This window comes from Anabrus simplex, chromosome X (assembly GCF_040414725.1).
Source record: "Anabrus simplex isolate iqAnaSimp1 chromosome X, ASM4041472v1, whole genome shotgun sequence".
In the NCBI taxonomy this organism is placed as follows: Eukaryota; Metazoa; Arthropoda; class Insecta; order Orthoptera; family Tettigoniidae; genus Anabrus; species Anabrus simplex.
In genome coordinates, this window is record NC_090279.1 from 72,486,069 (window position 1) to 72,558,157 (window position 72,089).

General features: G+C 39.7%; 1 protein-coding gene across 3 annotated transcripts; it reads left to right on the top strand.

The window, feature by feature from the left end:
* Window positions 1-4,674: 4,674 nt before the first annotated feature.
* Window positions 4,675-53,219, top strand: LOC137503065 (uncharacterized). Of its 3 annotated transcripts, none has more exons than XM_068230491.1 (4): window positions 4,675-4,777; window positions 6,339-6,468; window positions 17,159-17,254; window positions 53,013-53,219. In XM_068230491.1, the coding sequence occupies exons 2-4, from the start codon at window positions 6,391-6,393 to the stop codon at window positions 53,154-53,156; spliced, it is 318 nt and encodes a 105-aa protein (XP_068086592.1). In that variant the 5' UTR covers window positions 4,675-4,777; window positions 6,339-6,390; the 3' UTR covers window positions 53,157-53,219. The 3 variants fall into 3 exon arrangements, with proteins under 3 accessions (XP_068086592.1, XP_068086593.1, XP_068086594.1); XM_068230492.1 differs by lacking the exon at window positions 4,675-4,777 and adding an exon at window positions 4,907-4,987; XM_068230493.1 differs by lacking the exon at window positions 4,675-4,777 and adding an exon at window positions 5,244-5,313.
* The last annotated feature ends 18,870 nt before the right edge of the window (window positions 53,220-72,089 follow it).

The window sequence follows — 72,089 nt, forward strand, 5'->3', positions numbered from 1 at the left end:
CTCTATCCCAATATGTAGCTTTAAAAGAGAATAGATGTAAAGAGTAGTTACATTTTAGGAAAAGGTTACATGGTGGAAACGCTTCGAACCCCCCCCGAGAGTTAAACTGCCGACCTAGCAAGAAAAGAAGTTATTAAGAGGCCATTACCTGGTGTTGAACTGCTGGTGAAGAAAGAGGCGCTTTCCGCCCCCTGCTATGTACTTTACACACGAAAGGATGGAACAGAAGTGGCGCAGAGACCCTAAAATCAGCAGTTTATATGCCCTCGCGGAAAGTTCGAGGCGTTTCAGGAAGGAAAACACCCGCCCACAAGGATTTTATTGGTTCATCAAGAAACCCCCTACACAATACGAAGAAGAAACATATTATTGGTGGAAAATTAATTAAAGAAATTTGGGATTGGCTAGATTCAAAACAAGGGGAAAGAAATGGTTAATATTGCCAACTTAAACAATGACTGAAAGAAATTTAGCAAAGAACAAACTTTTGAAATTAAATTTTCTCCAGAAAAACAGTTCTTTCACTTCGCACTAGGGTGCACCGTTGTTGATCTTCAGTAGTGTCCTCTAGAAGAGAAAGTTCACACTTCTTACTACAAGCAAAACAAAAGTACGTCGAAAATGACACAGTTCAAAAACTCAAAAATTTCCACGTAGTGACATCTTCTGAGAAACTTGAAAATCAATATCGTAGATAAAGTTCAGACTTCCTCCAGCAGAGGAGTTTTCACTGGCGCACATTTTAAATTAGCGGCGTGGAGGTGTACCGCCCGGTACATTATCTATGGAATTATTGAATGCTTAGTGGAATGTTGATAGTCATATAACAATTATAATTCATGAAAATATATGGAACTGTAAATGATAGTGCGGTTCTCACATCTCGCTTTACTCCACAATTTAAATTCGTTGTTCTTTTTGTTGTATATATTTTAATAAAGTTCCACCCTCCTTCAGGGAATCCTGGATCCGCCCCTGATCACTGCTCCGTAGTCTACCATGTGTCCCTGAATTTACCTCCCTATAACTCTCCTAAAAAACAAAAAAAACCACGAACTCATACGTAGGTCTACAATTGCCGTTCAAGTGAAGGCCATCTAAACTCAAACTCGATCTCCTGCCGCCCACTCATTAGGATCTTCAAATCTCACTTGCAATTCCCCGCATACCCATTCCATATATCCCCAATATTATTCCATTCATTATCCCTCCTACAAACTTTCCCACTGATAAGTCTCTCCGCTTCCTTAAAATTCTCCCGCTCTGCAGTAACCAGATCCCACAACTCTCCTGCTTTCCTTACGTTGAAAGCTACCACATTCTCGTTATCCCCCTCCCGCAATTCTATTTTCCTCAACATCTGCCTTAATACTTCACTCTGTTTCCCTTTCCTCCACCTCCCTAACCTGATCAACAACGCCATCGTCTTTAGATCCCCTCCTCTCCCGGTTAATTTTTCTTCCCATCTCTCTTCCAGCTTCTTCCTCCTATCCACTTTTCTACGTTTCCCTTTCTTCTTGCCCCGCCCTATCTCTGTAACACTTCCCTGATCTCCCTCCATCTTCCCTCTGATGATCTTCCTCCAGTGACTCAAACCAACATCTCCTGGGCACCCTCCCTAAGGATAACAATTAGCCATCGATTTCCTTGACTTAAAAAGACTTTTGCCCACCTGCCTTTCCTTCCCTTTTGCGTACCTACCTGCTCTCTGAGGATCGAAAGAGCCCAAGGTAGATAGAGTAAGAGGTAGGGATCACGCGCAGGACTCCCCACCACTCTTGGCCGTCGATGACGTCATCTTGAACCCTCAGCGCCTTGTCTTCTGTATGAGGTAGGCTAATACACAGCTGTGAACTATTTTGTTTTAGCCACAAGTTAGAGATAAGATAACTTCATTGATATTTTAACTTCACCTCAGAAAAGGCATTCCACTTCACTATTACAGTAGAGTAATAATAGGAGATCAAATACAGTGTGAATCAAGCAGCGTTTCTGAAGTGTTTCGATCTGTATAAACGGTTGTAACAATGCTAAGACTGTGATCGCAGTGGAATGCCAATTCCATATATTCATGTTATCTATGATAACAATAACAAGGGGGCTCTAATTGTTACAGACTCGAACATTAAAGCGTGATGATTACAAGAAATATGCCCGTTGTTACAGCAATATTGGGAAACTATATACACTGTCAACAACACAAACAGCAAATGTTAGGAAACTGTCCACAACACCAACAGCATAGTAAATGTTCTCCTCCAAGTGCCAGGAGCTGACAAATTCCACGTTAACATTAGATACGCTATATAAATTAACGAGCCTGTATATTAACATTCTTAGCACTGGTTTCATATACAACATAATAAAGAGCCTTTCATAAAAAATAGGTATGTTATACACAAAGAATAATGCTAATATTTTTAAAAAAGAACATCAAACACACTCTATAGCATCAGTGGAATTTCTTTGCTTTTCATCTTTTTTTATCGGTATTGTATTAACTGAAACCCGATCTCTTGAATGTCTTACTTTTGTTTAAAGCGTCCATTCGAATAAAAGAACGGCTTCTCGCGAAGCAACTTGTAAGCGCATAGATTTCGGGGAATTTCTTCTTCAGGATATCCGTAAGGTTTATGATGATGTTAGAACCCTCTTTCAGTTGTTACCCGTGGTAAAATTTGAACTCTCTTTCCATCTGCACCATAGTGGAGTACCATCGCTCTGTAGGCTGCATCAAACTGTCTCTAGAAGTTTTTGAAATCTAATTGCCACCTTTTGTATGTTGACCTGTTTTCTCTTTCTGTATCGAGGTTCTTCTTCTTTACCCTAAAAGCTATACAGCCAGTGAAATCTTTAAGCAGCTCATCACGATCCTTGGTTTCGCGACTGTCCTCGACCTGTTTTACTAGCTCTTCAAGGGCTTTAACGAACCCTTGCTCATCATCCAGTAAAGAATAGGATGTTGTGGGCTCAACGATGGCCTTCTTTAAAAAAAATATTTGTTCTTGGCGTCGACTTCTGTAGATCTTTTGCCACTACGTTCACCATATGATAGGAACCTGCGCGTACGGTAAGTGTAATTGCGGAAGTGTAGAGTGTTGAATGTGAGAAAGGAAGGTTAAGGACGACACAAACACCCAGTCCCCTGGCGAGGTATATTATTTACAATTAAAAACCCTTGACCCGGCCGGGAATCGAACCCGGGGCCGCTGGGTGACAGGCGAACGCGTTGCCCCCCGATATCCACGGAGTTCATCAGTATCATGTAACATATTTGGACGTAATGTTTCATAATCTTCCGGAGGACAGTTTGAATTTCTTATCGCCTCGGAAGCATTGAGGCTGATAGCAATGATTTCACCTTTTGCGTCACAGCTGTCGGAAGAGGATGGTCATGAAGTCTCCCGAACCCTCGAAGCTCAGAAAGATAGCTTTCGATAATGTCTTGATTACTTCTGTCACCATTTATTTAGGCCAGTGGCTTTAAGGAATACATGAAAGTGTACGTTTCGTTCCTTCGCGTGCCTGCTATGTTTTGTGCAGCCTGCACTAGCATGACAAACCATACTGAAAAGTGTACACTATTACTGATTTTTATGTTTCATCACATAAAATAAACACACACGGTTTCTTATATACCACAGATATGTTACTATCGTGTACTATTAGCACCTAGCTTCTGCGTGCACAGCGATTCTTATTCGGATGATGTTATTCTCTATAGAGTGATAAATAAGTTACAAGATTGTGAGCAACTGCAACGTGACCTCGAAAATTTTGTGAGATGGACAGCAGGCAATGGTATGTTGATAAACGGGGCTAAAAGTCAGGTTGTGAGTTTCACAAATAAGAAAAGTCCTCTCAGTTTTAATTACTGCGTTGATGGGGTGAAAGTTCCTTTTGGGGATCATTGTAAGTATCTAGGTGTTAATATAAGGAAAGATCTTCACTGGGGTAATCACATAAATGGGATTGTAAATAAAGGGTACCGATCTCTGCACATGGTTATGAGGGTGTTTAGGGGTTGTAGTAAGGATGTAAAGGAGAGTGCATATAAGTCTCTGGTAAGACCCCAACTAGAGTATGGTTCCAGTGTATGGGACCCTCACCAGGATTACCTGATTCAAGAACTGGAAAAAATCCAAAGAAAAGCAGCTCGATTTGTTCTGGGTGATTTCCGACAAAAGAGTAGCGTTACAAAAATGTTGCAATGTTTGGGTTGGGAAGAATTGAGAGAAAGAAGAAGAGCTGCTCGACTAAGTGGTATGTTCCGAGCTGTCAGCGGAGAGATGGCATGGAATGACATTAGTAGACGAATAAGTTTGAATGGCGGCTATAAAAGTAGGAAAGATCACAATATGAAGATAAAGTTGGAATTCAAGAGGACAAACTGGGGCAAATATTCATTTATAGGAAGGGGAGTTAGGGATTGGAATAACTTACCAAGGGAGATGTTCAATAAATTTCCAATTTCTTTGAAATCATTTCGGAAAAGGCTAGGAAAGCAACAGATAGGGAATCTGCCACCTGGGCGACTGCCCTAAATGCAGATCAGTATTGATTGATTGACTACCTCATTCAGGGCAGATTCAACGCGAGGGTCCTGCGTGACGTCACAGCTCTGCTTTGCTACTGCGCAGCTCTCTCGTGATCCCTACCTTGTATTCTACGTACCTTGGGAAGAGCCAACACGGGAGTGTCCGTTACGGGCATATAGACGGCCAGAAAACAGACTAGGAAGAAGAAAGAGAAGCACAGGAAGTAGAAGAAGAAGAAGGTACCGTACTCTACTGAGTAAATGATCGAGCCTTGAACATTACCGACAATATGTAATTTCTTCAGCTTAGCCCGGTTGTATCTGCGGTAGCTGGAGTTGCTAATGCCGCGTGATTTTTGAGATGAAAATCCTAACGTGGTATCGACGGGGATTCGATCCTCAGCTTTTCCAGCTGAGAAGCCGGCAGCTAAACTAATCACGCCCATACCGGTAATAATAATAATAATAATAATAATAATAATAATAATAATAATAATAATAATAATAATAATAATAATTATTATTATTATTATTATAATTGTACCATTTTATTTCTGTTATACGAAGTTTTGGATCACAAAATTCAGTCAGTTGATCTCTCCTTCCATGGACCTGCTGTCGTATTACTTTTCTGCCCTGAAGCAACTGACGTCAAAGTTGTGTTTTACCGTCTGTTTACCCGCGGAGAGGTTCCTTCTCTCTTTGGGCCAAACATAGCGGTACATAACACCCAGTGCTCTTTTCAAGAAATGCCGTATACTCTGGAGTTGTAACTGGTAATTCATCCTTTCCTAAATTCATCCCGTTCTACTGACTGATACAAATCAATCCGTTCTTCAAAAGTTCGTTCTAAGTGATTAAACTACTGTAAATTAAAATATCAGGTTTTGTCTCGAAGTGTGAGGTATGTTATTACAAAGACGCGTGTTGGCCAGTTGTACAGCTTATTCCGTTAATTTATTGTGTTACAGATTTTCTTCATTGAGGAATTGTGATTTCTATCATTTACACTGTGTCCACAATCTCTATTCTCGGCAATGTTCAAGTTCAATAATTTACTTTTTGCGAAAATTATAGATCACAATTGAGAACATTAAGAAGTTAATAAGTTACTAATCTTTCTTAGTTTCAGCATTCTACATATTTTTAATATTTTTAATTTTCTTAAATTTTATTTTTACTTAAACATTAAAACTGTATACGCATATAACTAGCTTTCTCTTTGAAAACTCTTGGCCTTTGTGTCACAAGTGCCGGCAAATCTGTCCCTCGTGTGTTGTAGCAATATAACGTGTATCTAAATTTTTTGGACAGAGGAATTTTTCTAAAGGGCTACGCAGGTGAAAAATTGCGGATATTAGTTTCAGAAAGAAATTACAATATGTAGTGCATAATCTTAATTATTATTTTGCTGTGTTATTTACCTCTGTTTGCAATTTAATAGTGACGCTGTGAATGTTGAGTTGTTCTTTACAATGTAGGCTGCGAAATATGGTAGTAGGGTTCGAAATTTTGAGAAGTTTCCGTTTACGATATCTGTAAAATTATCATATGTAGAATTCTTGTTATGGTTATCAGTGTTGTTATGGCGATTCTTCTGCATAGTATTAGTCATAGAAAACTTGAGGTCCTATAGGTATGATCACAATAATAACAGTCATGTAAAATTTTGAGTCTTTTTGGTATGTTCATAATATTGATGGTCATGTAAATTTTCAAGCATAATGCTTAGTCTGTTGACAGATAACCTAAGTAGCAATGACAGCAATAAGGTAATATATTTCTCTGGCCTGTGTTTTAGTGTAAAATCATTGGAAGTAATCAACAACCCCAGTTCCTTCTAACTACTTCAGATGCAGTGTGAAATGGACCAGGAAGTAAAAATCAAAGAGGAACCAGCCTGGCTTGAAGGAACAACAAATGCATCACTTGTGAGTCTCATGGCAAATAACTTTATAGTGATCAGAATTTAACCCTTAGTAGCTGAATAAGTTTGGCAGGAGCATAATTTACTATGTGCTTCCCCAATATTAACCTGAGCACTCACCATTTGCTGCATGGACATCTAGGAAAGGTATGTCTGTGTTTTGTTTCTTTGTTGGGAATATGTGATAATGTGCTACACAAGGCAGCCAACTCTTAGGAACTACAAACAACAGTATTGATGTACATCTATGGGTCCAACTAGTGACAAAAACAAGGAAAGGGAAGCATTTATTTATGAACAACACAGGCGATTAGCCCCAATACATGTTCACAATAGAGCATAATACTAACTAACTACTACTACTACTATCCGGCCATGTCATCACCCTTGGTGAGAGAAAGGCCACCATCCCGTCGATGACATGGCCGGCCCTCTCCCTGGGGTCTAACTATGGACCCCCATAATCCTCACAGATGACAATGTGATTCCCTCTCACCAATCCAATGCGGCCCATCCACTAAACTGGCGCCGCTCCCTTCTCCTATTCCCCTATTCCCATCTTATCTTCTTAACTCTAATCTGCGTGGGCCCCTCCCACCCCTTCTTCATTTGGAATGGGCCCACCCCCACTCCGTCTTTATACATGACTAGGGAGAGAAAACCACATGCCATCCTGCACTCCTTTGGGCGCGCCATGAAGTCCATCAGATGCTCCGGAAACGTGCCTTCAAATATAGGTCACCATGGCAGCCATCCTTTTTTCCCCATGGCACGTCCATACTTCCCTCCTAAAAAAATACTCAATTCCTAAGCCACCCGACACTATCACGTCAAATAAATAATTAGATGAAAAAATAAATAAATAACTAAATATAAAATACCCCCTACCCACATATAAAATAATAATAGTGATGTCAATAATAATAATAATAATAATAATAATAATAATAATAATGGTAATAATCATAATAATAAAGTAATAATAATAATATTAATAATCAACTGGCCAACGGTAGATTCCCTCTATGAACCGTTTGACTTACTTACAGTAAATAATAAACTTAAAATATCACATATGCGATGCCGGAGCAAGACTACACCTTCCACCAACTGTCCTCGTTTACTCAGCACATTCCCACACCACCATTGTTTTTCTGCTTGACCTACTCTGCTTAGGTGTGCTCAGGCCAACCATGCCTATGTTTACCTTACACCTCACCTGTCGCAACTTATTCTTGCTTAACCATGCTTGATCCACTTCAGGACTGCAAAACCACAATTTGCTTACTCTCACACATACACATAGACCGCTATGCACTACCTCTCTAATTACAATCTAATTAACAGACATACTTCTACTCTCTCCACATTTTAACAATGAATACCGCATAATACCTATTCCACTCTCACATATACATATAGGTCCCTATGCACTACTTCTCCTCTGAAATACACTATAATTAAAAGACATACCTCTACTATCATTTCTCCCTCTCCACATTTTAGCAATAAATACCTCATAGACCCCTCCGTCTCCACAATTTCGCCACAAATAGATTTATATATTACAACAATACATATTCAGCACTTACGTCTCCTACAATGTAATCTAAACCAAAACAGACAAAATATCACTACTTCTCAGCATTGAATAATCCTCATACCCTACACAAATGCTACATCAATAATAACTAAATTTAACTACCCAGCCAACTTTTCTTACCCTACACAAGTACTCTATATACCAATGTCCAAACCCTACCAACCATTCTCTCTTCTCATCTCTACTTTCAGTAACCAAACCACCTACTACTGTTTTTTACTTCTAGTAACTACCCCCCTCTCATATCCACTTGTACCCCACATTTCTGTCAGATCTCTGTTCCTGTATCTGGCCCTACTCTGGTCGAGGCTCCCCAAGTTCAACCTTGCCATTACCTTTTTACCTTGCGCTTCCCTTACTTCACTGCATACACTTCCTTTACTTCCCTCTTCACTGCAAATAGCCATATTCTCACTTCGCCTCTCTACCAGCACTTCTTCACTCCAAACACTGTTATTGGTCACTTTAGCACTTGGCACTTCTCCCTGCCTCTCTTCACACGGTACACTGTTACTTCTGGTATTTTGCCTATCATCTCCACTAATCGCTGCACTACTCTCTTTTTCTTCGGCCTGCTTTGACTTCATCCCTACGTCCATCCTCAGCACACTGTTATTTGTATTTCGCCTCACTTGCCTACAGTTTATTGCACTACTCTCCTTTTCCTGATCTTGTTTTAACTTCAATTCTAAATCCATCAATCTATCCACAGACAAGATCCTCTTCCAGCTTCTGTCTGACACCACTAGATTTTGACCTCTAATAGTTGCCTTCAGCCCCTGTTTTACAGCCAGTATCTTGTGTTTTCTGAGTATCCTCTCGTTTCTGATCGCGTCACTTCCCACGTCTCTCTTTATCCATATTTTCTCCCTCTGTAGTTTCCCGCATTTGTTAACACAACATCCGCCATCAACGTTGAAAACAATTGTAGCTTTATAGGCCTGTTGCCTCTAGTTCTCCCCACTCTCTGCACATCGTCAATATCTACTTCACTAAAATTTATTTTCATTTTCCCCTGTATTAGGTCCACTACTTTATAAGTTGTAAGTACTTTGCCTTCTCTCGACTCCTCAGGCACTCCATAAATAAACAAGCACTTCTTCCTTCTGTATAAAGTATTTGCTTCCACTTCTGCTTTCAGCTAGCAATTCTCCTCTTCAAGTCGTCCTACTTTTTCCCTTAATGCTACCACTTCCTCGGTGTTATTTCTCGCCTGTGCAGCCATGTCGTCCGTTTTTTCTCTTATCCATACTTCCATTTTTTCAATCTTACTGGTTTGTTCTTCAATCATCTCTTTTATTTGCCCGAAAGGGCAAACTTCTGTTAACACCTCTCTTACAGCTCTTTTCATTGCGTCCATATTTTCCCTTTCCTCATTTCTACTAGATGACGGGCCTGGGTTCAACTCGACCCCCCCAGTACATAGTAAAATTATAATCACTGCTGCTGATAACAATAGTTCTCCTTTCCTCTCCATATCCATTTTACACCCACCTGGCTTCTTTTCTTCTTTCTTCATTTTCCTCTGCCATCTTCCTATCGTCACTCTGTACTGCTCTATACCAATCATTGTCGGCCCACTTCTCGGCGACCTTCCAACACTCCACACTCTCGAACTCCACTCCCCTCCCGGCACCTACAGCTCACTGCGACCTCCTTCGTCCGTGGCTTAGGCAAGACTGAACAAGGAAAGGGATTCTGGTGGCACATGTCCCCAGATTATGGTCTCCGAGTGGACAATTGGCCTCTAGCATTTACTAGGGAGACGGCAGTGCATTCTATGTTTGATAGTGGCAAGAAGCTGAATTAAAGTTGAGGACTTGATAGTGAAGGAACCTTGGTTAGGTCCAGCTACCAATGAAGTTGTGACAGGCAGTGTTTCAAGATCGAGGCATCAGGGCATTTCATGAGCTAAGTACCCTTCAAATGACTGTTTATTGATTACCTCTGGTGTTTATTGAAATGGATTTCTGTAGGTTATATGGTTATGTTTTTATTCTCCATGGTTTGGTAATGGTTATCGTTGTGGGATTAACGTAATTTCCTATCATACATTAGCCAATTGCAGTGCTAGTAGCTGTTGAACTGAAGGACAATTATGGGTGCTGGATTTAATTAGGTTATGGCCAGAAGGTCTTTGGCTGTCATCGTGAACATATTTTTCCTCCAAAAGAAATTCTAGGTATGATTTGCATCATTTAAACTTCTTTACAGTGTTACTAATGTTAAGTGATCTCATAGTAAAACTCTGCCTGAGCAGTTAACTGCCACTTTAGCACGTCTAAAGCAAACACTCTTATGAAGGCAGAGAAGCTGTGAAGTAATTTTGGAGAAGAAGCGAGATATTTTCATCATTTTTCCTTGCCCTGTCTGTTGCTACTGTAAACACAGCCCATTGCAATCTTCCGAATGTGTGCTTTCAGTTCAGTGGCTCTTCATCTGTTAGCTTACATGGTGATGTGATAACATTCTACTTTCTTGTTGGCGAGTGTAATTCGGGTCCGTTCTAGAGGTGTTTGATGAAGCTGAATTATCCCAGCATATGTCTGTAGTTATACTGGCATGAAAGTGAATTCGTACACATCATTCTTGCACCTCAGAGACTTTGAAAACCTTGAGAGTTGGAAGAAGGACGTTCAATGAGTAACTGTGACTTGACAATAATAATCTATTCCCAAAAATGTGAACTGCTAATTTATAGATGTGATATTGTCCAGGAGTTTTTTCAAGGTGAAATTCTGCAGTTTATGCACACTGTTCCCTCAATAGATGTGTGCTGGTTGAGTTCTAAATTACGGACACTACAGAAGAGAACGGTGTCTGGACACATCTGAGATGCGAGTGCACTGCTACTGAAGATCTCTACTTTTGACATTTCTTGTTATGTTCTATTCTTGGGTACATAGAAAAAACAATAGTTGTCATCAACAACAACGGAAATCAAGAACTACAACGTGACCATAAAAATGAATTTCAAACAAAATAAAACAAGCTATCAAGCAAACAGACTTTATTCTCACAAAACAAGAAAAAGAAAGCCTCACCATCAAAAATCCCAAACTATCCACACTAAGAGCCATCCCCAAAATACACAAAAACTCGTGTCCCTTTAGACCAATAGTAAATTTTAATGATTTGCCAAGTTACAATTTAGGCAAACAACTGAAAAAAAATCTTGAAAGAGAAAATCTTACTTAAAGAAGGCAGATAAATTAAAACCAGCCTAGAACTTATGAACCTCTTCCCGCCCGAAAGCACCCGACTGTTCACTTTGCCTTACGGTCCTTAGTGCCCAAAAATACCCAGCTGCATTATCTGCATACGAGTGCAATCTATGCAATAGTTTTGAATTTTTTGGTAGTGAATTGTTTATAATTCATTGATGAACATGCAGTACAATATACAAGGCTTAGGAAATAAAAGAAGAGTGAGAATTTGTCTTGAATTTGTCTAGGCAACGGTCTTGAACTTCCGCGAGTGCGGGTTAGCTGTTTAGTTCGTAAACATGACGGGATTGAATACTGCTGATATTGGAACTGAGCTGAATAAAGGCGAAAGAAATGACACAGAATCATTGTGCAGGTGTGGAGGTAAATTTTTAGTGAGTAAGTAACATATTGACGAAGATAATTGTAGTGATAACGGTGATATAAGTGAAAACGGTTATCTAGAAATCAGACCTGATGTTGATGTGGCTGCAATTCAGGTAACATAAACATTTTGTTTCGTTACTCGAATGATTATATGGATGATGTTGAACGTATCAATAATTTCAAAAGAGTATTATGAGAAATAGGTTATTTCTTTTTACATATGATAGGTGGAGACAATCTATTCAGTGGCATAATCAATTGCATATATATCAATGCAGCAATCAAACAGGTGTATTCCAGTAAAGTAGATACAGAATGGGAAGACACTTGCTAGAGGAAATGAAAGCTGATGTACGAGGTCACCATTGCACTTCCAGAATCACATCTCTATTGGCTTAGGGGCATTTAGACAACATGAGAATGTGACAACAGTATTGAGTATCACCAGCGCGGGTGGGAGGTTTGAACCAACAAACTTATGACTCAATGAATAGAGAAATGGACACGATGGTATGTTAAATGCAGTAAATGATGGTATGTTTGCTAATATTATTGAAAATGTGAATAGATTGTGATCAGTATTTTTGATAATATTTAACTTTTTCTGAAACAGTGTGCTCTGCTTCAATGTTTCCTAATTAATAGGTTGAAACCTGGGGATAAGTGGAGCGAAAATGTGGGTGGTCAAGGGTTAAAGATACACTTTGACAGCACTAACATGTACACCAATGTACCAATAGATAAATCCATTAAAATTATCGAAAATCTTCATAAAGAAAACACTTTACTTCAGGAAACCAAAAAAATAATTAGCCTTTTTAGAACAATGCTACACCAAAATTGCTTTGCATTCACTGACAGTGTCAATTGCCAAAAAGAAGGGTTAGCCATGGGCTCACCATTATAAGGTATAATAGTATCAAACATTTTTTGAATAACTTTGAAAACACATTCTGAACGTATCAGCATTCAAAAGGAATCTTATACTGGAGCAGATATGGAGGTGACATCATGTGCATATATGATAATGACTTCACTAATGCACACCAGTTATTAAACACACTAAATTCTTTACAATATTCCATCAGCTTCACAATGGAGCAAGAATCTAACATGAAAATAAACTATTTAGACATCACAATCAGCAGGAATAATGACAATCTGTCTTACAAAGTATACAGAAAGCCCACTCAGACGTTGCATGCATGAATCTAACCACCCATACACACTAAGAATAACAGGATTGAATACAATGATACACAGCTATTTCCATACCAATGAGCAGAATGGATTTCAATAAAGAGGTACAAATCATTAAACAAATCATGAAAGAAGACAACCACCCTCTAGGCACAGTAGATAAAATATTAAGCAAACAAAAGGAAAATCCTCGGAAAACCACCACACTTGGTTCTCAACTACACATAAAAAGTAGCTAATATCTTTTTTGGAAACAAGGTTTATAAAGTAACCTTTAGAATGAACAACACACTGCAGAGACACAGCAACAAGTGCACCTAAACAAAAAAGACCCTTTCTCAAAGTCAGGAGTCTATGAACTCAAGTGCCAAGAACTTAACTCTAATGCCACCTATATAGGTCAGACAAAACAAAATTTCTACACAAGATTTAAAGATCACATTAAACGCAATCAGATATAATCGGCATTCAGTCTTTGGGGAACACATATACGACAGTTCACACTGTTTCACAGACATCAACACAGATCTAAAATTTTACACATCGAAAATAAAATAAAATCTTCCAATATAAGGGAAGCAATCGAGATCTACTTTGCAAAATATGCTAACGTAACCAGCTTAAATGACCATACATACTTAAAAAATTCTGCACACATTGCTCTACTCACATAATATGTGGACAATATTTACTCATTAAATTGGTGTTTATGACATTAATTTCCTATAGATATTCTCTATTTCAATTCCATACATTATTTAGCTAAAATAATTAAGTTGCATTCATCCATCGTATATAAAAGTACATTATAACATGAAGTAGGTTAATAACCTTCTCTCCCCTCTCCAGTGTTGAAAGAGTGTTCCACTCACTCCGTCCTGCTTCCCCCTCTCTTCTCCATGGTACAGTATGCTAGATTTTAACATCCAGTAGGAGGGATCCACAATGTTCGGCACTCGCCTCCCATGCCTCCCTTCCCCTCTCCGTAAGTTGTGTGCTGTACTCAAAACTTTCCATTTGCCTCTTGATGACCACAGTCCTGAAATAGTATTTGGTAACACCAGACTTGGCATCGGTAGTCTAGATAAGTTCAGACGTTTTCTCATTATATTAATACTTGTAAGTTTCTAATTTGTCAATACTGGTTCATATTATCACTAAACTCTCTATCATTGACAAGTTTATGCAACATAAACAATGCTGTATATATATTCATGTTTTATGTGATTTCATAAAATCTGAGGATGATCTTGCAGAATGAAACATGTCATTCTTTGTATAATAGTGTGTATTTTTTACAGGTATGTTTGTAGTATAAGAATTTTATGTTAAAATTGTGTGTTTGACAAACTAGAAAGTTTTTATGTTACATTTAACTAAGTCTACAATGGAAAGTATGGCTTCATCTTTAACAAACTCTCCAATTTGTGCATCATTTTATCTTTTTTTCCTTAGTTCGGCTACTGTTCGATTTCTTACATATTAAATGGGATATGTGAATATATTCTAGAATTTTATACTTTAATTTGTATTTATTAGTAAATTAACTTATAATAAAATGTAAGCTATTGATCACAGTCCCTCCTGCACCCCTGTAGTGTCAAAATGTTTCATGAATCCAAGTGAAAAATTTAAAGGTCTCGTAGTACGAGGGCCATCCGATAAATAAGTTTCCCTATTTTACAAAAAATACAAGCGGGCTATCTACACTTTTGCTGGCCCTGCGGGGTAGGGGTAGCATGCCTGGCTCTTACCCGGAGGCCCCGGGTTCGATTCCCGGCGAGGTCAGGGATATTTTTACCTGCATCTGAGGGCTGGTTGGAGGTCTACTCACCCTACGTGATTAAAATTGAGGAGCTATCTGATGGTGTAATGGCGGCCCTGGTCTAGAACGCAGAGAATAATGTCACGGCATGGTTTTTGGTTTTATTTATACTTGTGAAATATTTAATTTTTATTCTACAACTCATGCACTACTTCCCACATAATCACCATTTCAGTCCAAGCACTTTTACTATCTTGGCAGCAGTTTATTGATACCTTCATCATACCGGGTCGGGTCCTGTCTCTGTAGACAGCGGTTCACTTCCTCTTCCACCTCTTCATCAGTTGCAAACCGCTTACCTCCAAGGTGCAGCTTGAGTTGGGGATAGAGATAGAAATCACTCGGGGCAAGTTTCGCAGAATAAGGTGGAAGGGGAAAATGGTCCCATTAGGAGTTCTGCAGCAAATCGTGCATCCTTTGAGCTGAATGGGGTGCTTGTTGCCATGAAAGAGCAACATTTTCTGAGACAAGACCAGAACGTTTTTGTTGGATGTCAACTCCGAGCTTCGTGAGGACCGTGCAGGACCTCTCATGTGTGACCACAGTGCATTGAGGCAGTCAGTCAACCAATACAACATCATTACAGTCCCAAAAGACTGTAGCCAAAACTTTGCCCACGGAGGCTGAGGTCTAACCGGGCAAGTTGGCCATGCAGTTAGGGCCACATAGCTGTGAGCTTGCATCTGGGAGATAGTCGGTTCGACCCCCACTGTCGGCAGCCTTGAAGGTAGTATTCCGTGGTTTCCCATTTTCATACTAGGTAAGTATTTGGGCTGTACCTTAATTGAGGCCACGGCTGCTTCCTTCCTGCTTCTAGGCCTTTGCTCTCCCATCGTCGACATAAGACCTATTTGTGTCAGTGCGATATAAAGTAAATTGTAAAAAAGACGCTGAGGTGTTGGCTCTTTTTTTTAAGGGCACGTTTGCCAGGTTTCTTCCATAGCATGCTTTGTGGTTTTGTTTCTAGAGTTGAATAATGCACTCTGCTTTCATCTCCAGTAACAGTGCAGGAAAATATATGATCTCCCTCTCTTTGAAGCATTTGCAGGAAAGCTCAGGCTACCTCGTTCTGTTGTTGCTTGTGAGCATCACTAAGCAAACGTGGGACCCATCTTGCAGAGACTTTTGAATACCGCAGGACATCCGACAATATCATTGCAATAGAGGACCGCCCAGTTTCCATGCCAGGAGGCAGTAGATTCATTATCTCACCGGTGCAGATGCGTTAATCTTTGTCCACCACGTTCCGAACTGCAACAGTGGCTGTATTGCCTGTAGCAGTAATGGGCCTGGCACTGCACTTGTCATCATGCACATCTTGCTGTCGTTCCAGGAACCATGAATGCCAGCATGCATCTTTCACTATAAACTCGCTCCAAATGGCGATGAATATTGGTAGCCATTTCATTTTTTGCCATGAAAAAGCGAATAACAGAACGGAGTTTACAAGTGGACGCGCTTTTAAGTGGTAGCTCCATGGCAGCTGGCACCGTACTGGTGAACACAGAGCAACCACTTGCTGCTGAAGATCACGTTACCCCAGCCATACCCCAATGAAAGTTCCTGCTGTACCAACTTAATTCTAAAACATATGATCTGCAGAGAAAAAATAGGGAAACTTTTATATTGGATGACCTTCGTAGATCATGAAAGAGCTTCTGTAACTGCAGATGTACACTCCAACACTGATGGTGTTCTCATCCCCACAGTTCTTCACAGAACACTGCATAACATCCTTGTAGTAGTAAAACATTTCATTTGTAGTTGCTTTATGTTTGACCTGCATCACATCTTTCCCTGGTCTATGACTGTGATAAGCCTGCTTCTTTCATGTTCGTTTTTTATTTTTACACTTGGAAGAATTGATATATGCTGTTTGAGACAGAACTGTCTCAATGCAGTATTTAGCCCCTGTGAGCTTGGCAAAACCAGATGATAGAATGTGATTAAAATGTTTCAAGGGAATTTGATCTGTCTGTAAACAAAATGTATGTTAAGAACATAGTATTAATATTTATCACTGTATGGCGAAAGATTTAGAAGAGTTTTAATACTTGGATGTGATTCAAACAACCTCAATGATTTGATTGACATAATTGGATACATGAAAACTGTTAATATAATTTAGTGTTTATGTCTATGGCAGATTCCCTTGAAAATTTTGTGCGGGATGGTCCCAGTTCCATCTCTGGTAGAATATCTTCTGATATGGCTAGAAAATTCTTCTCACTTTATATTTGGTTCTCAGTCTCATGCTTTCTCTGACATTAGGTTTGAGCAAGGATAATAACACCATTCTCAGTGCAGCCTTTGGTTTTGAAAATCCTCTGCTGGTAGAAATCTGCCTTAAATATTAGTGAAATTTTGAAAGTAACTGAATACTTCAAAGTAATAAATTATCATGCTCATTTGTTGGTGACAGTATTTGTAGATGTGTATTATGTACATAACTTATGTATCTTATTTTCCACAGGAAAATATTGAACATGTATCAGAAATGATACCTCTAAACAAAGAAGCTAAATCAGAGTTAACAGAGCCAGGGCCAATGCAGGAAAACTCATTTGAGGTAATGTACATAATTTGATAAGACATTGTTAGGTATTGAAAATAGAAAATTGCTGAACAGATATCAGTGGTTGACCCTTCATTTCAATGCATATGATTGATAGTCCTGCGGAAAGTACACTTTTTTATGAGATTGACTTTTTACTTACCTAATTTTCACTTTCCTTCATGTTCTTTAAGATCTTGCATTATGTATCACGCAGCAGTTGGGATAGATCCAAAGACCTCTACTGTATATCATTTGGGACGTGGTATCATTGCTACTAATATTTTGACTTCGTAAATATTTTCAGACACGGAGTTGCTATAAGGAGCACATTTTTGTTACTGTTCCTGGATATTTTACTAGTTGTTCCATGTGAAATACCTTTGTAATCTTGTTGATTATATTAATTATTGACTTCTAGATAATACAGTTATTTGTAGATACAAATTGCCGGTGATTGCTTGGTTACTGTCAGAATTCACTTACATACTACACACATTGTAGCCATATTGTGGCAAGTAAAAAACATTCTTATTCTTCTAATGTGGTCTGTGATGATACTAGTCTATGGTGACTTATGATATTACTTAAACTTGCTCTAAATAAATGGGCACTTCAAGAGTGATATTGCCTTTCTGTTTCATATGTGTTTGTGAATAGGCTTTGTATGTTCCCCATTACTCACCTGAACATTTGTTACATGAATTAGGATACACATTTGATCACTGCCATCGTCCACTGCATAGCATGTGACTATGTTGTTATGGGGTATTTAACTGCCCATTTATTGGGATATTCAATTGAGAATCTCTTTCAGGAATTCTGGGTTGGCTGCTGAATATACAGCCATCTGGATAATGAGAGAGGAGGTATAATCATGATCAGGGAATATAGTCATTTTCTCTCCTATAAGGAAATTGGATGTACTTAGGTAAGAAGTATCAAAAGGGTCATCTTTTAACTTTAGTGAGTGGACATCATTGCTACTAATATTTTGACTTCGTATTTGACTCAGTCTCATACTGAGTTGTAAGAGTGGTAAGAGTGGTCCATTCTTTGTTGGTGAAGCAATAAGAATTCATCACTCTTCTAAGGTGATATATCAGACTGTTGACAGCTGCTTCTCGTTTTCCATCAAAGTTTAGTGCTGCAGGAGTGATGGAATGCCGTATCAGTTCCACGCCTGCAGTTGCAGGGAAGAGCTGGTTTTTTCTCAGGGTTGTTTTTCAGAAAGGCCTTGATTTCCTTACCTCTGTGAAAATAAGTCAACAAAGGGAGACGAGGAATGTAGTTGTTGTGAGATCAGGTATCATGTCTATGTAGAGAGACTTGGTAGCTAGGCAGTCTGGTCTTGTTTGATCTCACGCCGATGTTTATGAGAATTGGGCCAGCATAGTCTATTCTAGTGTTAAGAAATGGGTACACGCACACTTTGTGTATTTCGCGTTAATTGATCAGAAGTATCTGCATTCAACTTACGACTCTTGAGCCATAACTGCGCTACTTTACTGTCCCCCTTGCTGATGGGATCCAAAACTTGCCTCTCAGAGATGTGATTATGGGTTGTGTGCCAGGATGAAGTAGTTAAAGTTGCTCCGCCATGATAATTACATTTGTGAGATGATGGTATGGATACAGGATGATCTAATGTTGCCTCCCCACTAGAATTAGGATATTTTTCAGTCTTCCACCAACAAGAAGATGGCTTCCTGATCTATGAATGTGGTTATAATCTTTAATATGATTTGATAGTTTCCTACCAAGCTCAATAGTTGCTGTCGCTTAAGTGCGGACAGTATCCAGTATTCGGGAGATAGTAGGTTCGAACCCCACTGTCGGCAGCCCTGAAAATGGTTCTCCATGGTTTCCCATTTTCACACCAGTCAAATGCTGGGGCTTTACCTTAATTAAGGCTATGGCTGCTTCCTTCCCACTCCTAGCCCTTTCCTGTCCCATCGTTGCCGCAAGACCTATCTGTGTCGGTGCGGCGTAAAACAACTAGCAAAAAATAAGATAGTTCCCTACAGAACATTAATACAACATTTGAGTGGATGGTTCAACTCCAGTATGAACAGCGGAATTGAATTTCACTCCATGGGTTGTTTATAACAATCTGAGATAAATCAAAAACAATATGCAGCTACTCTCTGTACCTTTTTTAATCTTGAAACTTTTGTTATGAATAAGTCATCATGCAAGTCTCTAAGAACCATTTGTGGCATTTTTTTATCTAGGAGAATAATTCGATCATCACGTTTTCATTTATTCCTACTCAAGGGATCTTGATTCAACCATCTAGGACTATGCCAACAAACGGTATTGTTGACGATTATGTTAATTTGTGGTCGTCTGGACACTAAGTCAGTGGGTTTCTCCTTGGACGGCACATGGGCCACTCATTTGTATCTTTAGCAACTTCAAACTCGGAGCCTTTAATATTTTCTGTGAGTAGTCTTGTCAAGAGAAAGGCTCCACAAATCTTAGAGTTTGAATTGAGAGTAAAAAAAAAATTTTTTTAAAAAGCTTTGCTACCTTACGTCTTACACAGAGCAACATTTCATTTCTAAACGATCTGACATACACACGTAAATGCTATTTTTTGAGCCCGCAATCAGATGATTATAGAGAAGAGATGTTCTTGAGTGGATGGCTCTTCATTGTGTATGTAATTGAGACTTATGCCATTGTCAGTCTTGACTGAAGCATTGAAATTAACAAGTGTTTTTGCTGTTTTACTTGAATGATTTATGACAGGGTAATGTGGAATTTAATAGTGATTTTCTTCCTGCAGGTTTTCGCATTCCTTTCATGTTATCAAGTGATTTGAATTCTAACATGAATTTAATATATTTCTGGCAAAACTTCTTATTTAATTTCAGTCTTTTTTTTTCCATGTATGAGTAGAGATTGATGAGGCATAGGTTTTACCTTGTCAATTCACTTCCACCGCATTTGTCATTTACCACTGCTTTCTTCTTGGCATTTGACATGTGCACGCTGCTGCAGTAACGGGACTACAGTCAGCCGATTACCTGCATCAAACATGGATGACATCATCGGTTTTAGATTGTACACTCTACACACTTCATGGATGTTTTCGGCGTTTCTGGTGCCATGTGTCATGACTTTTCCTGTACCTCCCCTCTTCATGTGGTCTATATAAGTATTTGTCTTTACCTGTTACCTTGAGGCATTCTTTGAATGTTGAGAGAGGGCAACATCTTTGTGTTATGCTGGTGTAAATTTTCACACTGGTATGGGACTGATTATTGACCAAAAGGTATTGTAAACTGCACTTGATTCACAAGTGGCCTGATGACCGTATATGTTAGGCCCCTTTAACAACAAGCATCATCATCATCATCATCATCATCATCATCATCAAGACCCTCGAGTGGTAATATTTGATTATGTCCATAAAGGTGCAACTGTATGTCAGATTCCTTTATTTGGAAAGCTTTTGGAATTTATGTGAAAATGAACTTTCTGTGTGTCCATTCTCTCAAAAATTCTGGAAATCAAAATTTGTTTACATTTTTGAACTGCATAATAATCTTATCTTGAACTTGTTTACGCTTATATTTGCTAGTCATTTCAATTCTTACTGTATGCCCAGATTTTGTGATTCAAAATCAAAATCTCTTTATTTGCAAATGAGGTGTCTACCTCGGTGGCAAATGGTACACTAAAATACATTATTGTCAAGCACTAAATTTTAAATTAACGAGAGAAGAAGAAAATTTTTCTAGAATACAATAATATACAATTTACGCTAACAACTTTTTTCTATTAGACACACAGCTCATCCTTAATAAATTTATATTGTTTACAAAATTCTACTTATAATATCAACTGTATACTTACAAACACAGTCAACTCATATACAATATGTGGAATTACTTCAAATAATACTATACAACTGGTATAAGATTAAAATTTACATTGCATTTATTTACTTTTTTAAAAATCCATTTTGGAACCTAAGTAGCATAACGACCTGCTGCATCTTAACCAGAGCCCTTTTTGCCACCACTTTTCAGAGTTCCTGAAGGGCCTTCACAGCTACCGTAGCGGTCCCAGTGCCCTCGAAGTCCCCACTGTACTTCACCCCTACAGGCAGTCCTCTACTTTGGCTGTCCAAAATCCATGGACCAGGGGATTGAATTAATTTTTTCACACACATTTTTTACCTACAATAGCCTACACTGGTCGAATGCCCTCTAACATTTCATTTATTTTCTCTGTTGCTGTTTATTCTCTTCTTGAATATCTGTACAGATTTTGGAAAAGGATCAATCGCTTTTGCTAAAATTCCTTCTAATTTTATACTTGTGGTCAGTTCTGCCGATATAATTATTTTTCAACTGAAGCCTCTCATGGATATCTCCCCATGCTTCTTCTCCTGTATAGGCTCTATATAATCCTATAAGTCTAGTTTTCTCCCTTCTCTTACTTAAAGTTTCCCATCCAAGTTCCTCTAACAATCTGATACACTACTGTTTCTCCTAAAATCCCCTGTTACAAATCTTGCCGCTTTCCTCTGCACACTGTCTATTTCTTTTATTAGGTATTCTTGGTGAGGATCCCAAACACTGTTTGCATATTCCAATAATGGACGAACCATACTTAAGTAACTTTTTTCTTTTAATTCTTTGTTGCATTCTTTAAGTAGCCTCATTATGATATGTAACAATCTGTATGCTCTCCCAACAGTGTCATCAATATGATCCTTCCCGTGCAAATTACTTTCAAATCTCACACCTAAGTATTTGCACTTCCCATCTTTTTGGATAACTACCTCATCCAAAGTATATTCAAATTCAGTTTAAAGCTCCTGTTTGTAAATGTTGAACAGTTGATTTGTCTCCATTAACCTTCATATTATTTTCTTCAACCCATTGTTGGATACTCTCAAGGTCCCTTTGTAATTCTGAAAATTCCTCAATGTTATTTATTTCCCTATAAACAATTATGTCATCTGCATACAATCTTATTTATATGTTATATTGTTCCCTAAATCATTTGTATATATTTAAAAAAGTAACGGACCGATTATACTACCCTGTGCAATTCCCTTCCAAACTTTCTCTTCCTGTGATATATTATTTCCTACTTTGACTTTCTGAACCCTTGAATTTAGAAATGTTCTTATCCAACGTATAACCCGTACGTCCAATCCTATTCCCTCCAATTTATTTAATAATATTCCATGCTCCACTCTATCGAAGGCTTTGGAAAGATCTATGACTATGCAATCTAACTGGCCTCCTGAATCCAACTAATCTGATATGCCCTGCTGAAATCCCACCAGTTGTGCCTCACAAGAAAATTTCTTTCTAAATCCATACTGGCTCCTCATGAATCAATTTTTATCAATACATATCCCTCTGATGTACTTTGCTATTAAACTCTCCAGTATTTTACAAACTATACTGGTCAGGCTGATTGGTTTGTAGTTCTCTGGTTTCCTTTTATCACCCTTTCCTTTATAAATTGGTATTGTTATAGATTCCTTCCATTCTTTTGGTATTACACTATTATTTATGACATAGTCAAAGAGAAATTTTAAATAAGACACTATGTACCACCCCATTGTCTTTAATACCTCAACAGTAATTTGATCACTTCCTGCTGCTTTTCCTTGCTGAAACAATTGGATTTCTATGAAAATATCTTCATTTGTGAATGAGAAGCTTTTTGTTTCCCTATGAATCTCTCCCTCTCTATCTTCTGTTACGGTTTCCAATTCCTGACAATCTTCTACTGAATCTCTGAATTCCCTACTAAATAGATTTGCTTTCTCAGCATCTGTTAAATATTGTTCACCCCCTTCTCCCACCATTGTAGGAATTTGGATTCCACTTCTTTTTTGATTTCTAATATATGAATACAGCTTTTTCCATTTCCCTTTGTGGTCATTACCCTCTTGAAGTATGCCATTCATATATTTCTCTTTTGCTTCCTTTTTCACTCTATTCAGTTCCCTCATTAGCTGTTTTCTAGTTTCTCTATTCTCCCTACCCTCTTTCATTTTCCTGTTTACTATTTTACATTTTCTTTTTAATTTTCATATTTCTCTTGTATAATAAACAGGGTCTGAGGTCATTTTACCCTTCTTAACAGGTACAAATCTCTTCTCTCCTTCCCAAATTATTTCTTTAAATTTAGCCCAAAGTGTATCCACATTACTCCCTTCACTTATCCAAGAAATGAATTGTGATTTAAGGTAAGTCCCAAATTCATCAACTTTACTTTTTCTGTATAATTTCTTCTTGTCTTGTGTGACCCTCTTATTAAGCATTTCTGGTACAAGTCGTACATCCATTATTACAGCCTTATGGTCACCTATTCCTTCAATTACCTCAGTTTTATCAAAAATTTCCCATGGTTTAACCAAGAATACATGTAGCAAGTTATTGAGACGGGTCGGTTCTTGTACTACTTGTGTGAATCCTTCCTCCCAAATTAACTTATTTGCCAGTTTCTGTTCATGGGCTTCACTTGCAGCTCCATTACATTCAACTTCAGGCAAGTTTAGATCTCCCCCAATTATTACCATATCATTATTATCATTTTTATGAGTATAATCTATTATTTTCTCAAATATTTCTATGTCCCTTTCCTCTCTTCCAGGCCTATATGTTCCTATAATTCCCACCTCCTTCATATTATCACAAACAAATTTTATCCCTAATATTTCATCCCTTTCATCAGTAAACCATTAATGTGAACAATAAGTTTCCTTCACCAGACTAAATACCCCCCTCCCATTTTATCTCCTCGGTCTCTACGATAGACTGTATAACCTTCTGGAAATACTTCTCTATTATGTAGCCCTTCTCTCAACCACAATTCCACTCCTATTACCACATCAGTCTCATAAGATTCCATCAATGTACCGAATTTTATTTGTTTATTTACTACACTCTGACAGTTTACCAAGAGCAATTTCAGACCCCCTTCCTCCCTAAAACTTGACTGTTGCAATTGGGTAACATTTGACTCATGAGTTGTGAACGTCCCTGGAACCCAGATCCTTGTACATAGATCTTGATTTAAGGATCTGGGTTTTCTGGCAAGTTTCCCTGTAAGTGCCAATTCAGTGGTATGGGTTTTCTTAAGTGCAGATTAGTTTGCAAATCTCTGTTGATAATTATAGCAATTTGTCTACATAGAGTTGCTTTTCCATTACCATTCAGATGTAACCCATGCCTAGTGAACATTTGCCTGCCAAGACCTAAAGTATCTACTACATAGACATTTCTAAAACTCTTACATAATCTCTTGATTATTATATTTACATCATGTAGAGCTTTGTTCACACATGAGTCCTCTAAAAGGTCATACCTGGGTGGCACATTAACTACAATTACTTTTGAATCAGGTAGTTTGGAAATCTTATCTCTGAGCGTCGTAATTAGTCCTCACCTTCATTTGCAACAATGTCATTTGTACCACTCACAATCACCACATAATTGTCCTTTTCTAACACAGGATCACAACTTTAAAGGACATCTTCAGTTTTGGCACCTGATTTTATTAGACCTAAAACCTCAGTTTCTGGATTCTGCAGCTCATCCTTGATGCCTTCTGCCATACCCCGCCCTTGCCTGTCTGCGTAGAGATGAATTTTTGGCGATTTTGATTTTCGGTTGGTTTTCTTCTTCTGTAGGTTACCTCCACTGGATTTAAAATTATTCGGAAAATTTGATGTGTCTTCTTCTGGAACTTGTTGCGAACACTGAAATCTATTTTGGCACTGCAAAGAGTTTTTTCCCAGTTTTAAGTTGTACGTAGTTTCTCCCATATGTTTAACATTAGGCCTAAAATGGCTATGTGTCACTTCCGTCCACGGCGATCTTTCTTCTCCAATGTCTTCTTTATCTTCCAGTTTCTTTATTCTGTCTTTTAAGCTTTCATTTTCAAGTTTTAGAGCACATAAGTCTCCTTGTAGCACTCCTAAAATCTTAAGTAAAGTTTCTTAAGTCTCTCTTTCTTGTTGTTCTGCCTCACTATGAGTTTGTTTACACTCGGGACACAGCCACACACTTTCTTCAATATCAGTCCTATTTACAATATTTGCACAACGAAAATGGTACCATTCATCACACTTACGACACAGAATCCCATTTTTTACTACTCTTCTGCATTTACCACATTTTTCACTGCATCTTACACCATTATCCACCACGGATATCACAGACTCACACACAGTAGTCGCCATCTTGTCAGATGTCAGATGAAAATGTTACATAATGTTCCTTTATTTCTCATTGTACAGTTGGTTAGGAAATGTCTGTTCTGTTTAATGAAACTAATTGTAAATGTTAGTGACACTCTCACTGATCTTTGTAATGTTTCCTTTGTGTTTGGTTGTGAATTACCTTTAAATATTTTTTTGTGTTGTACTATTTGTAAGTTGTTGTGCCTTGTCTTTCAATACATCTGAAGTAGCCAGTTCTTGTTCATGCGCTAGTGTCCTTGTATTTTCCTGACTGCTTGTGCATTATTTATATCTTACCCCTGTTTACAATCCATACTATAACCTTTCTTGGCCAGCATGTGCATATGTCTCTTTGACGTTCGCTTTTATCTTTTGTAAGTAATTATACTAACCTGTCCATCAGAGATTCATCTCAATTTTGTGTTTTGGAAAACTGGTTAGTTTTTATGAGTTTTCTGATCCATTATTAAATGGTGTATGAAAATTTGAGTTCCTGGGAATAGGTCCATTTGAGGAGTATGATAAATGGGATCAGCAAGTGTTAAGTCTCTAGGAATGTTCCAGTAGGAAATTGTCATTGTTGAAATTATGGTTCTTTTTCAGAAACTCACTAACCAGGGTAAAGTCAGTGAAGAAATTGTCTGCAGTGACGTTTCTCCCTGTTCCTTCAATATCTTTGACTAGTTTCAGTACCACATTCCTTACATGGTTCACTTCTCTCTCTCTCTGTTTACTGGTGTAGCGTTGTCAACTGCAGCAGTGCACACATAAACCGTGTCCAAATCTGAGAGGAGCCATAATTTTATTCCATATTTTCCTCTTGGTTTGGTAGATAAATACTGCTTAAAGGGGCATTTTCCCTTAAAGGAAACCAGCCTGTTCATCCACAGTAGTATTTTAATATGGAACAAACACTTTAGGTAGTTGTGAAACGAACATGCCATGAACATCCCCTATTGCTGTTAACTTGCCATTACATCTATGGGCTGGTCTGCCTTCCTTATTATCGAAGCTCAAAACTGGGTTATCATTTGGAAACGTTGAAGAGATATTGTAGCTCGAAGGATAGGGTGACTGTCTGCTTCATTCGATACTTCTCAAAGTGATTTGCCCACTGATTAGTAGACTCCAGCCAGCGAAATCAAGCCTGCAAATATAGATAACTGCATGTTATTGTTGGTTGTGATTATTAGCTGTTAACAAAAGACAAGAAACTACTATTGTTTCTAAATTGTATAAATCATACATATCTAGAAATGCTTCAAACTCTATCAAAAAAATGGGCTTGTAGCTTTCCCTTTATCTCAAAAAACTCTCTTCATTTCAAAATTTGTTTCCCATAAAGTGGTTTCCAGCATTTTATCAATGATGAATAACTTCATTGCCAACATCTGGGAATCACTTGTCCTCTGAAGAGGATCCAGGTGCAATTCTCATTATGTTACGCAATCTAGAATACGCATAATTGAAATTTACATTTCTCTGAAGTATTATTAATATAAACAACTGAAATATTGATGAACATACAGGCCTATAGATATAGATGCATGATGTAAATGAAGCAATAGCACAGTTCATATTACAGTGCAACCCCAGTTTTGTGTGACCTCGATTTAGCATAAACCCGCATTTAATGGAAGAAATTTCCAGTCCTGAAAAATTATTCCATAAGAGCAATGCTATTTTATATGCAATTTCGCATAATTCAAAATACTGTAGGGCAAAACTCGCATTTAGCATTAAGGAAATATTGAAATTTTCCTACATTTCTATTCATTTTGGTTATGGGACATTAAGGACCTGTGCAAAAGACGTCCTAAGCTTGCTAAGGATGATTCAAGGCAGAAGAGGAATTTAGAGCATGGGCACTTAGAGCTAAAGTGAGATGTCAGACTCTGATTGACATCTGTTTGGGCTCGATGTAGTAGAAGAGAACCCCCGTTTTAATGACAATGTTATTATAACCTATGAAAATTCCTATATTAATCTGTGAAAAATCCTTTAGTTACAATACAAAGGGAATCCTTTTACCGTTTCATCCATTATCACAGGCAAATTCATGCATGTTAGTTTTTATCTGTTATCAGTATTGTTACACTCTACTCCAGCGTTTATATTGAATGTGATCAATCGTCTTCCGTATCGATTCATTGCTACACATGGGTGAATTGATTTTGAGGTCTTCTCACAACTCAGACTGGTGTATTAAACATTGGGATAACATATTTTTGCAATAAGTGCAATGACAGCACTTGTTAACTCCTTAGAAATAAAAGATTGCTTAATTTTAATACTATTTACTGAAATAAAATAAGAATGTGATACCTCTTAAGATACAATGGTGTGCATAACTAATTTCAGAGGCTAGGTTGTGTAATTTTGCAACTTGTTAGATTTCAGAATTGCTGTTCCCACGTAAATTTATAGTAAAATTGTTATTATTCCACAGGGAGCTTGAAATTAATTTTTATAATATGTGTGCGGTAAGCCTAGGTTACAAAGAAACAATAATAGTAAAAATATCCACCTATTTGATACTTACATTTGCATTAAGCAGATCAATTAATCATACACAGTACATGTTTCATTCCATTTGGGAACATCTTCAGCTTTATTAAATTGCTTAAGTGAAAACACTAAATATTTTTCTTTTAAAGAACATCTCAAACAGGTATCTTGCTTTTCTAAAAATATACGTAAATTTAAAATTGGAAATAAATTAAAACCAATGTGGATGGTTGAATGGGCTAGAAGGCTGCATTAGCCATCACTCCTCCAAGGACACAGTAGGTTTTATCAACAACAAGATTACAGGTAAACTTTTTTATTAATAGTAAAAGAGCAATTAGCTTCAGGGATCTGAACTAACTGAATTCAAGAGATGGTCTTGTAAATTTAAAACAAATACCAATCACCTTGGAAGGAGAAAACAAAGAGAACACCTAGTAATATTAAGAACAGGACAAAGAAAAGTTATTTTTTCCAAAGACTTTCTATTAGAAGAGAAGCAGAATATTTTAGCGATAAAAGTGCTGGAAAAGTTTTTTACAACATTTGTTCAAATGAATAGATTTAAAAATTTCAAAATAGGCTAACCGTAAGCAGATCCACTTCCCTCTCATTTCACCACCCCAGTCAACAATCCGCATTGATTTTAATTTATTTAAAATTTTAAATTTACGTAGATGTTAAGAAAAACAAGGTACCTGTTTGAGATGTTCTTAACCCTGACAGTAACACCATACGTTTTTCTGACGTGTTGTGCGAATGAATGCCATCTATTCCTCTTAAGGAGGGGAGAGTTATCCCCTCTACCACCTCTATTCCTTGTTCATTCCATCTGGTAAATTTAATGTAACTTTAAATAATAGGCTTTGAGTGACACGTCTTCGAAACGTGTGGTGTAACTAAAGCGATATTTATGGACGTGTTACTGTCAGGGTTAAAAGGATAAATACTTAGTGTTTTCACCTAAGCAATGTAATACAGCTGAAGATGTTCCAATATGGAATGAAACATGTACTGTGTATGATTAGTTGATTTGCTTAATGGAAATATAAGTATCAAATCGGTGGAAATTTTTACTGTTACTGTTTCTTTGTGAATAGGATTTGATACGGGAAATGAAGCTGATTTCTGGCAATTGAAACCTAGGTTAGGTGATGCCGTTTGAAATAGGAAACTGGCAATGTTTGCAACAATCCTCTGGACTGATGCTATTACAATTCTTAAGAAGGAAATGTAATAAGCATGTTCAGTCTATTGGAATTAGAAAATACATGCTAATGAGTCAGCCACTGCTTGGAAGACATCTGCAATAACATTTAAACAAACTGATTGCTGTTCTGTACTAATTTTAATGGGTTTTGTGTGAGTTTGGTATCTTTCCTGACTCTCATGAAAAAAATCATGGATAACCTTATAAGGAAAACCTTATTTGTCAAAAAATTTGTCTAAATGAAGCACAAACTGTAAGTATAGTACAGTGTATATGGTGGATATCTCCTTCTTTTATTGCTGTCATTGTGTAAATAACATATGATGGCACAATTTATGTTAACCCCATTTAACAATAAAAATTCAGGTCCCTGTAAAAATGTTCAATAGGGGTTCTGCTGTATATGTTGAATGTACCTTACATGTGATTGTCAATATGGTTGTTTTCTCCATTCTGTCCCATTTTGAGATATGTACACTTCTTGTTGTACAGAGTCAATCTCATCTTGTAGTTCATAATCAGATACTTGGAGCTCGTCATTTTCTTCTCCCTCCAGAGAGACATGATCTCCATCATCAGTTTTTTCGAAAACACAAAATCAGGATCAGCCAATGCATCATCAGCTTCGTCTTCATGTTTACTCTCACTAATTTCATAGAATATATTTCAGATAGATTTCTCATTAACCACTGATGACCAGCCATATTTGATCACAGAAACAATGCAGCACTCCCTAGTCTTGGAGGTAGTGGAACATTGTTTGTGTAGTGACCAGCAGGTAGGCCAGCATTGAAATTAATGGATATGTCCATTTGAACCATTCATCATATATGAAATTTTTTGAACTGGTAGAGTAGTCAGCAACTGAAAATTATTTTTAAATAACGTCGCTACCTACGAAAGGAGACGAACAAATACACAAGTTTTTAGGCATATACAGTCCATATTTTATCAATTACAAGCAATTGAATATTAAATCTGGGTCGATGCAACCCATTCGGATTAGAAGGATTAAATGGGGTAGAGACGAGCCTTAATGAACATGTCGAGATGCTGATAATAATGTCTAACTTCATTATAATGCTACAAGTGAGGCAGAGCTTATTTGTACATTCAAGGATGTGCTTTGCATACTCCAATACAATCAGGTTAGGGCAGTGGTAGTGGTTATGAATTAAGTTCTACAGTATGGTGATATTTGGTTCAATCATGGCAATGTTGTCTTTGTCTAAATTTTCAGGGACAAGGTGATAGTTTGAAACTTTTTGATTCCAGTTAAGCCTTAATTTCTAGTGATCTTGTTTTATAAAATGCCCTTGAAGTATAGTCTCAACCTTATGTCTCCATCGAAACTTGGTATTTTAATTTTTGTAAGGCAGGCCTTTGTCTGTTTGACCAATTCTCTTGATTTAAATAAATGTTTGCTTCAGTTTCGTTGTTATTAGCTACTGGTTATAGGGAGGTTATCATTTTTGATTCCATCTGAGCTCTTAATATTCATATACCTAGATTTCCTTTCTACAAAAGTTTCCTTGATTTTCCTGTGTGCAGCATTTACCTTTCCCAGGACCATACAACCTTCAACATCCTTGCGCTTCTCCTTCAGCCATTCTTCCTTAGCTATCTTGCACTTTGTATCCACTTGATTCTTTAATTTCCTATATTCTTTTCTGCCCTCTTAATTTCTAGCATTCTTGTATTTTCATCATTCATCAATCAGGTCTAGTATCTCCTGAGTTATCCACTGATTCTTAGTTGATCATTTCTTCCTTCCTAACATCTCTTCAGCAACCCTACTGACTTCATTTTTCAAGACTATCCACTCTTCCTCTATTGTGTTTCCTTCAGCCTTTTCATTTAGCCCTTGTCCCACATGTTCCTTAAAAAAATCCCTCACACTCTTTTCTTTCAACTTATCTAGATCCCATCTTTTTGCATTCTTCCCTTTCTTCAATTTCTTCAACTTCAGATGGCATTTCATGACTAACAAGTTCTGGTCAGGATACCTTACAGTGTCTCCAGATACAGCCATCGTTTTTGGTGTTTGAACCAAGTATTGGCAAGGACTAAGTTATGATCAGTACAGAATTCAACCAGCCAAATTCCTCTTTCGTTCCTTTGTCTCAATCTGAATTGTCCTACTGTACTACCTTCTCCTCCTTGGCCTACCACTGCATTCCAGTCTCCCATCACAATTAGATTCTTGTCACCTTTTACATATTGTATTAAATCTTCTGTCTCTTCATATATTCTTTCGATTTCCTCATCATCCGCTGAACTACTAGACATATAGACCTGCACTATTCTGGTGGGCATTGGTTTGGTGTCTATCTTGATGACAATAATTCTTTCACTATGCTGGTCATAGTAGCTTACCCGCTGCCCTATTTTCTTATTCATTATTAAACCAAATCCTGCATTTCCCCTGTTTGATTTCATGTTGATAATTCGGTAGTCACCTGACCAAAACTCCTGTTCTTTTTTGTAATATAATGTACTGTATACTCTAATTGGTTGCAAGTATCACCACGAAGATTTTTTGTAGACTTAGGAATAGGTGAGGGCCATTTTAGTATAAATATGAAAATTCCAAAAATATGCGGCACCTTTTTTCTTGTGTGTTTTATTTTTTTCGAACCAGGGCCAAAATGGTTGATTTTTCTTTTCCTTTCTCATATATGGCCCGAGGTCTCAGGAGGAGCTATCGGCATCAAACTCATCTGCCCTGATAGTTTCATTTGCACTCTGCAGATGGCATCCAAGAACACATTTCTGATGCCGACAGCTCACACTGAGACCTATGACAAGGACAAGGAAAAATTGACCATTTTAGCGCTGGTTTGAAAAAAAATAAATGCACAAGAATCGGTCTGGCATATTTTTGGAATTTTTATATTTATATTAAAATGACCCCCAACTATTCTTAATCTATAAAATAATTTTGGTGGTGTTACTTGAAACCAATTAGAGTATATAGTACATAATATTTAGAAAAATGTTGACTTTCTAATGTGACCTTCCAACAGTTACAAATGTATAACTTATACAATATTTGACATAAATCACTGAAATCAGGCGTTGTACATCATATTAGATGCAACAGCTCAGCAAAAAACATACAGAGGTCTACTAGCACAATTTTAGATTCTAGATGGAACTTCAAGATGCTTTAATGTAGTCCTAAACTTTTGACCGGTACTGTAAGCATAATCAATTCAGCATCGTGCTATAGTAGCAGTCCCTTGGTCAGTAATACTATTGTTTTGTGCCAGCTTCAGTGCATGTGATGCACTGTGGGTTGGATCCACTTACCGTTTTAAATTCATATCCGTCCATCCATTCATTCTTCGTCCTGACGCTTTGAATTCTGGTCAATGGAGGATTTTGGACTTTTTAATTTGTCATTTCATTTCGTCTCATTTCATACCATTAGGGGCCGTTGACCTTGATGTTAGGCCCCTTTAAGCAACAAACATCATCATCATTCTTTCAGACTTTGCTGTTAGGGATTGAGGGAGTTATCTTCACTATATATGATTTCCTGTATTAAAGGGTACGTACATCTGACAAGTAACTGCGTGGGTGCGACCAGACCGAATCTAAAGGAAACTGCTCGGATTATCACTGAAGAGAGTAATTCGCAAGTACTTAAAAGTCGTCTTTTAACTGTAACATGGAGTATGAAAGTTATTGCTTATTTTAAAACTTGGTAGGTTTCTCAGTGGAGACATCAAGACCTCACCTAACTCCTGTAATTGTTTCACAGTTGTCCGCAGCATGACAAAATGAAGAATTTGAACACTTTTTGTGTTGTTTGTACTAATAAAATATTATCTCAATAGCTGCATGTTTGTATATTGCCCCCAATCTACTCTGCTCCCTATCTGTGAACACAAAGGAGTCCAGATCTGGACTGTGTGTGTTAGCGATGCTTAAATATTTCAGGCAGTATTAGATGTGGTGGGACTTGGGACAAGTCTGACAAATGACACAAAGTACAACAAAAAGACTACATTTATTTAAAAACATCACTACTCAAAAATCACAAGAATTACAAAAATTAATTCTTCTTGATGTTGTTCAATATTTAAGTCCTTTTGAATTGAAAATTAACACTCACAAATTTCTACAGTATAAGTATATAATATTTTGAAGATATTCTTCAGTGTCATTGGAAAGTATGGAACATGATTTAAATAACACTGAAAGAAGAAAATATTAGTAGATACTTTTCACAGGTTTGCTGGCCACTGCCACCACATGTCCCTGGGAGAGGCCTCCGCCACACAGAATGTGCTGACTCAGAGTGCATGCCTAACATCACATGACCTTACTTGGCTGGAGATTTGAAACATAGAGCTTGTCCAGTAGTGCAAGCTTAACCTAAAAGGCATAGATTTAACTGAAGGCCTAACCTCACAGGCCCTAGATTTAACCCTAGGCTTAAACATACAAGGGCATTTGCTTTACAGACTTAAGTTTGATGCCAAAGAGTGCTAGCTTAACCCAACTGCCAATGTGATTAGGGACAAGAGTGCTAGCATAAGCTAACAGGCATGCATTTGATGCCCAGCCTAAATTTACAAGGGCATTACAGACCTGTTTGAGATTCAATCCCAGGCTTAATCTACCTAGGCAAGACGAGGCATTGTCCAGAGGCTTTTGGATCTGATTTTGGAACAATATGGCAGCTACACATATTGCTTTAATAGAACTAGGGAAATGGTGTAAGGCTTAATACATTTGCTTTATATATAGGGCCATAACTTTGAAAGGCTAGCTAAAGTCCTGGAGCTGAACACTGCAAAAGGGCCAAAGGACTAAAGGGAAAAAGGGTTAAATGCCTAAAGGGCAAAAGGACTAAATGGAAGAGGGCTAAAAGGCTGAATGGCTAAAGGGACTGGGCTATTGTCTAGGGTTCAGAGCTGAACTGGGAACGAGAAGGTGGTATGGGACTAGGCAGATGGTGAAAGGTTGAATACATGTGCATTATTCATAGGATATAACTTGATGAAGCTATTCAAGATCTTGGAGACAAGCGGCTGCAGTCAAAGACGCTGGTGTGTGAGCTGATGCTTGACACGCTGTTGGCTTTTAGTGTTTGGAACTCTCAATTTTTTATTGTAACATTTCAAGATTATAGATTTGAACTCTAGAGACTGATAGTAGTTTACATTATTGTTGACTTTATGTTCAGAACTAGAAAAAACTGTTTGCACTACACATGACTGGGAATGGAACCCAGGGCTCTTCCCTTTTTCACTGCTGAGTATCTTGCTAAGGAAATTACTGCACATTGAACGCTTATGTTTAATTCCGTATACCTAATGTCTGAGGTGCAATAAATTAAAAAATCCCCAACCCGACTGGGAATTGAACTCTGCACTTTTTGCTTAGACTGCTGACTATCATAGTAACTAAATTGTTGTGCATTTAATTCAAGAACACCCAACTTTTGAGCTACAAGAAGTTAAATAAACCGCCGACCTGACTAGGAGTCAGAATGGTGGCTCCTTTACTTGCAAAGGAAGCAAGCATGCTATGTAAATGGCTGTACATTAAAGGTTTGCATGCTTAATTGAATCACTTCAAGTTCGACTTTCTTTCGAGGTGGGGGCAATAATAATATTCGCTTTATATCTTACTAACTTCGCACCGACATTTGAGAAGTTCGCAAATAATAATTTTTAAAATCCAAGATGCTTTCATGATGAATACTCAGCATGAATGCACATTAAGAAAGTGAAAGCCAGCACTATGACTATCTGAGCTACTCTGCTTGACAATTCATTAGCTAAGTTGCTAAGTGCTGAAATTGCAACCCCTGCTTCAGACAGATTTTGAAGATGCTGACATGCCAGAATTGAGTCCTGCAAGTTTTCTTTTAAATGCCTGTAAATCTACCGACAAGAGTCTGACGTATTTGAACACTGTCAAATACCATCGGGCTGAGCCAGCATTGAACCTGCCGATTTGGGGTTAAAGGCTAGCGCCTTGATCGTCTCAGCTACTCAGCCTGACAATTCAACTATTAAGTGACAAAAACACTAATAATACGTCATACAGGAGTTCGCGTATTATCAGAATTACTCAGTAAAGGTGCGGTGCAGCTCTTTTCAGGCACACCCCCATAAGAGGTGAGCTGCATGTACCATGTCAACCACATTCCACGCCTCCTGACAGTTTTACATTTCTGGCAGTACCCGGAATCGAACCCGAGCTCCCGAGGAGAACATCTAATAACACTAACCCTTACGCTGTGGAGGCAGACAAAGGAAACTTGTGTCTACCTCCCGAGGCACACCCCAATGGAGGTGAGCTGCATGCACCATTTTAACCATATACCAGCCCTCCTGCCATTCTGAAATTTCTGGCTGTACCGGGAATCGAACCCGGGCGCACGAGAACGGTAGCTAATAACATTAACCATTTCTGGTGATTCATACACACATCTAGCTTGTGAGTTCCAAAGAATACAGTAACACAAAACTTCCTGTATACTTGCCAGCATTATTCATCTGTGCCTACAATAGAGTATCCCCTTCGTTCTCGGACGACTGAATGTGAAACATGTCTATGGTTCAGGATTAGTACTTTGCTTGGTAATGATTGAATATTACAGATATAATGTGTACGTAGGTGTAATCCAGGTAGGTTTAAGTATTATAGGTTTTGTAATTCCCAGCTGGGTTGGGTTTTTATTCTTTATTGGATAATTCTCATAAGACGCGAACTCCTGCAGTACTAAATTCCGGCACCAGATTACTTTTATTATTGGGTATGCATGTAGAGTATTCAGTACGAAGGTGGGTTGGATCTTCGAAATTATTATTGCGCGGTGTGTGTGTGTAATCCAGTCTGATTTAAATATTCTAGATTTTGTAATTCCTGGCTGAGTCAGGGATTTTACTCTTTACTGAGTAGTTCTGATAAGTCTAGAACGCCTGCAGGACTAAATTCCGGCACCAGATATCTTTTCTGATTGTGTATGGATGTTGAATATTCAGTGCGAAGGTGGATTGGATCCTCCAATTATTATTATTACTATTGTTACGTAGATATCCGTGGAGCAGAAAGAGGTGAAAAAAGTGCTGGGTGGAATGGGTCTAACTATGCTATCAAGAATTAATTTAAAATTTTAACATAGGTTATATTTATTTTAGAATCTCTAACTTATCAAACTTTTCACTTCGTCAAATAATAAAGTAACAGGTACAAATAGCAATCTTGAAACAAGAATAGGAAAACCCAAGATTAGGGATTTTTTTTACATATTTGGGGTTTCAAGCCCTTAGTTTACAATCCTGAGATACCAGATCCAGTTTACAAAACTGAGCAACATCTCAATTTTTTAGACAAGAACCGGAATTTTCCAATTTAAGAGCACTTTGCTCCAACAACTTTACAGCCTTCCAGATGCGCACCTCAATACAGCAGTTGAATTCGGAAAACACAGGAAAGAGCTACATGCTCTCCAACTTCAACAAATTTCTTACAGCCTACTCAAGGCATCATTACAACAAAATCTTACAACCTCTGGCCTCTCTAGGCACAATTCCTACTTAACAATAGTTGGTACAGAGGGATATCTAGTACCCAACGTACTGGGCCTTTGTAAAAAAGAACAGGTTAAATTAATGGTCCGAAACACAAATTGAATGGAGGCGTACACTTGCGCTCCCAGAAACTTTAATATAAAACACTAATTGGGCTCTCGGCCCGATGATACAGAGGCTAATCCCAAGCTACGGAGGTGACTAGAGTGAAGGTTAATTTTAACACTTTACCAAAAGAGAAAAAGTTACAAAATCATAGTCACCTCAAATTAAATTGCAGGGGAACTCGAGAGGGGAACGCACTCTCTATCCCCGATTTACAGTTTTAAGAATTTATGAAATTTTACATTAGCCGAAAGAACGTTTACATTTTGGAAAACAGGAGGTTATATAATTAGAAATCTGAACCTTCCACTCTTGTAAGTCTGCAGAGGTAGCTACAGTAAAACAAGCCTGGTGGACATTACCTTGGCTGCTGGAATGCCTGGCGAAGAATGAGGCGCTCCCCCTCCTATATAAACGCACACACTCAGCTTATATACCCGAGAGGATTCTGGACTAGTCCGGACACACCCTCTCAATTTTATTGGCAGACTCAAAAGTTACACCCAAAGAACCAAAAAGAAGCCTGTGATAGGCTGAAAAATAATTACAAAAAATTGTTATTTGCCAGATTCAAAACTGGTGGGATGAGAAAGAAGTGTTACAAACTTTGAAATATATACAGAAAACAAATGAAGTTTAATTTACTTGAGAAAACCCATAAACACAAAATTTATTTCACGAACAACTCCTTTACCTTGCACCGGAGTGCATGACCACAGATTTTGGTAATGACATCTATGGAGAAATGTCCAAACATCTTGATGTACGGCAAAAACAAAACAAAATATCTCCAATCAGTTTAGGAAACTTAGATATGACAAACTTTTCATTTATGCAGTAGTGACATCTTCTGATTACTGTCCCAACTTCGTGCAATAGCAGTTTCACGTTTGTTGGATAGAGTTCATTAAGGCGCTTCTTTTGATTGAGCGGAGTAGAGGTGTACAACTATCATTAATAGTGTGTATTTTCGGCACTTCGTAGTTGAATTCTCAGGCTGAGTAGCTTAGACGGTTAAGGCGCTAGCCTTCTAATCCCAACTTGGCAGGTTCGATTCTGGCTCAGCCTGATGATGTTTGAATGTGTTCAAATACGTCAGCCTCGTGTCCGTAGGTTTACTGGCACATAAAAGAAAACTTGCAGGACTAAATTCTGGCATGTCCGGATCTTCAAAAACTGTTTGAAGCAGGGATGCAATTTCAGCACCTAGCAACTTAGCAAATTAATTGTCGATCTGAGTAGCTCAGACTGTTAAAGTGCTGGCCTTTTCTTTCTTACTGAGCATAAATGTTGAGTATTCAGCATGAAAGTAGCCTGGATCCTCAAAATAATAATTGTTATTGCAAATTTTTCAAATGTTGGAGTGTAGTTACTAAGGCGTAAAACAAATATTATTGCCCCAACCTCGAAAGGAAATCGAACTTGAAGTACTTCAATTAACCTTACAAGCTTTTAATGTGCGTTCATTTAGTTAGCATGCTTGAATCCTTCCCAAGTAAAGGAGCTACTGGTTCGATTCCTATTCTGGTCGATTAATTTTAAATTTCATTTAGATCGAACGTTGTGTGTTTTGAATATAACACACAATCATTTAGTTATTATGATAGTCAGCAGTTCAGGAGAAAATGTGCTGAGTTTGATTCCCAGGGGATTCCTGGGGATTCTTTAGTTGCTCGCAGCTCTAATGTTAGGTGCTAAATGATGTAAACGTTACATGTCTCCAGGGTTCAAATCTGTAGCTCAGAGCTGAATGTGGAAACAATGAACTTTGTATTCCTTGTCTCAGCAAATAAGTTACTTCCAAGCGGTTAGGAGCGCACTGCTTTGAGCTTGCATCCGGGAGATATTGGGTTCGAATCCCACTGTCGGCACCCCTGAAGATGGTTTTCCGTGGTTTCCCATTTTCACACCAGGCAAATGATGGGGCTGTACCTTAATTAAGGCCACGGCCGCTTCCTTCCCACTCCTAGCCCATTCCTATCCCATCGTCGCCATAAAACCTGTCAGTGTCGGTGCGACGTAAAGCCACTAGCAAAAAAAGAAATCAACATTTTCGTACAGTCAGTTTTGTTGCTGAGATGCACCTCACTTTATACTACATAGTTGCATTCTCTCTGCACATGCAGTTAACATACTTTGTGCTGATCGTTCACACTTCGTCTTCGGTGAATGGAAAGCTCGTCATCAATTCCGGGTCGGGATGAGGTTTCTTAACATTTTATCTTCTTATGCACTTCAACTCTTTAGTTCTGAGCCCAAGTGAGCTCCAGGTTTGATTTTTCGGAATTATATATTGAAAAGCATTTTAGTTTTGGGTTTAAGTGAGCTCAATGTTCAAACCATAGTTCGCATGGTAATTTTTTAATTTTTCAATTCTTGTAGCGCTAAAGCTAGGTGTTTCAGTTAAACACATAAGCTGTTAATGTACAGGCATTTGGTTAGCATGCTTGTTTTCTTCCCAAGTAAAGAAGCCACGGGTTTGATTCCTAGTTGTGTCCGCAATTCTTAAATTTCTTGTAGTTTGAAAGTTGGGTGTTTTTGAATTTAATACACCAGAATTTAGTTACTGAGATAGTCAGCAGTCCAAGGGAAAGAGTGCAGAGTTTGATTCCCTGTCAGCGAGGGATTTTTAATTTCTCACATCTCAAACGTTCATACTTAGTATGATAATGAGTAGTCCAGAGGGAAGAGCCCTGGGTTCCATTCCCAGTCATGTGTAGTGCAATTTTTTTTCAGTTCTGAACACAAAGTTTTAATCTCTAAGTTGTTGTTGTTGTTGTTGGGTATTCAGCCCGAAGACTGGTTGGATCCTCAACAGGTTCACCATTAGCTGTCACAGATGGCCTAGGTGTCACTGAAGAGGCGTACTAGGGAAATGAGGAGTGAGGTAGTTTCCCGTTGCATTCATCTAAATTATATCAACAATATTATAAACTACTATAAGTCTCTAGTATTCAGATCTATGAGCTCTAATTGTTATAATGAATAATTTAGAGTTCCAAACACTAAAAGCCAACAACACATTATGTATCAGCTCACATGCTAGCATCTTAGACTTTAGCTGCTCAGCTTCATGACCTTGAAGTGGCTTTATAATGCACTGTATTAAACCTTGCACCATCTGCCTAATCCCATACCACCATGTTCTTCCAAGTTCAACTCTGAACTCTAGACCATAGCTCATGCTCTTTTGCCATTTAGCTTTTAGCCTTTTGTCCCTTTAGCCCTTTTGCTATTTAGCCCTTATGGCATTTTGTCCTTAAGCCATTTAACACTTTTATCCTTTTGCCATGTAGTCTGTTAGCCCATTTGCCCTTTTTCCCTTTTACATTTAGCCCTTTTGCCCTATTGTCTTTTAGCCATTAAGCCCTTTTGCTTTTAGCTCCTTTGCTCTTTTGCATTCATTCAGCTCCATGACCTAAGGTCACTTTTCAGTGTTATACCCCTATGAATAAAGTACATGTATTAAGCCTTACAGCCTCTCCCTAGTCCTATTAAACAAATGTGTTTAGCTGCCATCCAGCTGCAAGCTAAGCTCCTAAAGCGCATGGACCATGTCTCATTTTGTATAGTTATTTTAAGCCTGGGATCAAATCTCAATCTCAAGTCTGTAACGCCCTTGTAAAGTTAAGGCTGGCATCAATTCCATGCCTGTTAGCTTAAGGTAGCACTCTTGGGCATCAAACTTGAGTCTGTAAAGCTGATGACCTTGGAAGGTTAAGCCTATGGTTGAATCCTGTGCCTGTGATGTTAGGCCTCGAGTCAAATCCATGCCTGTTAGGTTAAGCTTGCACTCTTGGCCAAGCCCTGATTTTCAGTTTTCCCATTAAGTAAGGTCATGGAAGTTAATCATTACATTAGGCATGCCTATTATATTATTTATGTTCATCATCATTTATTGGAAACCTTAATTTCATTAATACTCTAGAATTTATTTCACTGTCACTGTAAGAATCATGATCGAATAACTAGACGAATGATCACTTTAGGACATTAAGAAGATTTGTCAGTCTAGCTTCACACATTATAGAAGATAGACTAATAATGGTAATTAGATACATTTCTTTAATTAGACAAGCTTGGGGTTATTGAGTGAGGACAGAGAGTGATTTTATCTTAAACTGAGCTGGCTGCCTCATGTGCTCAGTAATATACACTCCATAATGCAATATTTGTTGCTACTGTCTCACTGTTCATAAATATGAGCTACCATCGCATTCTGTCACTTAACAAGGCTAGGCTATATCCATTGAGCACTACCTGCCTTCTCAAATAGAACATCCTAGCTCATTAAAGCCCATTATTAACACTCAATCATTTACATCCACGCCTGTTACTTTTAACATAACTTATTGTTATATCATAATTTAGTCCCTAATTTACATGGATAACATATATGTGACAATTTATACTTCATTGCTGAAATTAAGCAAGATGAGCTGTCATATACAGTACTACAAAAATTCACAAAAGAATGTATCGTGTGTGTCTGACCAAGATGAAATTACTGTGTGTTCACGATCTAACCTTACCTCTGGTGGTCGCATATAATAACCACATAATAAAGTACACTTTCGGAGGACCACTTAAGTGTTCTTAAGAAAATACCATTTGTAACAAATAAAGAGAACACAAGTCACTGATATATTCAGTTATACGTGAACTAAAACATACCATTACTGTATATACTGCCTGTACACATACATTCACACATATGAGGTAAGCACGGACACTGAAAAACACTAGAAATATTGTTTACGCTTGAAAAGACGTAACTAAAATTGTGCCAATGGTTTGGCTGCACTTAAAATGTTAGCACTGTTGTGCAATTACATAATTTCATGAGACTGTTGTCTCCACATGTTACTCGCGGCTTGTCTGTCGCTCTTTTGCGTCCCTAGCCAGTCACTCGCACCAGAAAACAGTCCCGAAAGCGAGGTGCTGCCCTCTATACACAACTTAATCAATAAATATATTATATAAATGAAATACTACAATATTGTTAAGTTAAAACACAAATAAATGATATAATTACTTAAATATAATTGTTGATGCGATATGTGCAGTAACAGTGTCCATCCCACATAGTCTTTTAAGTTCTATGTTAAACAAATTGGTGTATGATTTTTAACGCTCGAATATTAGCGCACTACGCTGTGAAAGAAATTGAAATAATTGAACACTTACAATATCAACACATTTCAACTCATAGAAATATTTCAGTCATTCAGAAAATTTACCAACAGCATTAGTAGATCAGAAGTAATAAGAATCTGTAATAACACAAAATACTAGAAACTACTATTTCAAGAATGAAGTTCTTCTGAAAAGGAAATTAATATTTACAAGAGGTACTTAAATTTTGAGATGGAAGTTGAGTCAGTCCTGGCTGGCTACATCTCACGATTGGTCCTGTTAGCACCATTTAGGGTGTGATGGGATCTCCCCTTTTAATAGCACAGTCCGGAAGAAATATCCCTTGTAATGTGCACCATGATGAAAGTAGACGTTCCTCTTGCAAGCAACATGATTATTCTCCGAAGTTGCATGTAAAGCTTGGTAAAAGTGACCACTCAGTTTTTAAAATATAAACTTACTTTTTAATGTATTGTTTTAGATTTTTAAACACCCTGGATCAAAATATTAAGTTCACCAAGGAGGACGAGGCCACCGGATCCATCAGCTTTTTAGACTTCAATGTAACACGCGACAAGAACACATTTGATTTCTAAATTTTCAGAAAACCTACCCACACCCCACTAACAGTTAAAACTTAATCAATACAACCTTACTCCTACAAAGAGGCCACCTTTTTACTGTTTAATTTACAGAGCCCTAAAGATCCCTTTATCACCTAAGAACCTAAAAGCAGAAATCAATTGTATTAAGAATTTAGGAAAATTTAACGGTTTTTAAAATGTAAATATTTAACTGTATAGTTAACAAGATCAAATATAAACTAGCAACAAACCTCGTCCCAGATAAACCTAAAAAATCTAAGTTCGCCACATTTACCTACTATAATCCAGGCATTTACCAAGTAACAAACCCCCTAAAAACACAATATCAACATTGCCTTTAAGACAACAAAAACCAACCGTAACCTGTCTTTTAATTATAACACACTCAACACAAACAGTAGCAGCTACTCAAGTTCAGGCATACTCAAGTGCACGCAATGTGAAACTTCGTACATCATACAAACAGGCCGGAGCTTCTTTACTAGATATCAGGTGCACTACAATTCCAATAGACACAACAACTTCTCAGCCATGAGTTCTCATATGAAGGTCATCATTTAACAACTGTCGAGCAGGACCTTACAATCATTAAAATAGTGGGCAAAGGAAATTAATGAACAATTTAGAAAACATTTACATATATCTAGATTAACACTAAAACAAAAACCTAAATCTCAATGATCCAGTTGAAGTAAAAAAATCCCTTATACGAGATTTGACCCAATTTATTACAATCTTTAAATATAAATTTAAACAAAATTCTTAAAAATCTTAAACTTACTTCCAATAAAGTTCCCACATTCCCCTTAATGGTAACTCCCTCCATGCGCACCCCTGCTAATCATCCACGGCCAACAGCGCGTAAGCTTAACTCTCCGCCCATCTCCTCTCCTCCACCACACACCCCTCCCTCAATTCCACATAGATACAAAACAAGAAATGCAAATGTCACTCGTTCTGACACCACAAAGGCAACCAGTTCACACCACAAAAAATGAGAGGGTAAGTAAATGAATACATAACATTCCGTCAAACATGGCCATTTTTCTCTAATCTTTAAATCTTTCTACACTTTTCATTACAGATTCTTCACCAAACATCCCTCAATAGTTATTTCTACATTTCAAGCCACAGCCAACAAAAGCAAGATAAAAGAATCACTCTAGCTAGTACAGACTTACACGGCAAAACTTAGTTGTCAACTTTTCATTACTTCTGTAACAAAAACATGAAGACTGTGGACTCACTTCACAAACTACGCTATTAATAGTTCCAATAACTCTGCACAGCATCATAATATATTTTAACATTACAAGCTTTCAACAAGAAAGTTTCAATGTCCTCCTAAATAATTAAGCTATTTGAGGTTCATTTTAACCTTTTTTACTATTTCAAATTGAGTTGCCATTAACCAGATTTTACTCTTACTTTGATACTGTAAATTAAGACCTCAATTTTAGCTGTAGGATTAGTTTGCTATTTTATAATAAGTTTTAATTTATCAGTGTAAAATCACACCAACATTATTAATTTTTCCCGCAAACATTTTTCAACAAGTTTTAATTGTAAATTGTCATTTAAGAAGTCTAACAAGTTCACATATTTTATAATACATTCTTCTATGTTATATTTTGACCAAAGCAATCAGGGCCCTGATCTTTGTATTTTAGGCGTAAGTGTACGGCTGATGATACCCATATAACGGGCGAAACATGTCCCGTCAAATCAATATAGCAAGATGTAAATCTTAACGTCAAGTACTCAGTTGCATTGAATAGGTTGATCTTAATAAACTTTAGTAACATTTTTAAAATAACAGACCTATCTGTGTCGGTGTGATGTAAAACATATAGTAAAACGGTTCTTTGGTGATAGAGAAACCACACTAATCATCCAAAAAAACCAATTAGCCATAGTTATGTTTCATTATCTTCGGTTAGACTTGAACTTGCCACTGTTCTTTGACTGTTAACTACATTCATACCTTTCAACTTTTTGTCTCTTTCATAAACTAAGTAGGTAACATCAAATTAAATGTTATGTACACAGTCAGTGAAAATTTACGGTCACATATGTTCCACAGGTTAATAGTCTTAAGTATAATTGTTGTTTCAGTTAAACTATTATAATTAGGATTCATCTAAACGTGGCTTAGAATTGTTGTAATTCAGTTATTTTATTAGTAATTATTAGAGACGAGAATTATAGGCACTAAAACAGTTAAAATAGGCAGGCATATAGGCTCGTAAATTAGCCAAAATAGGCATATAAATAGGCACTAACATGTACAATAGGCAACAAAAAATTACTTATAATTTAATAACACAATCAATTACTGTAAAAGACATTCATAAGCAACTTTTCAATGTTTTCCGATAACAATCTTGTTCTCTCATGCATAATATTTTGTACTGAGAGAAAGATCTCTCAACATCACATGAAGTGACTGGACGAAACTTCAATGAAGTCACTTCATCCGGTTTTATTTCGCTGACAGCGGCTGCCTTCCCAGAGGTTCGGTCAAAACTTCCCCTGACTTCTTCCACAATCCTGAATGGCTCCTCCAGGGACATGCCACTCTTCTCCAACTTGGTGATTGCTCCCGGCAGCTTGTTGAAATTTGAAGATGCTCCGGATTATGCAGGGACATATTAGATCCCAACTTTGCAGTGCATAGGTCTGAAGAAAATGGTTGTTGGTCGCTGCCCAAAGTCGATTGGTAGAAAGGTTGCATACATACATATTTCTGTACTCGTATCAGATGCATCGCAGTATTTCTAAGTTGATCTATGTGATATTTTTCTCACATTTGAACTGAAAAATAATAAAATTGACAAATTACATTGTCCCTGTATCTTAAATTTGTACAGTTGGGCTATTGGCAATAATGCTTAGTATATATCATGCATTTGTTTCATAAAAAAGACTATTAGAGATGATGTTTCTAGAAGTACAAAACTTTAAAGTAGGAACAAGGGAATTCGTAATTTACATGGAAATATGTCCTCAAGGATTTTCAGTTATAATTTGGCAGTATCGTGTCGAGTTCACTGGGTGAAAAATATAATAAAAAGACGTGAAACGATACCGGGGTAGCGTAGAGGAGAGATCCATCCTTTTTGCTTGCCAAGGACTCACCAAGCTGGCCCTAGCAGTATTCTTACTTATATAGAAGAATGAAAACGGAGGCACTATAAATCTCAGATTTGTGAACATATTATTTGTTTCTATTCGCCGGCTTTGGTCAGCCGAGTCAGCTGTCATGAGACAATTTTCTGTAGCCTGCAATAGATCCTGTATCATGTGTGCCCACGAGGCCGCTACCCTCGTTGAAAATTAAAAACCGCGTAATTTGAAATTTTCGTGTCATGCGCCCATAACCTTAGTTTTGTCACAATTTAGCAAGACGTTCGAGGGTATGCTAGAGGCTTGTTAACCTGGGAGCTTACGCACCTCAGACTCTCTTTCCCCCTCCCCCCTAGCACAACGGTTACTAACCGGACCTCAACAATCCAGACCAACGGTCTTTTCGCTGCCGTGGTCTTGTAAAGTTAGACTTGACAACCTTGTAAAACATGCTGTGGCATCGTCCTAGACGGGCTACATTGGATCTGCAACCAGTGCTTCGCGAAGGCTTAGCGGAAATGTAATAGAATTCACGATTTTTAAAGGGAGTTTTAAAAATTGCATTTCAGTTGCAAATCTCTATTTTCACAGGAAATGAATCACAGTTCAAAATGCCGTACCGATTTAATTTTCATCCATTCTGTGACAAGAGACCACCGGTGTTCTAACTTCTCGTTCAGTAATTTAATGATTATGTACATTTTAGCAATTTAAATTGTACCGGGAGGTACACCCCTACGCCGCAAGTTTAAATTTTGCGCCTAAAAATACTCCTCTACTGGAGAAACTGTGAACTATGCTTTCACCTAATTTGAACTTTCCTCAGAAGAGGTCACCACAGTACATTCTCTAATTTTGAAGATTTCTGAACTGTGTCAATTTCGACTTGTTTTGTTTGCTACCTAGCAAGAAGTTTGGACTTTCTCTAAAATATGTCACTGCTGAAAAACTATGATCATGCACACTGGTGCGACGTGAAAGAACTTTTGGAAGAAATTTGGTATTTATAAGTTTGTTCTTTGCTATATTTCGTTGATTCATTTTCTGGGTTGGCAATATTTATCTCCTTTTCCGACAGTTTTGAATCCAACCGATCTCTAAATACTTTAATTAATTTTCAACCAATGCTGTGTTTCTTCTTCGATTTTGTATGTAACTTTTCCATCCACCAATAAAGGCAGGGGGTGTGTCGGGTTTAATTCATGAAAGGTCTCGAGGGTATAAAACTGCTGATTTTCATATCTCTTCGCCACTCGATCAACATCTACCTTATTGTATGGAAATGTAGCAGGAGGCGGGAAGCGCCTCTTTCTTCCGGCAACAGCTCAGCGATAAGGTAATGGCCATTTAACATCTTTATTTCTTGCTAGCTCAGCAGTTTAATCCGCGGGGAAGGTCCGAAACCTTTCTACAAATGTAATCTATCTTTCAAAATGTAAATCCGGCCGGCTTGTGTAAAACTTAAACTTGTAACTGTACTTCGGGAATAAAGAGTGTTTCACCCTCTTAAGCTCCCCTTCATATTGATTTGAGGTGATTACTTCTTGTAACTGAGTTTCTGTTCCATAATGTTTTAATTTCTCCCTACACGTGTCACCTCTATAGTTTGGGAATAGCCCCTGTTTAATCGGCCTAGTGCCTCTGAGGTTTTAAGCAATTTCATTCAGGAGTGCAAGTATTCGCCTCCATTCATTTGGTATTTTGGGCCATTTAACTAACATGTTCTTTTTCGGCTAAGGCCCAGTAGATTTGGTACAAGATACCCCTGTTTCATTTTGTAAATGATGCCTTGATGGCAAGAATAATGTAAAGCCTGTCGTGAATAACGGAGAGCTGTTCGGCTCTTTTCTCTCAATAGTAAGGGCAAGTGCTCTTTGATTCAGGGGACTTTTGCCCCAGGTAGTAAATTGTTGTGTGTAAAGCTGAGCTAGGAGCTCATGATGTATGCCCCTAGGGCTTAAAACCCAGAAATTGTAAAATTTGGGGCTGGTAGTCCAAGTGTGTAAAAATCCGTAAAATTGGGATCCTTCTAGTCTTGCTTCTAATTTGTCATTCTACCTGATATATTATTGTTGTGTTAAATCTTATCACTTTCAAAAATATAACCTTTGTTCAAGTTTTTAATTAACTTTGATTGTGTATTTAGACCCATTCACCGCCCGCACCTTCTTTCACCTCTGCTGTTCCACAGAGTAACCCCGGAACGAGTGGTAACAGAGCGTGGTTGAATGGGTCTCAATTAAGCCCCTTTTGATGGCTAAACATTGATTGTGATTCGAACTCTAACAATTTTCTCAGTTGCTGGAATTTTTCCGATGTAAATTTTCTGTCATGTCCGGCCCTCGCGATGTCCTCCATCCTGGCTATTTGCGCAAGATGGAATTGATTTACGAATTAGCCGGTAGAAATGTTCAATCTGGAGGCACGGTTGCGGTAGACACAACAAGCTTAAGGATTCCCTTAATTTGCCAATTACCATCCCAACTTCGGGAGAGAAAGAAATTGACGACTCTCTCTCCACGATCACTGACAATACTACTGAGCTAGCATCTGTAGTTAGTTTTTTTGAAGTAGGTGATCCATCTCCTAATCAACTTAAACGTGTACAAGCTAGACTGTACCATTTTTATAATAGAGTTAGTGATCTATTGTCTCTTAAGTTAAGTGACATTCAGGGGAAGAAGGCACGTGGTCTTGTTGAAAACTTTTCCAAAATGTCCAGTACGGTTAATCAATTGTTAACTGGGGCGGCGGCTCCCAAACTCGACCAGCCCCCTATGGTAAACATCGCTAGCGAGGAAGAGTCTTCCAAAGGGGAAGAAAGTAGGAAATCCGTAGGAGTCCAACAAACATCTGCCCCATTATAAACCGAGCCTGGTCGTCGTCCCTCTATTCCTCCCTTCTTTTTGAATAACGCTGCGTCCGAGCCTCCTTCACCCCCTAGGCAGTTAACTATTGTGTCGCCTGGTTTTAGTAGTTTGCCTCATCCCTTGGCCTTGTTACTTAGGCGGATTTCGAAATTCTCAATCAACTCCATCAATGATGTAATTTCATTTTTAAGATTCCTAGTTGAATTCAAGGACGATGCTCTAGTGTTTTCCCTCTCTGCGTCGCAAATTCTCAAATGATTTATCCTATTCCATAGGTGTCCTCTCGGACAAAATTATTAGAGACATCGCTGAACAATCTTCCATAGAAGATTTCCACGCTCATCCTTTAGCCATTTTCATACCGGCTCGAGCCATGTCTTCATTAGTACAGAAGTACTATTACCGAGTACAACGACTAGACGAAAATCTTGCCGACTTCATCCAGGATATCAAATTTTATACTAGGGTGTTTGCTCTTCATTTCCCAGAAGATCAAATTGTGCAGGCCATTGTGAAAGGAATTTCACCATCCTATTGGTCATATTTGTGCTTTGCGTCGCGTCCGCAAACGTTTGCCGAGTTAGAGGCTATGGCTGTCTCAGCCGAAGGTGTTAGATATGCCGACACGTTACGTGTCGCGAAGGAGCCCCCTCCGCCGTCCAGTCCGTTTCGGCCTCCACCTCGCCGAACTATCACAGCCCGCAAATGTTATGCCTGTGGGTCGACAGATCATATCCGGAACAAGTGTCCTTTGGTTAAATCTAGCGGAACAAGGAATGGAGCAGGGTCATCCCAACGCTGTTTTAAATGTGGCGCATTTTCGCATATTGCCAAGAATTGCCCTAATGCTAATAGCACCCCCTCCTGCTCAGCTTCTGGTGCAACTCCCACCAAGAATCAAAAGTGAGTAGTGGCTTCGGCTGAGTCGGCAGATTCATCTTTTCAAGGCTCAGCCCCGGTTAAATCCGGCGAAATCTCAGGGAAGTGTCAGTCTTCTAATCTATCATCTGAAGGCCCCAAAGAATGTCTTAGGATAGCGGCGGATTCCCCCGCACCTGTACCATTTCTCAAAATTGAATTGAATAATGAACCTGTTACTGCTCTATTAGATTCCGGGAGTGTATGTTCCATTATTTCGGCTGAATAGTACTCTAAATTAAAGTATGCATGTAAATTTTCTGACTATTGTTCGTATTCGGTTCAATGCGTTTCGGCCAACCGTTCTCCATTAGAAATTTTAGGTTCCCTATATGTCAAAATTCGCATTTTGAAATTCACTTGGAGAGTAAAACTGTTTGTGGCTAAGCCTTTGTCTTGCCCCATTATATTGGGAGCTGATTTCATGTCCTTTTCTGGTCTAGTGCTCGACATTCAGAGCAAGTCGTGCACTTTCAAATTTGCGAGTAATTTCAAAATTCCTTTACTGAAACGTAGCTCTGTGTCATGTTCATCTGTTTCGCCTACCCAGGATGAGATGTTGTTAGACCTTAGACCTGAGGAGCAGGCTGAGAGTTTACCTAAGTTGCGTCAGTCGTTTCCAGATGTTTTCTCTGATACTCTTGGCGTTACTGACCTCATCGAATACAAGATTGAGGTTACGGATTCAGTCCCTGTTAGATTTCCACCTTATAGGTTATCTCCGCCTAAAATGAAGGTTCTGAAGGAGATCATAGATAACATGTTGAAAGACTGTTTTATTCGGCCCTCTTAAGTCGGCATATTCATCACCTATTTTATTATTCCCGAAACCCCAAGGGGGCTTTAGGCCTGTGATTGACTATAGGGATTTAAATCGGAAGGTGGTGTTACAATCTGTGCCCCTTACCGACCTTCATTCTAGTTTTTCATGGTTTCGAAAAGCTAAGTTCTTCACCATCTTAGATCTTAATCAGGCGTACAACCAGATCCCTCTTGCCGAGGAATCAAAACATCTAACAGCTTTTGCCACGGATTGGAACTTGTATGAGTACAACCACGTGCCTTTCGGGCTCCCCACGGGACTGCTAGGTAGGGTCTTCTCCGACATCAAGTTTGAATACTTGTACCATTACCTCGTTGATGTCGTATTTTCTGAGACCTTTGAAGAACATCTAGATCATCTAAAAGAGGTCCTTAATCGCCTTCGTAAGGCTGGGTTAACGGTGAAGTTATCTAAGGTAGCCTTCGCTAAGCCTTCTATGTCATTGCTAGGGCATATCGTCTCGCCCGATGGCGTCTCGATTGATATCATTCTAGAACTCAGGCCATCCGTGATTTTAAACCTCCTAAGGACATCAAAGGTATTGCCCGATTCATTGGCATGGTGAATTTCTTCAGGAAATTTATTCCTAACAGAGCGGCGCCCTTGAATTTACTTCGTAGGAAAGGCGTCAAATTTGGTGTGGGGGACCTTCTGAACAAGCCGCTTTCGAAGACCTCAGATTAGCTCTTTATTATGACCCTGTCCTTGCGATGCCTGATTCCTCGAGGAAATTCATCGTCCAGACCGACGCATCGTCGTATGCAGTGGCTGCAGTCCTTCTTCGAGAGACTGAACTAGGAAGGCGACCCATCGCCTATGCATCTAGGACTTTATCGGCTCAAGAAGCCTAGTATTCCATATATGAACTCGAAGGGTTGGCAGTCTTATTTGCGCTAGGAAAGACTCGCCTGTATCTGGAACATGTCAAGTTTGACTTGGAGACCGATAATCAAGCTTAAGTTGGGTCTTAGCTAGGCCACGTCGTACGGGTCGTATAGCCCGCTGGGCCATCAGAATTTCTGCCTTCCAGTTTGATGTTAGGCACATAAGAGGGTCTGAAAATGTTGTGGCGGACCTTATAAGCCGTATGTTTTCCAATGATGTAGAGACCTCTGAACAGGAGAACAGTCCTTTATTTCCCGTGTCCATATCTCCTGGTGTAAATGCCATTCTAATAGATGCCCCCATGTTGTTTAGATATATTGAAAAATATCAACGTGAGGATCCGACGCTGGACCCTATTATGGAAACCCTATCTTCTGGGGAACATGTCGTCTCTTATGTATTGCGGAATGGTGTTTTATGTTGCCCGTCGAGGCATGATAAGAAGATGAAAGTTGTGGTTCCAGCTGTTCTCGTACCTATGATCTTCAAGTATTACCATGAGACCCCATTAGGGTGGCATTTAGGCATCTTCAAAACCCGAGAAAAGATCCGTGAAATGTTCATCTGGAAAGGTATGGACGGTGAAATTCGAGAATTGGTGAAGGCTTGTAAATCTTGCTTGCTTAGTAAACCCACCATGTCCACTAAGCTAGGTCTATTGTCGTCTCATCAAGCGTCGCGCCCCATGGAACGTCTTTACATCGATTACGTGGGATCCTTCCCCAATCAAAGGGGAACGCCAATAAATTCATCCTTGTGTGTGCAGATGGTTTCACAAGATTTTCCTGGCTCTTTCCAACTAAGCTGGCTACCGCTCAGTCCACCATTTCTTGTTTAAATTCCATCTTTGCTTCTTTTGGTCCGTGTCAGTATATTGTTTCTGATAATGCTAAAGCCTTCACCTCCAATCTTTTCCGCAAATTCTGTTTTGATCTATCTATCTCACATGTAACAACCTCTGCATACTATCCTCAACCATCTCTGGCTGAACGGGTCAATCGTAATCTGAGTTCGGCTCTTATTGCCTGTCATCATGATGATCATTCGAGGTGGGTCACATCCCTGCATTGGTTAGCCTTCGCTTTGAATTCGGCGGTTCATGAATCCCATAAATTTACTCCAGCTTCATTGATGTTTAAGTTTGTACCCAACACGCCGCTCTCTAACCTGTGGTCTCTTAGTGATATTCTACCGGAGACAATAGATCCAGATAACGTTAGAGATCTATGGAAGAAGGCTAAGGACAATCTTAAGGTTCCCATGAATGGTTAGGGAAAGATATGATCGTGGACGGAGGCCCGCCAATTTGAAAGTAGGAGATAATGTAATGGTAAAAAACTTTGTTCCCGCGGGCAAGCTTGCCCCCAGATTTCATGGGCCGTGCGTTATTTTAGTTTTTTTGACTCCTGTTACCTTGTTAGTGAGTAATCCAGCCACCGAGAGGATATTTAATGTTCACCTATCGCAGGTGAAACCTGTGTAATAACCTGGCTAACTTAATCATTAACATCTTTGTAAGAGCTTAGTGGGTTATATCTTTGTCTCATCTTAAGGCCTTCTGCCCTTGGATTAATTTCACTGGGACTATGTGTTAATTGTAAGACCTTTCCTTCCGATTATTCTGTTGTCCTTTCTGTTCCGGCCATTACCAAGCTCCCGTCTCCTGCTAAACCATACCGGTGGCTTTAAAAGAAAAAAGTTCACGCCGCTGGCCCCTCAGCCTCAACAACAAGATCGTACCCTAAAATATATTGTCTCCAACAACATCTTTCTGCCGCAAAGATTTTAATGTTTCTGTGCCCCGCAGCCGTTCATCGCCTTACCGCCACCGTGGTGGGGTATGGGCCCACTCCACTCCCGTGATGTCTATTTGGGTACGGCGCGCCGGAGTCCATCTCCCGGCACTGGCTGTTGGGCGGCGCCCCTTCCACCAACTCATCTGGGGACTTAAACTGCACCTCTCATCTGCGGCGTGCAGTACGACTACCCCTCTCATAGTAGCGGGAGAGGTGTATCTGAGGGTACTTGAGGGGTCCGGCCGACCTTGACTGAATATCGGCAGCGGCAGCAGTGCTGGCCGTCAAAATTAATCGGCATGTAATGGATTTCTACTGCTACATGGACACCTTAAATCTTCATTTAACATCTTTTGCCTTCAAAATCAACCTTTGGTGGACCAAAGAAATATTCCTTTCAAGTGTTGAAGTTTTTTAAATTCTACTAAAAAAGAAACTCTAAAGGTAGACTTAAACTTCGGCTTTTCTCTTCTAAATTCTTCTTCAACTAATTTCAATAATCAACACAAAAGACTTGGCAATTTTCCTAGAAAATAACTTCCGGCTAAATTCTTCTGGAAGCACATTTGGGGGGGGGGGAAGGCATGTACCGGGAGGTACACCCCTACGCCGCAAGTTTAAATTTTGCGCCTAAAAATACTCCTCTACTGGAGAAACTGTGAACTATGCTTTCACCTAATTTGATCCTTCCTCAGAAGAGGTCACCACAGTAAATTCTGTAATTTTGAAAATTTCTGAACTGTGTCAATTTCGACTTGTTTTGTTTGCTACCTAGCAAGAAGTTGGACTTTCTCTAGAAGATGTCACTGCTGAAAAACTATGATCATGCACCCTGGTGCGACGTGAAAGAACTTTTGGAAGAAATTTGGTATTTATAAGTTTGTTTGCTATATTTCGTTCATTCATTTTCTGGGTTGGCAATATTTATCTCCTTTTCCGACAGTTTTGAATCCAACCAATCTCTAAATTCTTTAATTAATTTTCAACCAATGCTGTGTTTCTTCTTCGATTTTGTATGTAACTTTTCCATCCACCAATAAAGGCAGGGGGTGTGTCGGGTTTAATTCATGAAAGGTCTCGAGGGTATAAAACTGCTGATTTTCATATCTCTTCGCCACTCGATCAACATCTACCTTATTGTATGGAAATGTAGCAGGAGGCAGGAAGCGCCTCTTTCTTCCGGCAACAGCTCAGCGATAAGGTAATGGCCATTTAACATCTTTATTTCTTGCTAGCTCAGCAGTTTAATCCGCGGGGAAGGTCCGAAACCTTTCTACAAATGTAATCTATCTTTCAAAATGTAAATCCGGCCGGCTTGTGTAAAACTTAAACTTGTAACTGTACTTCGGGAATAAAGAGTGTTTCACCCTCTTGAGCTCCCCTTCATATTGATTTGAGGTGATTACGTCTTGTAACTGAGTTTCTGTTCCTTAATGTTTTAATTTCTCCCTACACGAGTCACCTCTATAGTTTGGGAATAGCCCCTGTTTAATCGGCCTAGTGCCTTTTAGGTTTTAAGCAGTTTCATTCAGGAGTGCAATTATTCGTCTCCATTCATTTGGTATTTTGGGCCACTTAACTAACCTGTTCCTTTTCGGCTAAGGCCCAGTAGATTGGGTACAAGATACCCCTGTTTCATTTTGTAAATGATGCCTTGATGGCAAGAATAATGTAAAGCCTGTCGTGAATAACGGAGAGCTGTTCGGCTCTTTTCTCTCAATAGTAAGGGCAAGTGCTCTTTGATTCAGGGGATTTCTGCCCCAGGTAGTAAATGTTGTGTGTAAAGCTGAGCTAGGAGCTCATGATGTATGCCCCTAGGACTTAAAACTTCACCGAATTTTCAAACATATACATCTACAATGGACTACTCATTTAAATGAACGGTTCAGAAATACACCTCAATTAAGTGGCCAATTTGGAAATAGGAGAGCAGAGACCTGACATGATTCTCTACCGGTTATCCACAAGGGATCTCGGACAAATCCGGACTAGTAACAAGTGACATCCGTAGACTCACACTGTAGCCGCACAGCCACAGGTACCTTGTGAAATATATATTGTGCCTCGTGGCAGCACGGTCAGCAAATTATTTTCCCAGCGGCTCAATTTCTTCTCAGGGTATCCATCAGTCAAGTAAAATCTGAGATTTTACTTTAAGTTGTGTTTTATGTGAGTTCAGAAGAATACCGGTCCACCGAAGACGTATCACCGAAGAATTAATTCACCTAAGAAAGTACCGACTACCGGAAACCTCGAAAAATTCTTACCCTGCATCAGTTTAATCAATAAATTACTCAACATAACAACTAACATATAAGCTAAGCGTAAGAGAAAGTATTCATAACACATTCGTTCTAGAAAAGCAATATAATAATATTTATTTAAATAAAATATCGACCTACGAAAAAGTAGGGTGAATTTGGGTAGTATTTTTATGTTATTATACGTGAATAATAGTTCAGAGTCAGCGCTGGCTCAAATAACAGAAAAGTAATTGCAACGTTAACTACACTGACTGACAGAGCAAATGCAACACCAAGAAGGAGTGGTCAGAACTTTATGCCAATTGCAGGGTAGACTGACGTCACTGAGGTATGCTCATGATGTGAAATAAGCCGCTGTGCTGCGCACCTAGCGAACGATAAATGGGACACGGCATTGGCGAATGGCCCACTTCGTACCGTGATTTCTCAGCCGACAGTCATTGTAGAACGTGTTGTCGTGTGCCACAGGACACGTGTATATCTAAGAATGCCAGGCCGCTATCAACGGAGGCATTTCCAGCAGACAGACGACTTTACGAGGGGTATGGTGATCGGACTGAGAAGGGCAGGTTGGTCGCTTCGTCAAATCGCAGCCGATACCCATAGGGATGTGTCCACGGTGCAGCGCCTGTGGCGAAGATGGTTAGCGCAGGGACATGTGGCACGTACGAGGGGTCCAGGCGCAGCCCGAGTGACGTCAGCACGCGAGGATCGGCGCATCCGCCGCCAAGCGGTGGCAGCCCCGCACGCCACGTCAACCGCCATTCTTCAGCATGTGCAAGACACCCTGGCTGTTAAAATATCGACCAGAACGATTTCCCGTCGATTGGTTGAAGGAGGCCTGCACTCCCGGCGTCCGCTCAGAAGACTACCATTGTCTCCACAGCATAGACGTGCACGCCTGGCATGGTGCCGGGCTAGAGCGACTTGGATGAGGGAATGGCGGAACGTCGTGTTCTCCGATGAGTCATGCTTCTGTTCTGTCAGTGATAGTCACCGCAGACGAGTGTGGCGTCGGCGTAGAGAAAGGTCAAATCCGGCAGTAACTGTGGAGCGCCCTACCGCTAGACAACGCGGCATCGTGGTTTGGGGCGCTATTGCGTATGATTCCACGTCACCTCTAGTGCGTATTCAAGGCACGTTAAATGCCCACCGCTACGTGCAGCATGTGCTGCGGCCGGTGGCACTCCCGTACCTTCAGGGGCTGCCCAATGCTCTGTTTCAGCAGGATAATGTCCGCCCACACACTGCTCGCATCTCCCAACAGGCTCTACGATGTGTACAGATGCTTCCGTGGCCAGCGTACTCTCCGGATCTCTCACCAATCGAACACGTGTGGGATCTCATTGGACGCCGTTTGCAAACTCTGCCCCAGCCTCGTACGGACGACCAACTGTGGCAAATGGTTGACAGAGAATGGAGAACCATCCCTCAGGACACCATCCGCACTCTTATTGACTCTGTACCTCGACGTGTTTCTGCGTGCATCGCCGCTCGCGGTGGTCCTACACCCTACTGAGTCGATGCCGTGCGCATTGTGTAACCTGCATATCGGTTTGAAATAAACATCAATTATTCATCCGTGCCGTCTCTGTTTTTTTCCCCAACTTTCATCCCTTTCGAACCACTCCTCCTTGGTGTTACATTTGCTCTGTCACTCAGTGTATATTAGTCACAATATATTTTCTCTTTTGTAACATGAATCTCAAATGTGAGTTTGCATCTCGGATGAATTCTTTCCCATTCCGTGACTGGCTATTCGATTATTAAATATCAGTAGATTGATATCGATTCTGTCATTGTTGATCTAGTTTGTTTTCTTTTCTCATAACTGCGTACACAACAGCTGATTTTTTTCTTTCTGTTTAGTCCATATAAAACTGTTTAATCATTTCTCCTGGTAAATTTTATGATGGTAGGTCATTTATTGATTCTTGGTCTTGTTTCTTATGTTCTGATTTCGGAGCATCATTTTCTTGGAAGTAAAGCTTGATATTGCATGCGTTGTGTATGTTTCGGTATTTACCATTCAAGCTTACTATCTCATATGCATTATTTCCAAGCACACGTTCGACTCTGTATGGACCATTGTATAACTGTAGAACTTAGCACATATTCTTGCTGGTGCATTGTATATCGGAGCAGTTTTAATTAGGACTAGATCGCCTTGTTTAAATGGTACATGGAATTTCATATTCCGTACCCTTCTGAGCCGTTTATGCGATTGGTTCTTCAGCGTCTGTTGGATCATTACAGTTATTTCTTGGGGATCTGGCTTCTTCTCTAACTGCATAGTGAATATGGTGTCCCAAGTTCTCTCAGGCTGAAGATTTTTATGGGCTACCCTGGGAATCTGGGCAATTGACTGGTTAACGGTGTTGTTCAAGCTCTCTTCTATGATGTCTAGCATGCCTACCCATTTCCAGTGAAGTTGACTGCAGTATATTCTCCCGAATTTAGCGATTTCTTTCATGTACGTCTCTACAGGATTCGCTGCCGAATGTCGCACTGAACATAACGTATGTTTGATACGCTCATTTTTCATCCGTTCACGGAATACAGCAGAGGTAAGTTGCGTTCCTCTATCAGTGAGGATTCGCTCAGGTTTTCCCATCTCAGGAAATGTTTTATTGATCAGGCCCCGTATAACTTATTTGGTATTAGCCGCTGGACGTGTTGCAATGAAAAATATTTTGAAAATATGTCAATAACTACTAGGATCTATTTCCTTCCTTTCCTTGCAGTTGGCAATTTTCCAAATATATCTACTGCATATATTTCCTGTGCTTTGGATAGAATAATCGGGATTGGTTTATGACTGCAGTCGTAATTATTGTGCTTTACTCGCTGGCATACGTCGCATGTCTTGACTATATCTCTAACTGATTTTCGCAGTCCTACCCAAGTGAATTTCTCCATTAATGTTCCAATGACCTTGTCTATGCCTCCATGAGCTGACATCTTGTGGGTGTGCCATATTAGCTCTCTCTGCAATTCTTGTGGTATTATGATTCTTTTCCTGCGGTTGATCTTGTCCACTATTTTTAGTAATAATCCATCCAAAATCTCATAATTGTTTGTCAATTCCGGTGCTGGTTCCTTGTCTGCCAAATTGTCGATGATAACCTTCAATTCCTGTCAGATTCCTGGAATTCTCTCACATTTTCGAGTTTTCTTAGCAATTGTTCATCTTGAGTATCTAACTCAATCCCGAGTACGTCTTCTTCTCTTTTTTGTGGGTTTCGGCTCAACGCATCAGCTAAGATGTTCTCTTTCCGCTACAATGTTCAATCTTTAAATCAAACTGTTGCGTGAATAACATCCAGCGTGTTATTCTTTCGCTGACCATTACCGCTTTCAACCCGAAGGTCAACGCCTTATGGTCCGTCCTTATAGTCACCGGGTACCCATAAATTATTCGCCTGCACTGTTGTAATGCGTGGATAATCGCCAGAAGTTCGAGCTCGGTCGTGGTGTAGTGCTGCTCTTGTTTTCTTAGTCTCCTACTGGTAAACGCCAGATAAGTTCGTTTCTGGGTCTTATCATCTTCTTGGTATAAGCACGCTCCTATACCGACGGGCGATGCGTCAGCTTGAATCACAAACTTCTTTTGATAATCAGTGTATCCGAGTTTGATACTCTTCTTCATCAGTTCTTTCATGTTGATGAAAGCCTGTTCTGCCTCATTATTCCATTTCCACTTGTTGTTGACCTTTAATAGGTTCTGTAATGGTGCAGCCGTCTCCGTATTACCCTCGCAATGATCTGAGAAGAATCCAGTCATCCCTAAAAATTGCCTTGTGTGCTTTATTTTTGTCGGCCGTGGGAACTCGCATATGGCCTTTATTTTTATGTGGTTAGGTCTTATCCCCTCGCCATCGATCACGTGACCGACAAAAACTACCTGGCTTTGGCAAAATTTAGATTTTGACATGTTTATTTTGAAGCCAGTTCTCTGCAGGTTACTTAGTAGCTTCTCCAGCTTGACCCAGTGTTCCTCAAAGGTGGAACTCGCAAGAACCAGATCGTCGACATAGCAATTTACGAACTCTTTTACTTTGCTTGTTAGGCTCCTGTCTAGTGCCCTTATCAATACGGCAGAGCTATTTTTCATACCAAATGGCAACCGACAATAGGCATATGTTTGATTATTAAACACGAATCCTGTTAATAATCGTGATTTTTCTTCGAGGACAATATGGTGAAATGAAGCCATGCCGTCCATGTTTGTGAAGTACCCCTGGCCTCAAAACCTTTTCACAATGTCCTTGATCTTGGGGGCCTGATTATACTCTGGAATTAGCTTTTCATTGAGCCTGCGCGCATCAAGACATAATCTTAGTTTCCCGTCGCTTTTCTTGACAATGACCAGCGGGTTTAGAAATGGAGTGGTGGTGTTAACGATTAATCCATCAGCTAGCATTTCTTTAATGATCTGCTTTACTTCAGCGAAGTACCTCTCCGGTACATCATAAACTTTCCCCTTATACGGTGTCCAATCATTGACTATCAATTTGAAGTTGGGTATCTGCCCAGGTTTATCATTAAAAACTCCAATAAATTTATTTATGATTTCGTACAGTTTTCGTTTTTCTTCTGCTGACACCTCAGCTTGAGCAATTGCCTCCAAAATCTCTGATATTTCGCAGTTTTCCTCCTCGATGGCAATGATCTCCTCGATTCTCATGATCATTTCAGGCTTTATCTCTTGGCTAAAATCCTTTTCTTCAGGTTCTAGGCTCTCTCTGTCCAATAAATCCACTTCCTTTCCTTCGATCTTCAAACACTCATTCCCTTCAAACGTGCCATTGAGTTGGATCGTTTCCACAGTCCTATTTCCATCATTTTCTACTATTGGGAATCGAACCTCACATCTTTCCACGTCAATCGTCATCCTCGAACTTATCATGACGCCTATGCCAAGTTTAATGTTGTATTTTATTTTTTCATCACCATAAACGGGTGCTCGAATTCGTGTTTGCCGATCTTTATACACTGACTGACAGAGCAAATGCAACACCAAGAAGGAGTGGTTCGAAAGGGATGAAAGTTGGGGAAAAAACAGAGACGGCACGGATGAATAATTGATGTTTATTTCAAACCGATATGCAGGTTACACAATGCGCACGGCATCGACTCAGTAGGATGTAGGACCACCGCGAGCGGCGATGCACGCAGAAACACGTCGAGGTACAGAGTCAATAAGAGTGCGGATGGTGTCCTGAGGGATGGTTCTCCATTCTCTGTCAACCATTTGCCACAGTTGGTCGTCCGTACGAGGCTGGGGCAGAGTTTGCAAACGGCGTCCAATGAGATCCCACACGTGTTCGACTGGTGAGAGATCCGGAGAGTACGCTGGCCACGGAAGCATCTGTACACCTCGTAGAGCCTGTTGGGAGATGCGAGCAGTGTGTGTGGGCGGGCATTATCCTGCTGAAACAGAGCATTGGGCAGCCCCTGAAGGTACGGGAGTGCCACCGGCCGCAGCACATGCTGCACGTAGCGGTGGGCATTTAACGTGGCTTGAATACGCACTAGAGGTGACGTGGAATCATACGCAATAGCGCCCCAAACCATGATGCCGCGTTGTCTAGCGGTAGGGCGCTCCACAGTTACTGCCGGATTTGACCTTTCTCCACGCCGACGCCACACTCGTCTGCGGTGACTATCACTGACAGAACAGAAGCGTGACTCATCGGAGAACACGACGTTCCGCCATTCCCTCATCCAAGTCGCTCTAGCCCGGCACCATGCCAGGCGTGCACGTCTATGCTGTGGAGTCAATGGTAGTCTTCTGAGCGGACGCCGGGAGTGCAGGCCTCCTTCAACCAATCGACGGGAAATTGTTCTGGTCGATATTGGAACAGCCAGGGTGTCTTGCACATGCTGAAGAATGGCGGTTGACGTGGCATGCGGGGCTGCCACCGCTTGGCGGCGGATGCGCCGATCCTCGCGTGCTGACGTCACTCGGGCTGCGCCTGGATCCCTCGCACGTGCCACATGTCCCTACGCCAACCATATTCGCCACAGGCGCTGCACGGTGGACACATCCCTATGGGTATCGGCTGCGATTTGACGAAGCGACCAACCTGCCCTTCTCAGCCCGATCACCATACCCCTCGTAAAGTCGTCTGTCTGCTGGAAATGCCTCCGTTGACGGCGGCCTGGCATTCTTAGCTATACACGTGTCCTGTGGCACACGACAACACGTTCTACAATGACTGTCGGCTGAGAGATCACGGTACGAAGTGGGCCATTCGCCAACGCCGTGTCCCATTTATCGTTCGCTACGTGCGCAGCACAGCGGCGCATTTCACATCATGAGCAAACCTCAGTGACGTCAGTCTACCCTGCAATTGGCATAAAGTTCTGACCACTCCTTCTTGGTGTTGCATTTGCTCTGTCAGTCAGTGTATTTAAGTAAGCTTGCATCTTGCACTCGACCGACTTATCCGGTATGATGCCTCGACTTTTTACCCCAGATACGGGTATGGTCGGTATCTCCATTTTCAAGCTCAGTTCTTGAAATAAAGTGTGTGACATCACACTTGTACTGGCTCCTGAGTCCACTAAACAGTATAGCCTGATGTCAGCCACTCTCACCACGATGACTGGTAATTTGAATGTAGGTTGCATATTATGACAAGCATCCTCTCGAATGAAGTCTTCCGACTGGATGTCCCAGTGATCGATTTTAGCTGCTACCCAACTGCGAATTTTGACAAAGTTCTCCAATGCTTTCATTATTTTCAATCTCCTGATTCATTAATTTGCCATCGGTGTTTTTTTTCTCCCCGATGGCTCGGAGTTGTCCGTATTCCTTCGGATATCAGGCTTTTTCCACCCTTCTTCTTGTCTGCTACGTTTGTAATTTTGGAGCTCGAGACTTTCTGCCCCTTCGAGGTCGCCATTTATGTCCTTATCTGTGACAGCTTCCTCCCATCGGCTTCTGTTTTGTCTTTGCTACCTGAGCTCTTGTACATAACGTCTATTTTCTTCATTCTGATTGTATTGGCCTGGTCCGCGTCTCTCATTGTACCGCCTCCCATTCCTGTAGTATGGTTGACTCCTGTTCGCGTTGTAACGGGTGTTATTCCTGTACTGTAGGCTGTTTCTATTGCCTTTTTGCCCACATCTTCCAGGTTTATCCCCGCTGCACTGGTAACAACATCTCCTTGGTTCCTTGTCTTGGGCTTTAGTACAATTTTCTGCCCTAGGCTCGTCAACATTATCTACTCTGCGGTTGGTAATTTCAGGACTAATTGCAATAATCGCCTCGATTTGCCTAGGATTCCTCGGATTCCTTTCCATTAGGCACGTTGATGTTAGGTCGATCTGCCTCAATCGCTTTTCCATATCAATGGCAGTTTGTATGTCTGAGGCCGCTAATAATCTCTGTACTTCGAGTGGAAACTGCCTTTGGATGGTTTTAATTTCCTCAAGTTCACTCGGCGCGGAATCTAGGTCCTGAAATCGATGAAATTTGTAGGAAAAAGTAGTCGCTGTAGCGTGTTTGGCCAGCAGTCGACAACTTCCTCGAATACAGCTCTAATCTCAGCTGCTGCTGAATTTTAGGGTCCCAGAACTTTCTCAAGAAGGCTACCTTGAACTGATCGTAGTTGTGAAAACTATACTTGAACGCCTAGAACCAAATGTTCGGGTTCCCATCCAGATGTCTCTCAATGATCCGCAGTTTCTTCTCCTTTTGAATTTTCCCCTCTCTAAAGTACTCTTCTATGTCCCTAAGGAATTGCTTCGGGGAAGTTTTTGCCGAACCGTCGAAATGTTTAGGGCGATCATCGTAGTTCTTGATGATATTGATTATTGGAGATCCCTCACTCTGCTTACTTCCATTTATTATTTCAATATCTCTCCTACTCGGGTCACTTATTCCTGAAGGTGTATTCTCTCTCTCGCTTATTTGTACTTCAATTGCTCTTTGCCTATCGCTAGAGTTTGAAGCCATAGATTTCGCTGACTGCGTTTCCACCTTCATCTCCTGTATTTCCTTTCTAATTTGTTTCATCTCTTCTTCGGTCTTCTCCATTTTTCTTTCCGACTCAGCCTTATTGCTCTCAATCTTTTCTTTCAATTCGTCTATTTTCTCAGCTACTTTGCTTCCAGCTTGCTCGTATTTCTAATCTAAGTCTTGTTGCCTTAAATTTAATCCTTCCATGCAACCTGTTACTTCATTTATCTTCTCTTCCTCCAATTTTCTGATGATTTCCTGGCTCTCCGTTACTTTATCCTTTATCTCGTTTACTTCTTCCCATTTTGTCTGATTACTGCCTTACATTTCCTCCAAATTAGCAGTCAGTTTAGCTATTTCTTCATCCATCCGCGTCGTAATGATGCTTCGATTTTCTGTCACTTTTGCTCTGATCTTATTTATTTCGTCGTGCATCTCTTTATTTTTCTTTTCCATGTTTTCGGTCAACCCAGTCCGCATATTCTGTATTTCGTTCTTGACTTCAGAAATTTCTGATCGAATTTCTGCACTTTCTTCAGTCGCTTCTTCCTGTTTCTTTTTAACTCTTCGATCATCCCTTTACGTTTACTTTCTATTTTCCTAACGATTTCCTCCAAAGACTCCTTCTGTTTCAGTTGCCATTCTTGTTTCCGTTCCTTTTCTGCTCGCCTTCTTTCCTTCTCTTCTTTCTCTATTCTCTCCTTATCTTCACGTTCTTGCTTCTCTTGTTTTTCTTCTTCCTGTTTTTTAAATATTCTTGGAACCATAAAGGAGTTCCTTCCTGCTTTTCTTGTGCTCTTTTCATTTCCTCTTCCTGCTCCCTTCTCGTCTGTACTCTTCCCTGTGTTGCCATCTTTAATAAACTCAATTATATTCGGTATGATCTCTCTAGATTCCTAACAAGTTCTCTATTTTTACCTAAAATTGTCTAATTTTCCTAACAAATCTCTAAATTCACAAAGTATCAACATATAATACCACACAGACAACAATTCCTTAGTCTACTAGATTCAAACAGTCCAAGGTTTCCACCTTATGCACAGGTTTCTAGTTTTTGTTTGCAGTAAATGATAATATGAATGGACCTTCCTTGAGATTGGCACCATCCCACCAGATAGACCGTCAACAACTGGACCATGCGTTCAGATTTATGATTTTCATTTCATTTCGGAATAGGTTACGAGAAAAGAAAAAATTAAATTTCCGTCTGCGGCATCCAATATCTACTTAGATGTTCATCAGCCTTCACCATAGTCAAAATCAACTCAGTGTCAGTTTAAAATAGACGTAAAAAAACCTAACCTACATTATTGTTATGAGAAGAAAGAAATCATCTGATAAATAACAGTAATTCTTTAGCATCATCTATTCCTAATGATAAAATTGTATCTTCATCCGTATTCCATCATCCTTTCCTCATACAGTTCCCATCATGCGTCCTCTCATTACTTCCCCCTTGGGAATCCTTCTCGTCACAACATTTTTTCTTTTCAACATCCAATAACCAAATAAGTTTCGCCTAGAGCTGCAAAATTAACTGCTTATGGTCCACCGTTCGCTTTTACTTTCCGTTCCCACGGTGTCTTTCTCTTCAAGTCTTAGGTCGGGTTGCTAATTAATAAAATGAATTGGTAGGCCTACTCTCCATTCTTGTCTTATCCCAAGTTCAGTCGGCAATAATGTGAGTTTTCAGCCTTTTTCTTTCTGAGTCCGCCGGTGTCTTTCTCTTCTCGCTCCTGCTGTGAGGGGCAATTAAATAATGCTTTGGTAAGTCTCTTCTTTGCTCGATACCTTTCTTTTCGAGCCCCGCGTTGGCCTTCCATTTAAATTATGTGCCCCGTCGAAGCACGGTCAGCAAATTATTTTCCCAGCTGCTCAATTTCTTCTCAGGGTATCCATCAATCAAGTGAAATCTGAGATTTTACATTAAGTTGTGTTTTACGTGAGTTCAGAAGAATACCGGTCCACCGAAGACGTATCACCGAAGAATTAATTCACCTAAGAAAGTACCGACTACCGAAAACCTCGAAAAATTCTTACAATACATCAATTCAATCAATAAATTACTCAACATAATAACTAACTTATAAACTAAGCGTAAGAGAAAGAATTCATAACACATTCGTTCTAGAAAAATAATATAATATTTATTTAAATAAAATATCGACCTACGAAAAAGTAGTGTGAATTTGGGTAGTATTTTTACCTTATTATACCTAAATAGTAGTTTAGAGTCAGCGCTGGCTCAAAAAAAAGAAAAGTAATTGCAACTTTAAGCTATTTACACATACTGATATTCATATTCATGTTGAGATTCATATCCCTGTTCATGTTAACATTCACATTCCGAAATGAGATCAAAATGAATCTCACTATTCACAATTGATCACTGAGCAATCACAATCCTCCACTGAAATACTTCATTAGGTTGACGTAAATACTGTCATGGTAATTATATTAATTATTCTAATCACATTCAAATCAATTACGTCTTAATAAAACGTTCAGTTTACCAGAATGGAGCGCAAAAATAACCAAATAGATTAAAGTCAGAATGTAAATATTATTTGATCATATCTTTGGATATATGTCTCTGAAAATAAACCCTAGCTTTTAACTCATAAATCTGATCTCGTAACTCTGCATTCGTAAATTTGAAGTAATATTGTTTGGTCCTACTTCTTAAATACGCTTCAATAACCGCCTAGGGGCTAAGGCAATACTTCCCTAGTGCCTGTGACATCAGGCTCCTAGTCTACCATTTACCTATTCATTATATTTTTCAAGAAACGTCAATTCAAATAATCTCTGTATCAAAAGAAACAAATCATCTATCTAACTATGTACGCAGTTTCTGATCCACACACACATCTATTTCAGGCTCAATGTGCTTTCCCTGTCTCATGTTACATAGTATTTCTCCTCCTTGCAAGCTACTGAGTTCATATGGTCAGTCAGAATGAAAATAATACGCATTCATGTTTGGAAATGTGTTACCGCATCAAAGAATATCATGATTACATTTGGCCATGAACATAGTTAAGTGATATATCAACGTACTCTCGTATTTAACGTACAGCATCTACAACTGTATACAACTGTCATATGATTCTGTCACGAATCTCAATTTATTATAGTACATATCAATCTTACCTCAATTAGGTCATCCACGCGATGTGCTCTCTTTCACGTACTCTTTTCATTTGACACGAAATCTCAACTCATATAAATGTAACATAGCGTTTCCTCAGCAAATAGCATTCTTATCCACAACGAAGCACATGAATAAACATCCACGTTTCAATATTCATAAATACATTCCGTTGAATAACCATATTACAACTTCATTTCAAGACACAACTATCACTTCATTTGCATAATCTCAACCACAAACATATCGCCGATGCTAAGTATCTCAGAATTGCTTTTCTATTAAATGCACTTCAATAACCATGTATATTCAAACCCAAAACGGAGATCAATACCCTCATGTTACAGAGCAAAGAGTACGTAACTCAAATACATTCATATCTGACGCGCGTGCCAAACGTGACGTAAACATTGTGCTAATTAATACGAGATCTATCGAAGTTCCACAATATCTGTTAACTCATTGCTATCAGCTCTTAATACAAGAACCTCATTCATTTACTCATGCCACATTCTGCTTATTCTGACCAAGTGCGGTAGCACGTATATAATGTAATAAAAAATCTTATTCGACTCTGCCATATTATATTATAGCCTTAAATATCTCACACTTCACTTGTATAATTCACTTGCATTCTTAATTAAACGGTTAATATTACCAGCTAATCAGCACATGCCGAACTTAGAGTGCGCATGCAGATCAAAAAAGCAACCAAAAAATGTAAAGACTTAGCTCCTTTGATGTTATATCTGGTCCAGTTGTCGCTCCAGTGCTCGGAAGTGATTAGACCCGCGTTTGGAATCCGGGTCTGGTCATTCTCCGTCCTCCCGTTCAGAACCGCCTTCTGGTGGGTTGAGATTCTCCCTCATCATGAGCTGGACATCAGGTTGGACATCGCCTTCCTCGTCATGTGCTGGTCATCCGGTTGGGATGTACTTTTTCCCAGTTCCGTCCATCTTGCATTTTTAGCAGGCACACATCATTTCAGTTCTGTAGGCGGCAAAGATATTCATTTTTGAGACGGAATCTGTCATTATATTTTCCATTTTATGATGATATCTCTTCAGTTGATATTCTTTTCCTTGTTCTTTGGGATGTAAATTTTTCTTTGGTCGGCATTAAGTTCTCCGTATATAAGAATTTATTTATCAGCTTTCTCTGTAGAACTCGAAATTTACTCTCCTCCTTCTTGAATTGAGCTAGGATAGTCTTCTTCCCGTTTGAAATTATTTCTCCTCTGTTACAGTTGGTCCTTCTTTACCAAACGTAAGACGATTGCTCACGGGATCCTGCTAGATCTGGATCACCGTATTTTACTTATTTCTTATTTCTCGGTTCTTCTTATATCGTCCGCTGGTGAATTATTCCGTCAGTTTTTGAGCGACAATCCTTATTCTTCGATATTTTCTCCTCAATTCGTATATATTCTTCCGAAATGAAGCTCGTTTGGCAGATGCGTCTTCCCTCTTGCGATGGAAATTTTTAAGTAAAGTTTTTACAATGCCTTGGCTGCTATATTTTTTAAAAACAATCACCTTGACTCTCTATTGTCCCGTAGTGCCTTCCAAATCGGTTGATTCCGAGACGTGTGGCCTTCTATGACATCGCACTATCTAGAAATTCATAGTATCTCATAGATCGCATGGGCCATTCCTTCCAACGCCGCCATTTTGCAAACGGTCTACGAGATGCGAACGGGCACATTTTATCCTCCGCCACGGACAAAATACACTGACTGACAGAGCTAATGCAACACCAAGAAGGAGTGGTCAGAACTTTATGCCAATTGCAGAGTAGACTGACCTCACTGAGGTATGCTCATGATGTGAAATGCGCCGCTGTGCTGCGCACGCAGCGAACGATAAATGGGACACGGCGTTGGCGAATGGCCCACTTCGTTCTGTTATTTCTCAGCCGACAGTCATTGTAGAACGTGTTGTCGTGTGCCACAGGACACGTGTATAGCTAAGAATGCCAGTCCGCCGTCAACGGAGGCATTTCCAGCAGACAGACGACTTTACGAGAGGTATGGTGATCGGGCTGAGAAGGGCAGGTTGGTCGCTTCGTCAAATCGCAGCCGATACCCATAGGGATGTGTCCACGGTGCAGCGCCTGTGGCGAAGATGGTTGGCGCAGGGACATGTGGCACGTACGAGGGGTCCAGGCGCAGCCCGAGTGACGTCAGCACGCGAGGATCAGCGCATCCGCCGCCAAGCGGTGGCAGCCCCGCTCGCCACGTCAACCGCCATTCTTCAGCATGTGCTGTTCCAATATCGACCAGAACAATTTCCCGTCGATTGGTTGAAGGAGGCCTGCACACCCGGCGTCCGCTCAGAAGACTACCATTGACTCCACAGCATAGACGTGCACGCCTGGCATGGGGCCGGGCTAGAGCGACTTGGATGAGGGAATGGCGGAACGTCGTGTTCTCCGATGAGTCACGCTTCTGTTCTGTCAGTGATAGTCACCGCAGACGAGTGTGGCGTCGGCGTGGAGAAAGGTCAAATCCGGCAGTAACTGTGGAGCGCCCTACCGCTAGACAACGCGGCATCATGGTTTGGGGCGCTATTGCGTATGATTCCACGTCACCTCTAGTGCGTATTCAAGCCACGTTAAATGCCCACCGCTACGTGCAGCATGTGCTGCGGCCGGTGGCACTCCCGTACCTTCAGGGGCTGCCCAATGCTCGGTTTCAGCAGGATAATGCCCGCCCACACTGCTCGCATCACCCAACAGGCTCTACGAGGTGTACAGATGCTTCCGTGGCCAGCGTACTCTCCGGATCTCTCACCAATCGAACACGTGTGGGTTCTCATTGGACGCCGTTTGCAAACTCTGCCCCAGCCTCGTACGGACGACCAACTGTGGCAAATGGTTGACAGAGAATGGAGAACCATCCCTCAGGACATCATCCGCACTCTTATTGACTGTACCTCGACGTGTTTCTGCGTGCATCGCCGCTCGCGGTGGTCCTACATCCTACTGAGTCGATGCCGTGCGCATTGTGTAACCTGCATATCGGTTTGAAATAAACATCAATTATTCGTCCGTGCCGTCTCTGTTTTTTCCCCAACTTTCATCCCTTTCGAACCACTCCTCCTTGGTGTTGCATTTGCTCTGTCAGTCAGTGTATATTGGTCACAATATATTTTCTCTTTTGTAACGTGAATCTCAAATGTGACTTTGCATCTCGGATGAATTCTTTCCCATTCCGAGACTGGCTATTCGATTATTAAATATCAGTAGATTGATATCGATTCTGTCATTGTTGATCTAGTTTGTTTTCTTTTCTCATAACTGCGTACACAACAGCTAACTTTTTTCTTTCTGTTCATTCCAAATAAAACTGTTTAATCATTTCTTCTGGTAAATTTTATGATGGTAGGTCATTTACTGATTCTTGGTCTTGTTGTTTCTTATGTTCTGTTTTCGGAGCATCATTTTCTTGGAAGTAAAGCTTGATATTGCATGCGTTGTGTATGTTTCGGCATTTACCATTCAAGCTCACTATCTCATGCATTATTTCCAAGCACACGTTCGACTCTGTATGGACCATTGTATAACTGTAGAACTTAGCACATAATCTTGCTGGTGCATTGTATATCGGGGCTGTTTTAATTAGGACTAGATTCCCTTGTTTAAATGGTACATGGAATTTCATATTCCGTACCCTTCTGAGCCGTTTTTGCGATTGGTTCTTCAGCGTCTGTTGGATCATTACAGTTATTTCTTGGGGATCTGGCTTCTTCTCTAACTGCATAGTGAATATGGTGTCCCAAGTTCTCTGAGGGTGAACATTTTTATGGGCTACCCTGGGAATCTGGGCAATTGACTGAATAACGGTGTTGTTCAAGCTCTCTTCTATGATGTCTAGCATGCCTACCCATTTCCAGTGAAGTTGACTGCAGTATATTCTCCCGAATTTAGCGATTTCTTTCATGTACGTCTCTACGGGTTTCGCTGCCGAATGTCGCACTGAACATAACGTATGTTTGATACGCTCATTTTTCATCCGTTCACGGAATACAGCAGAGGTAAGTTGCGTTCCTCTATCAGTGAGGATTCGCTCAGGTTGTCCCATCTCAGGAAATGTTTTATTGATCAGGCCCCGTATAACTTATTTGGTATTAGCCTCTGGACGGGTTGCAATGAAAAATATTTTGAAAATATGTCAATAACTACTAGGATATATTTCTTTCCTTTCCTTGCAGTTGGCAATTTTCAAAATATATCTACTGCATATATTTCCTGTGCTTTGGATAGAATAATCGGGATTGGTTTATGACTGCAGTCGTAATTATTGTGCTTTACTCGCTGGCATACGTCGCATGTCTTGACTATATCTCTAACTGATTTTCGCAGTCCTACCCAAGTGAATTTCTCCATTAATGTTCCAATGACCTTGTCTATGCCTGCATGAGCTGTCATCTTGTGGGTGTGCCATATTAGCTCTCTCTGCAATTCTTGTGGTATTACGATTCTTTTCCTGCGGTTGATCTTGTCCACTATTTTTAGTAATAATCCATCCACAATCTCATAATTGCTTGTCAATTCCGTTGCTGGTTCCTTGTCTGCCAAATTGTCGATGATAACCTTCAATTCCTGTCAGATTCCTGGAATTCTCTCACATTTTCGAGTTTTCTTAGCAATTGTTCATCTTGAGTATCTAACTCAATTCCGAGTACGTCTTCTTCTCTTTTTTGTGGGTTTCGGCTCAACGCATCAGCTAAGATGTTCTCTTTCCGCTACAATGTTCAATCTTTAAATCAAACTGTTGCGTGAATAACATCCAGCGTGTTATTCTTTCGCTGACCATTACCGCTTTCAACCCGAAGGTCAACGCCTTATGGTCCGTCTTTATAGTCACCGGGTACCCATACATTATTCGCCTCCACTGTTGTAATGCGTGGATAATCGCCAGAAGTTCGAGCTCGGTCGTGGTGTAGTGCTGCTCTTGTTTTCTTAGTCTCCTACTGGTAAACGCCAGATAAGTTCGTTTCTGGGTCTTATCATCTTCTTGGTATAAGCACGCTCCTATACCGACGGGCGATGCGTCAGCTTGAATCACAAACTTCTTTTGATAATCAGTGTATCCGAGTTTGATACTCTTCTTCATCAGTTCTTTCATACTGATGAAAGCCTGTTCTGCCTCATTATTCCATTTCCACTTGTTGTTGACCTTTAATAGGTTCTGTAATGGTGCAGCCGTCTCCGTATTACCCTCGCAATGATCTGAGAAGAATCCAGTCATCCCTAAAAATTGCCTTGTGTGCTTTATTTTTGTCGGCCGTGGGAACTCGCATATGGCCTTTATTTTTATGTGGTTAGGTCTTTTCCCCTCGCCATCGATCACGTGACCGACAAAAACTACCTGGCTTTGGCAAAATTTAGATTTTGACATGTTTATTTTGAAGCCAGTTCTCTGCAGGTTACTTAGTAGCTTCTCCAGCTTGACCCAGTGTTCCTCAAAGGTGGAACTCGCAAGAACCAGATCGTCGACATAGCAATTTACGAACTCTTTTACTTCGCTTGTTAGGCTCCTGTCTAGTGCCCTTATCAATACGGCAGAGCTATTTTTCATACCAAATGGCAACCGACAATAGGCATATGTTTGATTATTAAACACGAATCCTGTTAATAATCGTGATTTTTCTTCGAGGACAATATGGTGAAATGAAGCCATGCCGTCCATGCTTGTGAAGTA

What these genes read in the sequence shown, in the direction of transcription:
- LOC137503065 (XM_068230491.1), top strand. Translation starts at nt 6,391, where the DNA reads ATGCAGTGTGAAATGGACCAGGAAGTAAAAATCAAAGAGGAACCAGCC. An exon ending in GAACAACAAATGCATCACTT is followed by an intron (nt 6,469 to 17,158) that starts GTGAGTCTCATG and finishes TATTTTCCACAG; the next exon opens with GAAAATATTGAACATGTATC. An exon ending in TGCAGGAAAACTCATTTGAG is followed by an intron (nt 17,255 to 53,012) that starts GTAATGTACATA and finishes TGTGCCCCGCAG; the next exon opens with CCGTTCATCGCCTTACCGCC.